At 54.6% G+C, this 60,948-nt stretch overlaps 2 protein-coding genes across 2 annotated transcripts; both read left to right on the top strand.

Moving 5' to 3' along the window:
- Window positions 1-384: 384 nt before the first annotated feature.
- Window positions 385-8,172, top strand: HMOX1 (heme oxygenase 1). The gene is made up of 5 exons (XM_045552998.1): window positions 385-496; window positions 1,692-1,812; window positions 3,861-4,352; window positions 5,485-5,602; window positions 7,424-8,172. Exons 1-5 carry the CDS (start codon window positions 474-476, stop codon window positions 7,552-7,554), a joined length of 885 nt encoding a protein of 294 aa, XP_045408954.1. The 5' UTR covers window positions 385-473; the 3' UTR covers window positions 7,555-8,172.
- A 4,293-nt stretch (window positions 8,173-12,465) lies between these two features.
- Window positions 12,466-34,851, top strand: MCM5 (minichromosome maintenance complex component 5). The gene is made up of 17 exons (XM_045552997.1): window positions 12,466-12,606; window positions 12,852-13,026; window positions 14,681-14,807; window positions 14,888-15,016; window positions 17,918-18,090; window positions 19,726-19,881; window positions 21,423-21,589; window positions 23,489-23,660; window positions 24,605-24,716; window positions 26,003-26,146; window positions 26,497-26,562; window positions 26,740-26,916; window positions 27,783-27,895; window positions 30,119-30,247; window positions 31,595-31,737; window positions 33,452-33,579; window positions 34,506-34,851. Exons 2-17 carry the CDS (start codon window positions 12,860-12,862, stop codon window positions 34,605-34,607), a joined length of 2,205 nt encoding a protein of 734 aa, XP_045408953.1. The 5' UTR covers window positions 12,466-12,606; window positions 12,852-12,859; the 3' UTR covers window positions 34,608-34,851.
- Window positions 34,852-60,948: the final 26,097 nt, after the last annotated feature.

Raw genomic sequence — 60,948 nt, 5'->3', positions numbered from 1 at the left:
GAGTCTGTTGCCCACCAGCCTCTTGCTCTGAGAAGCGCTGCCTCCCAACTCTCTGGAACCTTCTGGATTCGTGGGGTGCGCCAAGCCCCATCAATGGGTAGTGGGCTCTGGAAGCCCACAGTCACACCCAGAGCCCGCAGCTGCTCAGATTTCCTGAAGCTGGTTTTTTCTCTCTCTAAACGTCCTGTGGCCAGGCTTTGTTTTCCGCGGGTCATATGACCGCTCCCCTCCACCCCGCGCGGGCCGGGGGCGGGCGGGGCGGGGCCCCCGCGGTGTCGCAACGTCGGGCCAGAAAGGGAGCATCAGCTGTTCGGCCGGACCACGTGACCGGCCGGAGCATAAATGGGCGGCGCGGACAGGCTCGGTGCAGTCGCTGCTCGCCTCCTGCCAGCGTCCCCAGCGCCGCCGCCCGCGCAGCCAGGAGCCGGCACCCAGCACCCAGCACCCAGCACCCAGCGAGACCAGCCTCGCCGATGGAGCGCCCGCAGCCCGACAGGCAAGCACGGGGCGCCGGGCTCTTCCCTTCCCGCCCGGCTCCCGTCTCAGTCCCTCCCTGAGACACAGGCGGGAGCGACAGAGCCAAGGGGCCAGGAACTTGGGCTCTGGAGTTAAAAAGAGCTGGGTTGGGATCCTGCTTGTGCTGGCGGGGTAGCTGGAGGGAGAAAGGGTGATTTACATGCCTGGCACCCTGGTGTGCCATGGGTGACCAGATGGGAATGTCCCTATGGTATCCAACCTTTGAAGCAGCCAACTTTTTTATTTTTGTGTCCAACTTTTGAGGTGTGCTGGGAGGTGCTCTCTGTCTAATCTAGGATCCCTGGGGCTCCTCCAGCCTGGTGGAGAGTGCTTGGTTCTTTTGGCGGCATCCACTTCTCACTATCTGTGTAACACCTGAGTGTAAATGTCACCTTGGCCATGGTATTCTCACAGATAAGGATTGCACAGTTCAGGGAGGCAACGTGCCAAAGGCTGCCCAGCTAGCAGGTGTCAGAGCTGGGACTTGAACTTTGTTCTTTCCACCTCCAAGTCTTGTTTATTCCCTTCCCCCAAGAATGTTTTTATTTTTTCAAGACTGAGTCTTGCTATATTGCCCAGGCTGGCCTCAGACTCAAGGGATCCTCCTGCCTTAGCCTCCTGAGTAGCTAGGACCAAAGGTGCACACCACCACGCCTGGCTGATTTTTCCTATTTTTTTATAGATACGAGGTCTCTCTATGTTGCCCAGGCTGGGCTCAAACTCCTGGCCTCAAGTGATCCTCCTGCCTCAGCCTCCCAAAGTGCTAGGATTATGCACCTGACTTTCTCAGGCTTTTTAACCGAACATTCTGATGATGAGCATAATATTATAGGGGGTTGTGAGATCTGTGTCTGAAACTTCAACACAATAAATGAATTAAATATGGGGTCCAAGAGCCAATCAGAGCAATTATAACATTGGCGATGAGTGCTCACATGGCCTGCTGCCTCTCTGGGCTGTGCTGTACCTCCTCCCTCCATCACTGATAACAGGGTTTTCCTCCTTGGTTTTGGGGACCATGTGACATAGTATTTTAATGACTGAACAGTGTTTACAGAGCTGCATCTTAAGGCAATTGGAAACATGGCCTATATGAGCTTGGGAGTCTTTTGAAGGCCTTCTGACAGGTGGTTGGGAAGAACCCCATCCTCACCCTCACCCTGCTTCCTCTGCAGCATGCCTCAGGATTTGTCAGAGGCCCTGAAGGAGGCCACCAAGGAGGTGCACACCCGGGCGGAGAACACCGAGTTCATGAAGAACTTTCAGAAGGGCCAGGTGACCCGAGATGGCTTTAAGGTATGTGTCCAGGTGGGACTAACACTGGTGGAGGGTGTGGCAGGTGTGGGGTATTCAAGGCTCAGGCTATAGCTTAAGTGGGGATTGGTGCCAAGGATGCTGAGGGACCAGATGGGCATGTCCAAGGGAGTCATCTTACAAATGATGATGCTGAGGCTCAGAGAGGGGTGGTGACTTACCCAAGGTCACACAGCAAGTTCATGGCCTGCTATGTAGTGTTGTGGAGGGGCTGGGCCAGCAATGTCATCTACTGAGCACCTGTTCTGTAAAATGTTGGGTATTTTATACACTTGATTTCTCCTCTGTGCCTCAACTCTGATGAGAAAGATGAGGAAAGGGAGGCTCAGAGAGGCCAAGTGACTAACAGACAGTCACACAGCCAGTAAGTAAGTGGAAAAGGCCAAAATCAAAGCAAGACTAGTCTCATTTCAGAGCTTGCACTCTTTCCTAATTCTAATTTGCTTCTGAAGACAAGGGGTAGTGTGGATTCGAGCCCTAGCAGGACCATTTAACAGTGAGATGGGGGGCGCCTCATCTAACCTCCCTAAGCCACCTTTTCCTCATCTGCAAAAGGGGATCTCAACATCAGGGTTTTCTTAAGCGCCGGCTATGTGCTAGGCATTGACTTTGCTGTTTCCTGACACTGTTGTGAAATGTATGCAAATAAAAGGAAAGTGCTTGACAAAGAACGAGAAAGGTGTTGGGTGTTAAACGTCAGTGTGGGGAAAGGCTTGCTCAGGCTGAGCAGAGGGTGTGTGAACCCCTCCCTTTTGCAATCTGCTACCTCCCCCCTCTAACATGAGAGATGCCTCGGTGGGGGGAGATTTAACATGCAGTTCTAGGGTGGGTGAGGCCCTTTAGTGTGTAACGGGTTTTCCTCATCCTCCTCCCTGCTCCCTCGAAAAGATGTCATACACCTAGTTGCTGTAGTGTGACTGGAGGCAAGGAGGGCAGGGAGGTGACCACTGGACTATCCCATCCCCAGCTACCGTAGACTTTGGATCTTGCCTCTAAGTCACAGAGTTTAAAGTGGGCACCAAGATCCATGTGAGAAGCCAGTGCTCACTGCATCACGTCGGTGCAGGTAGCACTTATCACAGCCTCTCTAATTTGAGTGCTAAGTGCCAGGCTGCACCCTGCACTTTGCCCGCATCACCTCTCTTAACCCTCACACCAGCCCTGAATAGTACGTGGCAGGCGAGGGAACGGAGGCTTGACTTGCACAGAATCACAGAGGCCTCAGATCATCTCCCACTCTAGGGTGGGAAGCTGAGACCAGAGAGGGAAAGTGGTTTACCCATGGCCACACAGCTGAGGACTGGCCGAGCTGAGGTTAGAACTGGGTCCGTCACACTTGAAAATCTGGGCTCTTTTGTATCAGGCTGCCTGGATTTCTGTCCCCTCAAGGAATAAGGCTGTCGTGAATGTTTATGGCTCAGAAATAACTTGGAAGCCTCAACTGGAACATCTTAACTTTGTCCTCCTTCAAGTTCAAACTAGAGTATTAATGTGTAACGGGAGTGAGCTTCCCAAGCCAAGGTGCGCTCGGGGCCTGTCGCCCCAGCCCAGTGTCCAGAGGTGGTGGGGTTTAGAGTGGGCCTCCGGGAAGGAGAATTGTGTCCTGCCAATAGTCACCCAGAGGTCAAAGGCCAGAGGCACCTGGGCAGCTTCCTTTAAGCATGTTCATTTCAGGTATTCCCCTGCTGCAGAGCCATGATGGCTCCAGAGAAATGCCTGGTCTTAAATCCAATTTCATTTCTTACTCGCTGTGCTACCTCAATGTCTCATACCCTCTCTGAGCCTCAGTTTCCTTTTCTGTAAAATGGGAATAGCAGTTCCTTTCCTGGATTTTTATAAGGATTAAATTAGGCCACATGTTTTATCCAATGGGGTAAAAGGGTTTTGGTGAGAGAGGGCATGAGTGCATATTTGTCTATTGTGAAAATCCCTGTGGCTAGAGCCCAGCTGAGAAGCGGCACTAGTGGAGGGGACGGGTAGGGCCGGGGCCTTCTATGTGGCCAGCCCTGACCTGCTCACTCTGGCTTCAGCTGGTGATGGCCTCCCTGCACCACATCTACGTGGCCCTGGAGGAGGAGATCGAGCGCAACAAGGAGAACCCGGTCTACGCGCCCCTCTACTTCCCGGAAGAGCTGCACCGCAGGGCCGCCCTGGAGCAGGACATGGCCTTCTGGTATGGGCCCCGCTGGCAGGAGGTTATCCCCTGCACGCCGGCCACGCAGCGCTACGTGCAGCGACTCCACGAGGTGGGGCGCACGGAGCCCGAGCTGCTGGTGGCCCACGCCTACACCCGCTACCTGGGCGACCTGTCTGGGGGCCAGGTCCTCAAGAAGATTGCTCAGAAGGCCCTGGAGCTGCCCAGCTCCGGCGAGGGCCTGGCCTTCTTCACCTTCCCCAATGTCGCCAGCGCCACCAAGTTCAAGCAGCTCTACCGCTCCCGCATGAACTCTCTGGAGATGACCCCCGAGGTCAGGCAGAGGGTGGTCGAAGAGGCCAAGACGGCGTTCCTGCTCAACATCCAGGTGAGGGTCTGGCAGCCTCAGGTGGCCGCTGCCTCTTGCAGCCGTTCCTCTCTGGGTAACTTCTCTTATTGTAGGGGAGGGGCTGGGGGTCTGTATCACTAACGTCCCTCCAGCACTGCCTGGCGCAGGGGAAGCCCTCAGACATTAGCCACTGTCATCACGGGCGTGAGACTCACGGTGAGAGCATCACTGTCTGCCAGCAGTCTGTGGCAACATGTAAGTCGTGTGTGGTTGTGTGTAGCCAGGTTGGCACTGCCAGGGTTACAGGTGCTGGAGATACAGCTTCTACCTTCCAGGGACTCTCAGTCCAGCCAGGGATGCAGTTTACATTTTTCTACAAGTGCCCCAAATCCAGGGGGAAGATGGAGTTTGAGCAAGGCCTTGAAGGATGAATGCCTGGGCAGAGGTGGAGGGGTGGGTTTTCTTCTAACCAGAGAGTTAGTGCTCTTGCCCTTCCCACCACCTGGCGGCGCCAGGGGAGCTGGGGCTCTGGCTCACACCCTCCCAGTTCCCTGCCCCAGCCTTGTATCCCACCTGTGGTGGAGCAAGGCCCTCCCTTCCACCCCCACCCCCTGAATCCAATCAATCCTCCAAGAAAAACTATGTCTTTCAGAGAAGTGTAGTCAAAAGAACAGGGGATTTGGAGTCAGAGCCCCGCTGAGCACTGGCTCTTGGTGCCTGGCCTCTGGGTTAGTCTCAGGAAAAGCACGGAACCTCTGGGAGCTGCCATTTCCTCTTCTGTAAAACCAGGCTAACAAATACCATTCAACATTCATTCACCCAAGGATGAATCTCACAAATACAAATTTGAGTGAAGAAGCAGCCGCAGAAAGCGTGCATGGACTAGGATACCACTTACATGTTGATTCAGAACAAGCAACACAGGGCTTTGCATAAGGCCAGGACTAAGGGCATGAGTAGCCACGGTGAACTCTAAATCCGGGAGGGCTCTTACTGGAGGGGAGGGAGGAGCAGGCACCTTATCTGTTATGGTGGGTGACAGGGACAGGAATGTTCAATAGTTTTCTTACGAGTTCCAAAATATTTCATAAGAAAACTTGGAGTCGTACCTTCAGCTGGGGCCTGGCAGCATCTCTCCCTGAGATGGGCCTGTGTGTCTTTTGCGTTTTAGCTCTTTGAGGAGTTGCAGGAGCTGCTGACTCCGGACGCCAAGAACCAGAGCCCCTCCAAGGACCAGAGCCCCTCGAAGGCAGCGGGGCTTCACCGGCGGGCCCACAGCAGGGCGCAAGGTGAGGGCTGCCATCGGAGGGGGACGCAGCCTGGCTGGCTGTCTCTAGTATCTCTCCTCTCCTGTCCTCTGAATGTTTTATGTGAGAAGTAGAGTGCAGGCAAAAGGGCCTGGGCCAACCTTCAGCATGTGGCTCTGGGCAAGCCGTGAGATTTCTCCGTACCTCAGTTTCCCCACCTGGAAAATCCAGGGAGGTTGAGCTAGTTCTAGTTCGTTGGCTCAGCAGTGCACAGGAACCCCTCAGAAGTCATGGGCCCCCCCACACACACTTAATTTAGACTCCCTTTTAGGCCCTTTCAAGGTTGCTGAGCAGGCCCCTGATGTGGCCAGAGTCAGGCGCCTGTTAACCCACGACAGGAATACATGTCCCTTCTGAGTCTTATGTGTCAGCCCCTCCCTCACGTGCCTCAGAGAGCGATCAAGGCTGTGGCTGTAGTGAGAAGATCTGGGAAACGTCCAAAAAAACCAAAGTGCTCCACAAAATGTACCTTCACCAGGCCTAACACTGTGGGAAGGAGTATGGCTTTGGGAGCAGGTGGGAACCTATTGGCAGGTTACTTTGGGCCTTCCCTCCGAGGGCCACCCTAAGCCACCTGGCCTGTGGCTTTCCACCCGTGCCAGGGCCACATGGACCCTTCTGCTGGCGCATTGTGCCTAGGAGGGTTGGAATGTGGCCAGTCTTATTGGGACTGGCTACCTGGTAGGGTGAGGGGACTTTGCCCTAAGGCAGCAGTTCTTAAAGTGTGGTACCCTGTGGTGGGGGTCCCAATACCCCCTCAGGGGGTCTGTGAGGTCAAAGTTATTTTTATACTGTTACTACTATTTTTTGGCCTTTGTTTACTCGTACTTTATCGTGAATGCGTGTTGGAGTCCTGCAAAGGTGACATGGCATGTGATGACCTCTTGTGGATCTGATGGCTCCTGGAACGTGTGCCTGTGTGTTCTTGTGTGTGAAGAATTTCTTGCTTTTAATTTCTGACATGGTCAATAGCAATAGCTATACTCGCACAAGCAGAAGCTCTTCTGGGTAGATAATTGGTCACCTTTGAGTATGAAGTAGTCCTGAGACCCGAAAGTTTGACAACTGGTTTCCAAGTGCATCAGAAGGAAACTTTAATATGAACAACGTAAAACGCAGCGGGGCACCTGCCTGCTTGTATTCCCCACAAGCCGCAACCTTGGGCCACCAAGCTGGGGGCCTGCTTCCTCCCAGGAGGCCCCTCTCGCAGGTGCCCAGGGTGGAGCTAGGATCCAAACCCAGCTGTTCTGGCTCCAGAGTCCTCCCTGGGCTCTGTCCCACTTCTAGGAACCTAGAGAACACCTACTCTGTGCCTGAGGAGGTGGAGACGGCCCCCCACCCAGATTACACAGCTGGCTCTGGCCTGCCACATGTAAATGAATTTGGATTTTGACCTCGGAGCTCCGGCCTTCTAGCTCCTGCCCCATGACCAGTGTTCTTAGAAACCGTCTGAGTCTGAAGTGAGGATTTACAGCTCAGACCTATTGGCCAGTAAAGCTTAAGGGGAGGGTCTTCCCGATAGCGGGAAGAAGTCTGAAAACTATGGGTAGGGCCTGAGAACGTTCTCACAACGTGGCCCGGCTGAACGTGGGAGAATGGGCAACTTGGAGAATTAGTAAGCTCCCCATCTTTGAAGGTATGCAAGCAGTGGCCAGAGGGACACCTGTCTGTGCTCTAGCAGAATCCTGGCACTGGGCAAGGATGGTGCCAGAGATGCTGTGGCCCCTCTGCTGTGCTTCTGTGTGTGTGTCCGACACCTCTCCCTGCTTCACCTGTCGTTGACCTTGCCTCTTTCTCTTGCAGACGTCACCCCCTTGGAGACTCCCAGAGGGAAGCCCCAGCTCAACATCCTCTCCCAGGCCCCGCTCCTCCGATGGGTCCTCACACTGAGCTTTCTGGTGGTGACGGTTGCCGTGGGGCTTTATGCCATGTGAATGCATGTGTGCTGGCTCCCAGGGGCCATGAACTTTGTCCAGTGGAGGGCCTTCTCTCTGGAGAGGGACAATCTCTTGGCTGGCTTCCTTATCTTGGGCATAGGAAGCCTTTGGGGCCCCCTCCCCCAGCCCTCCCGCTGTGTCCCTCTCTCTGGAAAGGAGGAAGGAGCCTGTGGCATCTTCCTAACCCAGAAGCACATCCAGCCAGTGGCCTGACCTTCAGAGTGGGACGAGGGGCCCAGCCCTGCCCCTCAGCATCCTCAGTTCCTGCAGCAGAGCCCAGCAGACGTGGCCAGAAGTGGCAGCTGTCCTGAACCTCTAGATACTCTCTAGTTTCACAGTATCCTTGTTGACATAGCCGTTACCACTTTCCCCATGAGCTATGGCAATTTTTATATAAACGTGTAAAGATGTTATGTCTTGTGTTCTTGTCTTGTTTGTGTTGGAGCCACTCTTTGTTCCTGGCTCAGCCTGAACTGTATTTTGTTGTGTTCTGTTTTTATAGCAGGGTTGGGGTGGTTTTCTAGGGGGTGGAGGGGTGGGGAGGGAGGCGTTTAACAGCACTGTGGCCTTGGTCTCTAACTTCTGTGTGAAATAATAAATGACTTTGTCTGATAGCAACTTGCAGTGTTTTTCATGGGCTCTGCTGTCCTTGGGGAGCTGAACTCTCCCTCGCTTGTTTCTCCAATGCCTGGCGGGAGAGGTGGTGATGGTGGGCTTGGCCAGAGTCCGTCATTTGAGGATGTGGGAGGTGAGATTTAAGCAGGTGGTGGGGGAATCATTGTGTTGAGCCCTGCTTGATGGGAAACTTGCCTTTCCTGAGGATGGGGTTGCCCTGTTAGGCTGAAATGAGCAGATTCTGGGATAAAATTTATGCCTTCTGTCTAGTGACTCTTGGGGACAGGAGTGAGATCCCTGCTTTGAGATTAGTTACATAACCTCTTTGGGGCTCTGGTTTATTTATTTATTTATTTATTTATTTATTTTTGTTTTGGAGACAGAGTCTTGCTCTGTTGCCCAGGCTAGAGTGCCGTGGCGTCAGCCTAGCTCACAGCAGCCTCAAACTTCTGGGCTTAAGCAATCCTTCTGCCTCAGTCTTCCAAGTAGCTGGGACTACAGGCATGTGCCACCATGCCCAGGTAATTTTTTCTATATATTTTTAGTTGTCCAGATAATTTCTTTCTATTTTTTTAGTAAAGACAGGGTCTCTCTGTTCCTCAGGCTGGTCTCGAACTCCTGACCTTGAGCGATCCTCCCACCTCGGCCTCTCAGAGTGCTAGGATTACAGGCTTGAGCCATCATGCCTGGCCTTTGGGGGCTCTGTTTTATCATGTATGACATGAATATAGCAATACCCACCTTGCCTATCTGTCTTGGAAAGCAAATGAGATGCATGTTAATGCCAACGCTATACACTGTTAGCTTCTATGCAAGGGAGGAGACCAATGGTTAATGATTCTTGTACTATGGGAGTCATCTCACCTATGTCATCTCTATGTTGAGGGGTGTTACCACTCTCTGAGGGTCAGGAAGGATTTCAGCCAGGTCTGTCCACCTCTAGAACCCAAGCCTTTGCCAGTGCTCTAAGTCCTGAAAGCAATTGAAATCCTAGAAAACCCTCCACTGAAGGTGTACTGGCTAGAGCAGGGGACAAGGCATTTCCTTATCTGACTAGTACCTGAGGACTGGGAGTCAGGAGATCTTTGTCCCTAGTTCTGTGTCACTAAGTCTGGAACCTTAGCCAAGTCACTTCAAGGTTCATTTTGTTCATTGGTAAATAAGAACAATGCATCTACCTCCCACACCTCCTGCACCTAGTGGGAGGATCCAGTGGTAACCAAACACCAGTGTGTGTGTGGTGGCATCAGAATCACCCGGAAATACTTAACCACTGAATCCAGAGCTCCACCCTGGGAGGTCCTGATTCTGGAGACCTGGGGTGGGACTCCAGAATCAATGTTTATGAAAAGTGCCCTGGGAGATTCCAATGTGCACCCAGGTCCAGGAGCCACTCTATGAGATTATGTATGCAAAGCATAGGCATTCACATAGCAGCTGCAGCTGTCCCACCCTGGGCCCAGTTCCCTCATGTGAAAGGGGCATAGATACTCATTGTAGTGAGGAATGGAGGGAGGGAGAGAGGGGAGTGAGAGAAACCCTGTCGAATGCTAGTAAGAGAATAGCTGAATAATTTGTGTTCTATCATTTGTCAAAGCCAGACACTACTAAAAAGTGGTAAAGACAGATTTTAATCAGTAATAACAATTGCAGCAGGGAAAAGAGTCCAGTATGAACTGAGCTTCGATTTGTACAGAGGTAAATGGGTATTTTAGTTTCTTTTTTTCTTTTCTTTTCTTTCTTTTTTTTTTTTTTTTTTGAGACAGGGTCTCCCTCTGTCACCCTGGTTAAACTGCAGTAGCATCATCAGAGCTCAGTGCAGCCTCGAACTACTGAGCTCAAGCAATCCTCCTGGCCTCTGCTTCCCAAGTAGCTAGGACTACAGGCACGTGCCATTCTGCCTGGCTAATTTAGAATGGGCATTTTAAAGAAAGATTGAGGCCAGGTACAGTGGCACACCCCTGTAATCCCAGCAGCATGGGAGGCATTAAGTGGGAAGGACTGCTTGAGGCCAGGAGTTCAAGATCAGCCGGTGTGACATAGCAAGACCCCCATCTCTTTTGTTTTTTCTTTTTTCTTTTTTTTTTTGAGACAGAGTCTCGCTCTGTTGCCCAAGCTAGAGTGCCATAGCGTCAGCCTAGCTCACAGCAACCTCAAGTTCCTGGGCTCAAGCAATCCTTCTGCCTCAGCCTCCCAAGTAGCTGGGACTACAGGCATGTGCCACCATGCCTGGCTAATTTTTTTTTTTATATATATATTTTTAGTTGTCGAGATAATTTCTTTCTATTTTTAGTAGAGATGCGGTCTTGCTCTTCCTCAGGCTGGTCTTGAACCCCTGAGCTCAAACGATCCTCCCACCTCGACCTCCCAGAGTGCTAGGATTACAGGCGTGAGCCACCACACCTGGCCTCAAGACCCCATCTCTACAAAAAAGTTAAAAAATTATCCGGGTATCCCACAGAGACTAGGAGATAGAGGTCACATCCTCAGGTGCCAGCTGGAACAAACAGTAAAAATTTATTGGCAGGCTTGAATTTTCTTAGGCAGCCACCTTAAGGGTGGCCTGGAGCTATTAGAAACGGTTAGTGTTGGTTCACATCTTTATAGATAAAGGTTGAGGCCTAGTGGAAAAGAGGGCACAGAGGAACCCAGCTAGAATTTTGTCAAGGGGAGAGTCTTTGTCACTATATATGGAAGATTAAGTAGCTGTTAAAATAGATTGAGCTAGCTCTATGTCTCCTTCTCTTTTTTTTGAGACAGGGTCTCACGCTCTTGCATGGGCTAGAGTGCCGTGGTGTCAGCCTAGCTCACAGCAACCTCACAACAACCCCTCCTGGGTTCAACTGATCCTCCTGCCTCAGCCTCCCGAGTAGCTGGGACTACTGGCACACACCATGACACCCGGCTAATTTTTTCTATTTTTAGTAGCGACAGGGTCTCTAGCTCAGGCTGGTCTCAAGCTCCTGACCCCAGGTGATCCTCCTGCCTTGGCCTCCCAGAGTACTAGGATTACAGCCATGAGCCCATGTGCCCAGCCAAAGTCTATTGTCTGTTGACTTAGAGGGATGTCCATGAAGAATTAATGAGAAAAATAAGTTTCAGATTAATTTGGTTTTATTTTTATATTCTGTAAAAATACACAGTTTTATTTTTTTTTTAAGAGACAGGGTTTCTGCTGCCCAGGCTGGAGTATGGTGGCCTGATTATAGCTCACTGCAGCCTCAAACTCCTGGGCTCAAGCAATCTTCCCACCTCTGCTTCTGGAGTAGCTGGGACTACAGGTGCTTGGCAGCACACCCTGCTAACTAAAACAAAATTTTTTTTTTTGTAGAGATGGAGTTTCACTATGTTGCCTAGGCTGGTCTCAAACTGCGGGCCCCAAGCTATCCTCCTGCCTCTGCCTCCTAAAGTGCTGAGATTACAGGCATGGGCCACTGTGCCAGGCCTAAAAATACACATAATTTAAACTCTCCCTGTAAATCTATGTTTGTGTGCATGTGGCAAAGAGAATAGAAGGTTCTTTCCAGTTGTTCCTGTTGGGGGGTAGGCAGGGAGGTGGGGAGGGGACATGGAGCCTCCCATGTTGCTGCTTGAGGATTCCAGTCCGCTTTTGCCAAATCTTCCAATTTTTCAAGCTAGGTTGGAAATCTGGTTTTGAATTTTCACACATTTTAAGCACTGCCAAAGAATTAAAAATCCACAATTAAGGCCGGGCGCGGTGTAATCCTAGCACTCTGGGAGGCCGAGGCGGGTGGATCACTCGAGGTCAGGAGTTCAAGACCAGCCTGAGCAAGAGCGAGACCCCGTCTCTACTAAAAATAAAAAGAAATTATATGGACAGCTAAATATATATATAGAAAAATTAGCCGGGCATGGTGGCGCATGCCTGTAGTCCCAGCTACTCAGGAGGCTGAGGCAGGAGGATCGCTTGAGCCCAAGAGTTTGAGGTTGCTGAGAGCCAGGGTGACGCCACAGCACGCTACCCAGGGCATTAGAGTGAGACTCTGTCTAAACAAAACAAAACAAACCAAAACCTTAAAAAAAAAAAAAAAATTACACAAGGGCACCCGCAACACGCGCATGCTCGTCGCTCGGCCCCGCCCCTCCGCCATCTTTGTGCCCACCCAGCCAAGCGCCGCCCTTCCTTCTGGGTTAGAAGTTTCGCGCCAAATTGTTCCGCACACAAAATGGAGCCCGGAAAGAGGTGAGGCGTGACGCCATGCGCCTTGCAGCCAATCTGATTCGGCAGCCGGCCCAGGAGGCGGGGCTCGTACACTCAGACCGGCCCAATCGCTGGCCGGAGGGCCCCGGTGAACCAATAGGGGCGCAGCAGCTGTAGCGCCGGAACTCCGTCTCTAGTTTTTCCCGCGAAACTCGGCGGCGGAGCGTGGAGGTTCTTGTCTCCCCTGGTTCGTGGAGTGGGGGAAAGGACAGGTGAGGCCAGTGGGACTGGGGAGTGGGAGCCGGCGGAAACAGCCTCTCGGGGTGCTCAGCGAGTGTCAGCGTTTCGGGGCGCGGGAGGGGTGGGGCTGGGTTTCTCCTGGGGAGCTGGAGTGAGGGTCCGGGAGGGCATCCGGGTCAGCCGCACCCCTGACTCGGGGCCGGGGACCCAGGCGTCTGAGGGGAGGGCAGTCCGGGCACCGTCCCCAGCCTGTTCCAGCTCTTTGTTCCCACGCCAGGTGCAGTGATGTCGGGCTTTGACGACCCTGGCATTTTCTACAGCGACAGCTTTGGTGGAGACACCGGGGCCGTTGAGGGGCAGGCCCGCAAATCGCAGCTGCAGAAGCGCTTTAAGGAGTTCCTGCGGCAGTACCGAGTGGGCACCGACCGCACTGGCTTCACCTTCAAATACAGGTGTGGCCGGGAGGAGAGATGCGCTTGTGAAACTGCTGCTTGTGGAGCTGGAGTGGGGGGCCCAGATGAAGTTCTGCCGCACGCCTGCACTCAGCCTTTTAGAGCCGTAGACAGTCGGCACAGATTGGCGCAGGCAGGGGAAAGAGCTTGTCGGGGGTCACAGGACTCACCCCTGGCCCCCTCACCCCCGTGGCGTAAGGTTTTGTATAGTTTTCACCTGAAGTTAACTTTTGAGCGAGTCACCTACAACCCAGCTAGTGCCCCTTGGGCCATGTCCTTGTTCATCTGCTTCTTAATGTCCTTCCAGGTCATGTCTCTTGCCTTGCACACTCCAGGTCCCTATGGGTATAAAAAGTGGAAGTGGTAGTTATGATTTACTTCACTCATTTGTTTATTCATTCCAGTCTTGCACCTTTATTGATTGAGCACCTGCTGCACCTAGGCACTGTTCTGGTTGCTAGGCTGTAGCATTTAAGCTGGATAAGGTTCCTGTGACATTGTGTGGAATCCTCATAGGCCAGCCTGTATCCCTCAGACCTTAAAATGCAGAGAATGGCTGGGCATGGTGGCTCACACCTGTAATCCCAGCACTTTGGGAGGCCAAGGTGGGTGGATCTCTTGAGGCCAGGAGTTTTGAGACCAGCATGGGCAACATAGTGAGACCCCCCCATCTTTAAAAAAAAAATACAGAGAATATGAGTTTACAGGCTCAGGATTGGGCCTGACCAGTTATTATCTGAGTGACTTACAAGTTATCTCTCCGGGCCTCGAGTTTTTTGTCAGTAAAATGGGTAATGTCATTGCTGCCTCCCATTTATTCATGCAGTGGTTGCCACCTATGTGCCAAACACTGAGATACAAAGATGAAAAGACACATACTTCTTCAGGAAGCTCATAAGTCAGGGGAGTGAGTCATGGAGACCACAAATAAATTCCAAGGTGATAATTGCCTCAAAGGGTGAATGTAAAGGAATTAGGAAAGGTTTCCAGAGGGGCTGAAGTTTGAGGTGACTCTTGAGCTGAGGAAAGAGTTTCAGGTGTGGAAAGCATTCTGGGTAGGAGCAGTTGTTTTGTAGAAGTGTGGGGTGTCCTATAGCAAGGGGCCTTCAGGGCCAGACTGGCCATTTTATTGGTTCCTGGACATAAGGTAGAAGGGGACAGGGCCTGTGATACTGTGCAGCTAGGAGCAGACTGCGTAGGTTAGTGGTCCCCAAATGTGTTCTTGGGACAGTAGTCCCAGGGGATGCTCTGTACAAAGGATCTGACTGGAGGTTGATAAGACAGACGTGGTCTCTGCTGCCTTGGAGCTTCCAAGTTTGAGGTGTGTGCAAGAGTGAATTAAAGGCTCTGAGGAGTCCTGTAATGAAAGACTTGATTTGCCGTTTTGTGCACACTGACCTGTGTGTTGAAACATCCTTCAACTATCTTGTGGACCACTTCCACAGAACTGTCTTTGGAGGATGCCTCTGTTGAGGTGTGTAGCCTCTACAGGGTTAAATAATAGAAGGACCCGGAATTAGCTGTGTGTTTGGGAAGGGGAATGATGGGGCCGGGAGGCTATGGTGTGGGCAGACTGAGGGGTGCAAGTGCACCCCAGCCAGTGTTAAATTTCCTCTTCTTTGCACCCTTCCCCTCCCCCACCTGCCCACTCTAGGGATGAACTCAAGCGGCATTACAACCTGGGGGAGTACTGGATTGAGGTGGAGATGGAGGATCTGGCCAGCTTTGATGAGGACCTGGCCGACTACTTGTACAAGCAGCCAGCTGAGCACCTGCAGCTAGTGAGTGGGACCCCATCCTTGAGTCCCCCAGGGATGTTCTGCCCCAGTCACTAACAGCCTGTGCCCTTCCTTCTCCCCAGCTAGAGGAAGCTGCCAAGGAGGTAGCTGACGAGGTGACCCGGCCCCGGCCCGCCGGCGAGGAGATGCTCCAGGACATCCAGGTCATGCTCAAGTCGGACGCCAGCCCTTCCAGTGTTCGTAGCCTGAAGGTGGGTCACTGACAGGCCAGTTGGAGGGTGGCGGTGGCTGTTGCATGGTGCAGAGGGCTTTGGATACAGGCAGGGCTGGGTGCCAGTTCTGTGACCCTGAGGAAGGCACTTGACTTTTCTGAGCCTGTCTCCTGCTCTGTAAAGTTAACTCACTGCACAAATGTTTACTGAGCCTCTCTCGTGGGCAAGCCATTGAGTTGTGTCCTAGAGAAACAACGGCAAGCTACATGTTGAGCTCCTATCCTTGCAGAGTTTTTGTTCAGTAGGGAAACTTAGTAAACCAGTAGACATCACCCGCGATAATTTTAGGTGGTTGTAAATGCAATGACAGCAATCAAAAGGGTGACTGGAAAGTGTGGGGCCCCCTCTAGACAAGATGGAGAAGGCGTCTTTGAAGAGGTGACATCTCAGTGGAGATGGGGCAGCATGCAAACAGGAGAGAGCATTCCAGGGGGTGGGATGGGTTGGGGCACAGCAAAGCCTAAGAGGTGAGGAGGGCATGGTGCATTCAAGGCTATGTTGAAAGACCATCACCATGGCTAAAGAGGAACGAGGAGGCAGGAGAGGTTGGTGAGCATCTGTCATCCGTTTAGTTATTTGTTCAACAAATACTGAGTGGCTGCTATGTGCTTGCTGCTGAGCTAGATACTCAATATGGTGAAGAAAACAGGTAAAACCTTGTTCTCTTGGAGCTTACGGTGGGAGGAACAGACAAGGAACATTTGGATGACTTCAGGGTACTGGGGTCAGAGGCACGAAGAAAAGGAAAGAAAATGGGGCAACGTGACTGGCCAAGGGAGGCTGATGGTGGTCGGAGAAGGCTTCTGAGGATGAGATGCTGGAGCTGGATCTGAGTGATGATAGCCAGCATGTGGCAGCCTGAGTGAGATTTCCAGGTTCAAGGAGCAGCAGGTGCAAAGGCCCTGTGGTGGGGAGTGGGCATGTTCCTGGCAGTGGAAAGAAGCCAGTGTGGTGGGGGCCCAGTGAGCACAAGCGTTGGGGAGGAGGAAGGAGGTAGAGAGGCCAGATCGCCAGGGACTTTCTTTTTTTCTTTTTTTTTTTGAGACAGAGTCTTGCTTTGTTGCCCGGGCCTAGAGTGCCGTGGCGTCAGCATAGCCCACAGCAACCTCAAACTCCTGGGCTCAAACGATCCACCTGCCTCGGCCTCCCAGAGTGTTAGGATTACAGGCGTGAGCCACCACGCCTGGCCTCCAGGGACTTTCTAGTCATGGGAAGGAACTTGGATTTTGTTTGAAGCACAGTAGGAAGCCAGTGGAGGTATAAGTAGGAGAATGGTCTGTTTCCATTTTAAAAAGGTCTGTCTGGTCTGTCTGGCTGCTGTGTGGAAGGTTTATAAAACAAGTGGGGAAGCCAGGAGAGCAGCAAGGAGGAAGTGATGGTGACGGTGTTGATTGTTGTGTCTCAGGTTTGTGAGAATCCAGTGAAGTATGCTTGGTGAATTCTTCAGTGATGCCTAAATGTGGCCCATTCCCCTAAATTCACCTTCTCCGTTGTGCACTGCACCCAGAAGGCTGTGCTCTGTTCTTTCCTGGAACCTCTGCAGCTCTGTTGGGGTCCCTAACGAGCCTTGCTTGGTTAGCACAGTGGCAGGTCTGTTTCAGAAACAGGGCAGTGGGCACGCCAGGCTGTGAAGTGTATCAGCGTCACGAGGGGCTCTGTGAACACATGTGGAACCAAACAGCTTCACGAGGTTCTGCCTGTCTGTCGAAGTGACATTGGAGTTGTTTTGTGGGCAGCAGGCAGGCTTTGCTCTCCCTCCCAGGCACTAGCTTCCCCTCCCAGACTCATGGGGAAACACAGGGGATGGTGTGCCTTTGGTGAGGAGTAGGGCTCTCCAGAGGGTCGCCTGTTAGGATGGCTTGGGCGGGTAAGACAACCTCAGTGTTTTCCAGCTCTGCAGCCCTAAAGTGCTAGGATACCTGACCTTGTAGGTATTTTCCAAAACACCTGCTCTGTGGGTCGTTCTAAGGGTTCTAGGACCCCGGGTCATCCCAGGTCCATGTGGCTCTGGCTTCCTTCCTGTATGTCTCCTTCTCCTGTGGGCTTCTGTGGGGGTCACCAGCATGGACCTGTAGCCCACCCGCCTGCCCCAGAAACCCTACAGGGAATGGCAAGGAAAGGTGATAAAAGGAATATTTCTGGGTTTTTTTTTGCTTTTTATTATGAAAAATTTCATACACGTAGAGAAAAGCATAGAGACTAGTGTAAGAATCCCATATATATTTTCACCTAGATTTAACGATTAACATTTTTCCTTGTTTACTATTTTCTCCTTTTATTTTTTTGCTAAAGAATTTTAAAGTAAATTACAGATATAGCACTTTATCACTAAATGCTTCAATATACATTTAAAAATTTTTTCTTACATACTCTCGATACCGTCAACACCTTAACAAAATGAACAGAGATCCCTTAGTAGCATCGGATGTGCCACCTAGATTCAGGCACTGACCACACCCAGCGCCCTAACAGCTCGTGTGTTTCGGCAGGACCAGACGTCATATTGGGTTGTTATTTAAGTCTCTTAAGCCACAGGCAGGCTCCCTTATGCTCTGGATAGAAGTTCTTTCTCATGTATTATTGACTTGTTGAAGAGCAGGGCTGACTGTCCTGTGGGAGAATGTGCTCCCTTCTGTGCTCCCCCACTGTGCTGTGAGGTCCTTAAAAGCAGGGGCTATGCCTGTGGCTCCTGCATCCCTGGGTCCAGGTGGCCTGGTGTTGGGCGGGTGCTCTGGCTGCAGCGTGGAGCTGAACAGAAGAGCTGTGGCTTCCCCGCAGTTCTGTGCCCTCCCCCAGCCCCTGCCTGGGACACTGCCCCACACATTTCACATGTGCCCTGGCTCCTTTTAACCAACAAGCCTCCCTATGACTCTGTTACAGTCGGACATGATGTCACACCTGGTGAAGATCCCCGGCATCATCATTGCGGCCTCTGCGGTCCGTGCCAAGGCCACCCGCATCTCCATCCAGTGCCGCAGCTGCCGCAACACCCTCACCAACATCGCCATGCGCCCCGGCCTGGAGGGCTACCCCCTGCCCAGGAAGTGCAACACGTGAGTGTGCGGCCGAGAGGGACTGGGGAGGTGACCTGAGTGGGGGTCAGGAAGGATGAGGGGGAGTAGCAAGCACCACCTGCAGCTGCTTGTCAGAGGCCCCCTGTGGTGGGTTGGGCTTGGGGGGAGCCTTGGGATTGGTACAGATCTGATGCCCTGGGGCTCCTGGACACCATAAATGGGGCATGGTGTCTCTCTGCACTGGTGAGTTCTGTCCCTGCCAGGATGCCCAGACAAACTGTGTTGGGAGCCCAGCGTTGGGCGGGAAAAGTAGTCCAGGGGAATGAGTCTACCTGGAATCTTCGATAGCAAACTGTGGCTCGCTGGGCATACCCTGCCTGCCAGCCGTACAGCCCAGGAGCACAGCCAGTTCACTCGTTTACATGTTGCCTGTGACTGTATTCACGCCAGGATGGCAGAGTGTGTGCATTTGCTCGCAGAACCTAGAACGCATACTGTCTAGCTCTCTGTAGAAAACATTTGCCAACCCTAATCCAAAGGGACCCTCTCACTGGCTGCTCTTCCCTGGCTCCCCTGCTGGTGCTTCCTCAGCTTCCTGACCCCCGTGCTCGGCTGCCTTGTTCTATGCTGTTGTCATCTCTCACTGGAGCAGTGTAGCACCTCCCCAGTCCCTCTTGTTCACTGGCGTCTCCCTTAGTCTGCTCTCCACCCAACAGCCAGGTGACCCTTGACACTGCGAGTGAATTGGTTGTATCCGTCTCACTAAGTCCAGTCCTGCACAGCCCTCCACAGTCTGCTCCTGGCTCCCTCTGGCCTTGCCTCCCCTCCCAGGAGCTGCCACACTGCCTGCTTCTGGAATGCACTGAGCACAGCCTGGTCTCAGGGCCGTTGACCTTGCTGTTTCCTCTGCCTGGGGCATCTTTCTCCAGGCTGCCTTAGCCTGTGTCCTCACTTCACTTCCCCCTCATGTGTCCCCTCACCAGGGGCACCTCCTCAGACCCTGCATCTTAGTTTGGCGCACACGTACCTGCTCGCTCTCTCCCTCTCTCTCTCTCTCACCTGCCTACTTTTACTTTTCTTGTCAGCACATACCTGTTGCTATAGCATGTGGTTGTTTGCTTGTGTGTTTTTTCAGTCTCCCCTGATGAGAACTTGAGCTCCACAAGAGCAGGGACCTTTTGTTCACTGCTGTGTCCCCTGCACCTGCAATAGTGGCTGGCACATAATAGGTGCTTTGCTATGACACCTGCTTGTATATATTGCTGTGATGTTTGCTGATGACTATTACACAGGAGGAGTACGTAGAGGCCAAGATCCTCAGAATGGTCTAAAGGTGCCTAGAATCTCACAGGAAAAGATCTGGGATTTGAGCAGGGGTTTAATAAGGGAGTTGATGATCTAGCCTCTCTTCACCTGTGGGGACACTGAGACCCTGCAGTAGGACCGTGAGTGTGACCTTGCCACCTCTCAGCAAGTCAATGAAGGAGCCGGGCCTCAAGCTTTTCTCTTGACTCCTAATCCAGTGCTCGGTCCACCACAGAGCTGCCCTCCTAGGGCCTTTCCCAGCTTGTCTTGGAGACCCCTTGAATTGCTGCTGTCTGTATCTCGTGGCTGACTCCTGGGCCTTTGGGTTCCTAGGGTAGCTTTGGTGACCCTTTCCTCTCTCCCATCCAGGGATCAGGCCGGGCGCCCCAAGTGCCCTCTGGACCCCTATTTCATCATGCCCGACAAGTGCAAGTGTGTGGACTTCCAGACCCTGAAGCTGCAGGAGCTGCCTGATGCAGTGCCACACGGTGAGATGCCCAGACACATGCAGCTCTACTGCGACAGGTGAGGCGGGCAGGGGCCGGGAGGTGGGTGCTGGGCACAGATCATCTGGAGCGTGGTGGCTGGGGTGGAGAAGGTGGCTGGCCGCTGAGCGCTTGCTCTGTGCCTGGTACTTCCGTAGGTTCCTCTCATCTCTCTCGTCTTCCCACACTCTGCAGGGGCACATCAGCCCCCATTTTGTAGACAAGGAAATGTAACTTGCAGGGGTTAAATGACTATGTGAGTGGAGGAGCCAGGCTTTGAGTCTGTCGGTTGATTTCCAAAGCCTGTGTTTTTCCTAGGAGCATCTCTCCAGCCCTCTCAGGACTGAGAGGCCTAGGGCAGCACAGCGAGATAAGCAGCAGCCGGGAAAGCCTCTTCCCAGCCTGATACCCCACACTCCTCCCCAGGCTTTCCGTGAAGATTCTGCTGAGCGATTGGAAGCGGGGAGAGTGCTGGGCCCCTCACATTAACCTGGGTGGGAGGTTTGGCGATTTTTGACTAGGGTTCTTAACCTGGGCTTGCACACCGTGAAGTTGTGTAGATGTTCTGTGTGTGTGAGTTTTTCTGAGGAGCAGATCCATAGCTTTTATTAGCTCATTAGTGACCGCAGAGCATGTAGGGGTCAGACTCTTGCTCTCTTGCGCAAGTTACGTGAGCTTGCTGAGCCTCAGTTTCCTTACCAGTAAAATAGAGATATGGACAGTCCTTAATCGCTCACAGGACTGCTCAAAGATGCATCTCAAGTGTTCAGCAGTATTCAGCATGTGGTATTTCCCAAGCTGTATGTGATCCTGAAAGCTTAAGAACTGGGTATGAGGAGAGGAGCTGGAGGCCCATAGAATGTTAATAGTGACAGTGATGGTGCTTTATGGATATGACCCTTGATGGTGTATGAAGCACTTCTGCGTCTGCTGCCTCACTTGATTCCGCAACCATCGAGGCAGCTCAGATCACTTTATCAGCCCCCCAGGCTCAAAGAGGTGCAGTGACTTTGAGGTCACACAGCTACTAAGTGTCCCCTCCATGCTGCACTGGCTGAGTGACTTAGAGACTTCCGTGTTTCCACAGCTTATTTTTAAAGGAGGAAATAAAAACCCAGAGGCAAAATGACTTGGGCGAGCTCATGGAGCCATGAAGAGTCAAAAATAGGGAGTGGCCCTGCAAGGAGGCTAGAGGGCAGGAGGAGGATGTCCTCCCCTGACGTCGCTGAAGTGTGCCCCACGACAGGGCCTCTGGAGGGCTCAGGTGGGCTGGCACCGAGCCTCCCCCTCAGCCAGCATAACACATGGGCTCTTGAGTTCAGCGAGAGGGTCAGGCCACCACTTGCCTTCCCGTTTGGCTGCCACCATTGTCAACACCATCCTCCGAGCAGCTGAGCCACCAGGCATGGGGTGGCTAGTGACGGGGGAGAGGGACCTGCTCTCTGGGTACTGTTGGGTGGGGCCAGTTCAGAGGTGCCTTTGGTGAAAACGCTCAGGGCCGAGAGTGTCATGGGGTGGGTGGGATCAGGGACTGGCTGCCCTGATATGAACCTAACCTTTCTACTTCCTCCCTGCCCTCAGGTACCTGTGTGACAAGGTTGTTCCTGGGAATAGGGTCACCATCATGGGCATCTACTCTATCAAGAAGTTTGGCCTGACCTCCAGCAGGGGCCGTGACAGGGTAGGCGTGGGCATCCGGAGCTCCTATATCCGTGTCCTGGGCATCCAGGTGGACACGGATGGTTCTGGTGAGTTGGCTTTGGGGTCTTGGCTTGGCCTTACCAAAAGGCTGTGCTTGCACACCTCTGCTGACAGGCAGCTCATTAACTCATGAGGTAGCCCAGGAAGGACATCCTTGCGTTGCTCATAGCATTAGAATGTTCATTTTTATATTAAGCAAAAATTTATTGTCCAAGAACTTCCACCTTTAGGTTCTAGCTGTGTGGCCCTGGGCTGAGGGTATTTGCCCAAAGGTAGGATCAAGGCGGAAGGACTCGGGTCACATCAAGGGGAATTATTGAGTGCCATGTCTCTGCATTGCTGTGACAGAAGATATAAGAGAAGTGAAGTGCAGGGTTCCAGGCAGGCAGGCACCTAGGGGCTAGTTGGAGAAATAAGGCAACCTGAAAGCGCGGGGGACAGCATGGGTGAGGTGGTGTCAGATGCAGGGTTGTGTAATTCCAAGGAGGTGCTGAAGGTCAGAGAAGCAGAAGGTGGGGGCTGGGCCTTGGGAAGGCTCCCTGAAGAGGGCTGCCTGAGCTGGGGCTTGAAGGGTGGCGGGCGTGGGTGATCTTCCAGCCGGGAGGGGATGGTGGGACCTGGCGAAGACCCCAGCCTGGCCAGGGTGCTGAGTGCCTGGCAGGCCCTGTGGGAGTCTGCAGGTGAGTGGCTGGGGCCACATAAAGGGCCTCGCGTGCTGAGATGGGGAGCTCGTGCTTACACCAAGGGTAGTGGGAACCACTTTGAGGGTTTTCAGGTTTGTTCCAGCCCTCTTGCTGCAGTGAATTGATTTGTAGGGGTGTGTCCCCCAGGGCTCAGTGCAGGGTCCACTGTTTACACAAACTACCTAGATAGTTATAGCTTTAAACACCACCCATACAGCTGGGCACGGTGGCTCACACCTGTAATCCTAGCACTCTGGGAGGCCGAGGCAGAAGGATCGCTTGAGCTCAGGAGTTTGAGACCCGCCTGAGCAAGAGTGAGACTCCCCCTGCCTCCAGTCTCTACTTAAAAAAAATAGAAAAAATTAGCCGGGTGTGGTGGCACACACCAATAGTCCCAGCTATTATACTTGGGAGGCTGAGGCAGGAGAATCACTTGAGCCCAGGAGTTGGAGGCTGCAGTGAAGTGTGATGTTGCCACTGCACTCCAGTCTAGGCGACAGAGCAAGACTCTATCTCAAAACAAAACAAAACAAAACAAAAAGCCACAACCCACCTATAGGCTGGCAGTTTGCATATTACCGTTTCCAGCTTGGGCTTCTCCCCATGTTCCAGACTTTCATTATCTATGCAACTGTCCACTTGACATGTCCACTGAGACTTAACATGGTCGAAGCTGCCCTTTCTTTCCCCACCCTCTCAAACAGGCTCCTCCTCTTTCTCTCATCCTCCACATCTAATCAGCCGGCAGGTCTGGCCGGCTCCACCTTCACGATATGTCCAGGGCCTGACCACTTCTCATCGTCCCCACCCTGGTCTGAGCCCCACTGTCTCTCCCCTGCATTGCTGTTCGTCCTCCTCACTGATCTCCCTGTCTCCATTGTCCCCCTACCTTCTCTATTCTGTAGCAGCCAGAGTGAGTGATGCTGTCATGACCAAAGACACCATGTCACTCCTTGTCTGAGATGGCTCTCCACCCATCTTGGCAAAAGGGGAGATTTTCGAGTGGTCCCCAAGGGCCTGTGTGGGCTGGCCCTCTAATTCCTCAGCCACCCTCCTTTTCTTACTCCCTGGACCATGGAACACACCAAGTCTACTTAAGCTTGGGGGCTGGGGGCTGCAGGGGAGAGCTGGGGTGTCTGTTTTTACTTGGACTGAGGCTGTGCTGTCTCCAGAGGTCCCTGAGCTGGGGCCAGGCCGGGCAGTGGGCTGTAGGAGGCAACCCCTCACACGAACTCACGAACCCGCCCTGCCCTCCCCATTTAGGCCGCAGTTTTGCCGGGGCCGTGAGCCCACAGGAGGAGGAGGAGTTCCGTCGCCTGGCTTCCCTCCCCAACGTCTACGAGGTCATCTCCAAGAGCATTGCCCCCTCCATCTTTGGGGGCACAGACATGAAGAAAGCCATCGCCTGCTTGCTCTTTGGGGGCTCCCGAAAGAGGTGGGGGGTCTGGGTTCTTTGGGCCGGGGGGGAGCTGGGAACGGGGCCCACAGTAGGACAGCAGCCAGATGATCAGGACTGGGTGCCTTCATCATGTTTCCTAGGCCTTCGGCCTGCCTCCCACCCCAGGCACCTCTGCCAACTCCCAGGCTTGCCAAGGCTGATCTGTGCACCTGTCTCGCCGGGGGCCTGGCAAGTGCAATGGAGAGTGTTGGGGCTGGAGTTGTCTGGGCACCAGGGATTAAGTCTCTGACCTGCTACTTATTTACCATGTGACCTTGGGTGAGAGATACTCCCTTTCTGAACCCAAGTTTCCACACGAATGAAACAGGTGAAAAACCTGGCACTTGAATGATACTATATATCCTCTTGAAGCTATAAATAATAGGATAATAGTGATAATATTACTGACAGCTACCATTTACTGTGTTTTTACTATATGCCAGGCATTCTTTTGAGTCTTTATGTGTCTGAAGCCCATTCAGTCCTCACGATAACCCTGTGAGAAAGCGGCTGTTGTGCTCATTTTATAGATGAGGAATTCGAGGCACAAAAAAGTGAAAGAATTTGCTCCCCAGCCAGGAGCCTGCCCTCGTGGCACTCGTTTCATTGCACTGTGCACAGCCCACAGGCAGTTTCCCATCCATTTCTTTCCAGCTGGGAGGAACATGTGTCAGCTCTTGCTGGGTGGGCCCGAGCACAGCCATAAGTGCCATTTCCTGGGAGCAAGCTCTGTCCTCTATTAGGCAAGGCTACCACGGCTAGGGAGCTGCGAGCTGGGTATGAACTTGGGTCGTCAGGCCACAGCCCCTACTTTCGCTCCTGCTCTGTGGCTCATGGTAGGTTGTGGGGGATGTGACTGCCAGCCCACCATTCTGGGGACCAGCCTGAGTCGCAGTCCTCAGGTGGATTCTCATGTTGTCCACTTACCCATCCTCCCCCAGACTCCCTGACGGACTTACTCGCCGAGGAGACATCAACCTCCTGATGCTGGGGGACCCTGGGACGGCGAAGTCCCAGCTTTTGAAGTTTGTGGAAAAGTGTTCTCCCATTGGGGTGAGTGGCCCGGGACAGTGTCTCCACCTTGGCTGTCCCAGCAGGGAGGAGGGCTGCAGGGCAGGGCCCCTGGGTCCTCAGGACACCTGTGGCATTCTTGGCTGAGGTTGGCATGGCAGAGGAGGCGAAGGGAGGAAGGGAACCAGCAGGTGTGTGTGTAGGTTTGGGGTGGGGCAGGAACACTGGACTCAGAGTTAGGATGAGGTTAGGGTCTCAGCCTGGCCAGCAATTGGCCGTGGACTTTGATCAAGTCACCTAATCTCCCTGTGTGTAGTTCACCCATTTGTTAAATAAAGACACTGATAACAATAACAGCTAAAATCAAGGGCAGGCACTGCTGCAAGTGCTTTGCACATATTTACTCATTTACGCCTCACCTCCACTGTGTGGCAGGCACCGTTACCCCCACTGTATGGATGAGGAAACTCAGGAGCAGGATGTCTAAGTGCCTGCCTGAGGTCCCTCTGCTGGTGAGCTCGGGAGCAGGGTTGGAACCCAGTTGTCCGTGAGCTGGGTCCTCTGCTGCGTTGCTGAGTGGGTCTGGGTGGGTCAGCGCAGGAACGTGCCTGACTGCCGTGGTCAGTGGGGTGGGGCAGTCCAGGGGAGATGGTGGTCTCTGGGCAGATAGGAAACGTGCCAAGTTTCCCACACCGGCGCTCTCCAGAAATGTCACGTGAACGGCAAGTGAGAGCCATTTGTGTCGTTTTAAATTTCCCAGTGGCCACATAAAAAAGAAACAGGTGAAATTGATTCTCATAATATATTCACTATATCTAAAATACTATCAACATACAGTTTAATATAGATTATTAATGAGATACTGTACGTTTTTGTTAGCACCGAGTCTTGGAAATCCTTGTGCATTTTGCACTTGAGGACATCTCAGTTGGCACTTGCCCCATTTCAGGGGCTCAGTGACACACAGGTCTATACAAAGATGACAAGGGCCTCGAGGTGGGGAGTCCGCATCCCAGCCCTGAGGCCATTTCCTCTCCTCTGGGCCTCAGTTTGCCCATCTCTGAGCTGGCCCCTCAGCGCTGCCTCTCAGGACTTGGCGAGGCTCGGGTGAGGAGTGGATGTGACGGCCTCCTGGGGAGAGCATGTAGGCACACTGAGGCCCGGGCGGCCTCTCCTTCCAGAGGGAGGAGTTCTGAGTTGTGTTCTGTGCTCTGCACCAGCTTGGATGTGTGACCTTGGGCAAATCATAGCCCTCTGGGTCCCCTTGACTTACTGGGATCAGAGCTTGGGACTGTCGTTGGGCCCTGACACCTCCCCCCACCTGCCAGGTGTACACGTCTGGGAAAGGCAGCAGTGCAGCCGGCCTGACAGCCTCAGTGATGAGGGACCCCTCGTCCCGGAACTTCATCATGGAGGGCGGAGCCATGGTCCTGGCTGATGGTGGGGTCGTCTGTATTGATGAGTTTGACAAGGTGAGTGTGACAGGGCTGGTGGTGGCTGGAAGATGTGGGGCTAGGGTGTGTGACCTCTTGTGCCTAGCTAGCAGAAACCACCTTAGGCTTGGGAGATGTGTTCAGTCCCTGGGCCTGTCACTCTGTGATAACTGTGGGAAGTTGCTTAACTTCTCCAAGCCTCAGTTTCCATATCTGGAGAGTGGGGAGAGGAAAGCCAAGCCCACACAGTTGTCACCATGATTAGAAGTGACCCATTTCCTGGCATGGAGTCAGAACTCAGGAGTGGTAGCTACTGCTGGTTTTCCTGCCGCTGCTGTTCCCCGCCTCCTTGCCTGGTGGGTCTGATAGATGTTTCTCTCCCTACTTAGATGCGAGAAGATGACCGCGTGGCAATCCACGAAGCCATGGAGCAGCAGACCATCTCCATCGCAAAGGTGAGCGGCCCACCCTGGAGAGCTCACCCTGCCACAGCCACCTGGCCCAGCCGTCCTCAGGCTGCTCTGCTTGCGGGGGTCGAGTCCTGTTTGCCCAGGCCTGTATGCGTGTGTGCACGAGACAGGCACGTCCTGGGGCTCTTTGTCATCTCTTCCCCTGCTCCTCTGTCCCCTCAGGCTGGGATCACCACCACCCTGAACTCCCGGTGCTCTGTCCTGGCTGCTGCCAACTCAGTGTTTGGCCGCTGGGATGAGACAAAGGGAGAGGACAACATTGACTTCATGCCCACCATCTTGTCCCGCTTCGACATGATCTTCATCGTCAAGGACGAGCACAATGAGGAGAGGGATGTGGTGCGTGTGGGCAGGGCTGGTGGCCCCGGGGCCTGGCTTCAGGAGGCTCATGGTTCTGGGGGTGGGCAAACGGGCATGTCGGCTAGTGAAGTCCCGAATCGGATTGGCCATCAAGAGGGGAGCACCCGAGGTGGTGGTTGCTGCAGACTGCAGAGCAGTGAAGCAGAGGTCGGGTCCTGTGGCCTGGCTCTGCCTCTGCCGTGAGTGATGTGCTGTGTAATTGGGGCCCTTTACATATGAAATGGGGGAGTTGACATTGGGTTATGAGTAATAGAACCCTAATTATAGTTAGTACATTTCTGAAAGAAAAGAACTTACTGGCTTATAGAATAGAGTCCAGAGGCTTAAGGCCAGGCCAAACCGGCTTCTCAGACAGTTCTGTCTCTGCCTCTCTGCTTTGCTTCCTTGGTGGAAGTTTTGTTCTTGGGCAGCTGCTGTCCTTGTGGTGGCAAAGTCTTACTAGCTGTTAGTGTAACAGCTCCCAAGGAAAAGGAGGCCTCTTTTTTTCCAATAGTTGTTAGCAGAAGTCACACGGTGGCCTCCCATTGGTTTGGGTGGATCAAATGTCCATCCTTGAAGCAGACATGCCCCAGAGGGTGGGTATGCAGGCCGAACCCCCACCGGAGCCACATGGATGGGGCAGGGGAGCAAGAGCATTGAGTTCTCTCTAAAGGAGGATCCATACGCTCCTCTCAGGAGGAGGGGCTGGCGCTGAGCGAGCAGGATGAGTGTGCCTGAGAGCTGACACCTTTTCTGGTTCTGTGATACCAGGGCCCCCTCAGCCCTCCCTGCCTGCTCCACTTCTGGGTTCAGATTCATGCTTGAGAGGACATATGGGCTGACCTGGTGTCCCATCTGCCCCCCAGATGCTGGCCAAGCATGTCATCACTCTGCACGTGAGCGCGCTGACCCAGACACAGGCCGTGGAGGGCGAGATCGACCTGGCCAAGCTGAAGAAGTTCATTGCCTACTGCCGAGCGTGAGTCCTGGACGCAGGCGCCGTGGGGGTGGGGTTGCCCGCCTCCCCGGGTGGGAGAGAGCCCAGGTGCCTGGTCCTGCTGCTGCCTGCACAGGATGCCCCACGTGATGCTGTCCTGCCTCTAGCTCTGCTCAGTCTGCTCTGCTCCCGTCTGACCTTGCATAGGTCACTGTGGCTCTTGGCTTCAGTTTCCCCATCCCCACACCGAGGGGGTAGAAATTAGATGGTCTTGAAGACCCCCTGGAGTCTGACATGCAGGGAGGCAGTGCAGTGGAGATATGGACACTGGCTCTGGGTAATACCCACCCCCACTCTGACCTTGGGCAAGTTGGTTTCCCCAGGTTGGTGTTTCCTAGGGTTTTTGTAAGGATTGCACAAGATAAGTAAGTGTTTGGCATACCCTTGCCCCAAGTAAATACTCAGTAAGTGGCAGCTACAACTTTAATTATTATTCTCACAGATTTTCAATAATAGTAATCATACACGTAGTACTTATTTTGCGTCAGGTATTTTGAGTATTTTATATGTGAGTGAACTTTAACCCTCCCCAGAACCCTACAAGATTGGTTGTACTCTTACTCCATTTTACAGATGGTGAAGCTGAGACAAAGGAAGGTTAAGAAACTTGTCTAAAGTCTCATGTAGGAGGCATTGGAGCCAGGAAGTGAACCCAGGCGCCTGCCTCTAGAGGCTGTGCTCTTAACTACCACGCTCAGATTCTTTTTTTTTTTGAGACACAGTCTCACTCTGTTGCCCGGGCTAGAGTGAGTGCCGTGGCGTCAGCCTAGCTCACAGCAACCTCAAACTCCTGGGCTCGAGCAATCCTCCTGCCTCAGCCTCCCGAGTAGCTGGGACTACGGGCATGTACCACCATGCCCGGCTAATTTTTTCTATATATATGTATGTTTTTAGCTGTCCATATAATTTCTTTTCTATTTTTAGTAGAGACGGGGTCTCGCTCTTGCTCAGGCTGGTCTTGAACTCCTGAGCTCAAACAATCTGCCCGCCTCAGCCTCCCAGAGTGCTAGGATTACAGGCATGAGCCACCCCGCCTGGCCGCACGCTCAGATTCTTGACATACAACATCTATTACCTTTGTTTTGTTTTTGAGACAGAGTCTGCTCTGTCACCCAGGCCAGAGTACAGTGGTTACATCATAGCTCCCTGCAACCTCAAACTCCCAGGCTTAAGCAATCCTCCCACCTCTGCTGCCCAAGTAGGTGGGATCATAGTCGTGCACCGCCACACCTGGCTAATTTTTCTATTTTTTTGAGATGGAGTCTTGCTTTGTTGCTCAAGCTAGTCTTTAACTCCCGGCCTCAAACGATCCTCCCAAAGTGCTGGGATTATCGATGTGAGCCACCACGCCCAGCCTGTCTACTGAAGGAGCTAAAACCCAAAGGTTGAGGACTCTTTGTCCCTCTGATGAGGGGCTGAAGCTCTGTAGGCGAGTGGGTCGCTAATTCAACACCTCCCCCAGGGTGAATGGGCAGTCCCTGGGTCTCTTCAGGTTCTGAGCTCTGTCTAGCCCACAGGTGTGAGTCAGGGAGCCCTGGATTGTAGTCCGCCTTTACACTAAGTCCCCAGGTAGCCTTGGGGAGCTCCCTCCCTCCAGGCCTCAGTCTCATTAGGGTGGGCGATTTAGGGCTGTCCCTAAATCAGTAGTTGTCACTTGGCCAGGGATGGGGAGGGGATAGGAAGGGATGAGATGCTGATCAGACCTCCCTGTGCCCACCCTCCCAGGAGTCTGATGTGTTCCCCAGCCCCTGGACTGCAGTCACTGTGGAGCCTCTTGTGGGCATCATCCCCAGATGTGTTGGGGTGGAGGAGTTTGAGACCACTGTGAAGCCCACCACCCCGTGGGCCTCCATGCCGCTGTGATGCTGCTGCTGTTGGCAGCATGTATGGGGCAATACCCCCCTGTGGCATGACAAACCAACAGTGAGGAGGCAGCAGTTTCACCCCTGCAGACCCACCTGGCTTTCTTGCACCTGCTTCCTGACAGCTACCGGTTTCCTCCCCCTTGTTGGTCTCTGGCCACCACCCCAGCCAGGTTTCACCTGCATCTTGTCCACATGTTGCCCTCAGCCCACGGGAGCAGGCAGCTGTGGTGTGGTGGGAAGGCTCATGTCTGCAAGCCAGCAGAGTGCTGGGGGACAGGATGGGTGCCCCAAGATTCCTTCCTGGCCTCACACCAACTGCCCCCCCCCCACTGTCCTGCAGGAAGTGTGGCCCCCGGCTGTCCGCAGAGGCTGCGGAGAAGCTGAAGAACCGCTACATTATTATGCGGAGTGGGGCCCGTCAGCACGAGAGGGACAGTGACCGACGCTCCAGCATCCCCATCACTGTGCGGTAAGCAGGCGGGCAGGACTGGACCAGGGCAGACGGGCCTCACTTTACAAAGCGGGGTGTAATGTGGACAGTGGTCACTGCTAATCTCTTGGCCCAGGCCCCTGGTAGGGCTGGGCAGGAGAAGTCCTTTTGGAGCAGAAGCTGTGGTCTCGTTGATCGTCTTGTATTTCTTGGTTGATTTGAGGCTGGGAAAACCTGGAACCCTCTCTTGTGAATTTGGTCTGGCTTCTCCCATTGCGGGGAAGCCTGAGGGGAGGGAAGGACCCAGGCCTGGTAGTCAAGAGACTTGGGTCCCAGCCTCTAGCCCATTCTGGGGAAATTGCTTTTTTTGTTTTTGGGACAGAGTCTCACTCTGTTGCCTGGGCTAGAGTGCCGTGGCGTCAGCCTAGCTCACAGCAACCTCAAACTCCTGGGCTCAAGCAATCCTTCTACCTCAGCCTCCCGAGTAGCTGGGACCACAGGCATGCGCCACCATGCCTGGCTAATTTTTTCTACATACTTTTAGTTGTCCAGCTAATTTCTTTCTATTTTTAGTAGAGATGGGGTCTCACTCTTGCTCAGGCTGGTCTTGAACCCCTGAGCTCAAACGATCCTCCCACCTCGGCCTCCCAGAGTGCTAGAATTACAGGCGTGAGCCACTGCACCCGGCCCCTACTTTCTTTCTTTGGGCCTTAGTTTTCTTAGCTCTTAACTCTGCTCAGTCTTGTGAGTTTATAGCAACAGTAAAGTGGGTAAGCAGTGGCAGCTAGCTGATTTGAATCCTGCCGCCAGCACTGATTAGTTAGAAGGGGATTTGACTGTATGTAATGGCAAACCCAAATAAATAGCTTAAAGAAATTGGAAGTTTGTTTCTCTCTTATGTAAAACTGTCTGGAGGTAGGTAGTGTGGGACGGTGTGAGGATTCCTCAGAGCTGTCAGCATCCCAGAACCTGGGCTCCTTCAGGTTCACCCTAACCCTCAGAGTCCAGGATGGTTGCAGAACTTCAACCATCACCTCCACGTTCCAGGCAGCAGGAGAGGAAGGAAAAGAAGGGCTCTCCTTTTAGGGATACTTTCTGAAATTCCCACACAATGCTTGGACTTATGGTTTATTGGCTGCAATTTGGTCACATATTAATAGATACACGTGGGTGCAAAAGGGGCGGGAAATTGTCTTTTAGCAGATTGGTATGTGCTAGAGTAAACATTGGGGTTCCATGACGAATTCAAACAGGGAGATGGGTGATGGGGACAGCTGGAACTCTCCACCATGGTCTTACTCCCCTGGGCAAGCACCTCCCTGGTGTTGGGGTGGCCAGGAGGGAAGAGAGGGCCAAGGCTGCCCTGAGACCCTGTTGCTCCTACAGGCAGCTGGAGGCCATCGTGCGCATCGCTGAGTCCCTCAGCAAGATGAAGCTGCAGCCCTTTGCCACAGAGGCGGACGTGGAGGAGGCTCTGAGGCTCTTCCAGGTGTCCACACTGGATGCCGCCTTGTCTGGCACCCTGTCAGGTGAGCAGACGGGTGGGGCCCAGACGTGTGGTCTGTGGCAGGGCCCGCGGTATGTTGCTTCTCCATGTTTGCTGAGCTGCTCCGAGCTTCCTTTTGGCTATGAGCCCCTCTCCCCATTTCTCACCGTGGCTGTTTTCCTCTGCTGTGAAAAGCAGCAGCTTCTCTCCGGATCCCTTGAACACGTCCTCTTGACCCAGGTCAGTAATAATAATGGTAACCTCACCACTGAGGACAGCGGTTGGCGCTCTTGTCCGCTGTGCTCGTAACCATTCTCAGCACCTCCAGAGCCATTTCCCTCATTTTTCTTACAGCCGCTCCCTGGAAGCCAGGTGGGTAGTTGCCCTTCCCATCTGAGACAGAGAAAGCTGACACTCAGAGAGTCCTTTCTGTGGTGCCTGAGGTCACCAGTCGCTTGGCTGGAGTGCAAGTGTCCCTACCCCAGGCCATCGTTTTCCCCGCCATGCGCAGCACTGCCTGCTCTGGTCAGCCTTCAGCAGACTGTTCCCGAGCACCGATGATGCGCCCGGCTCTCTCGGGAGAAATCCTTTCCTTCACCCAGCAGATACTTCACTGGTGCTTACTGTTGGCCTCGCACTGTCCTAGCTGCTGGGAGCGTAAGATCAAATCGCAAAGTCTCTGCACCCCCGTCCCCAGCACCGCCCCCCGGCTCTCATTCTCCTTCTGGTCCGGGAGAGACAGGCAGTCAGGAAACAAATGGAGTTCAGGTGGTGACAAGTGTGGTTGGGGAGGTGACGGCAGGGCCAGGAGTGTTAGAGAAGGGGGGGTGCTGTTTCTCATCGGGGTATTGGGCATGGCCTCTCTGCGTAGGTGACCTGGAGCAGAGACCTGGGTGAAGGGAAACGTGGCTCCCTGGGGGAAGGGCTCCCAGGTAGGGAGAACACTTACGTGTCACTTACCCTGAGGGGGAAGCAGGCTTGCCATGTTCCACTGGGGCTGAGGCGGGTCCCCTTCCTGCCTTGGTAAAGACTCAGTCTCTGCCTTGGAGGCACTTCTGTCAGGTGAGACATTTGCTAGCAGAGAGCTCTCTGCCATGCTACACACAAAAAGGGCAAGGGTGATTAGGGGCGGTGCTTATCTGAGTTGGGCCTCGTAGGCTGTGTAGGAGTTTGCCTCACAGACTCCTTCCCTCTCAGTGGCTTCCCGACCGTGTCCCTGGTGTCTCCTTAGCTGACGCACCAAGGCCTCGGCAGGGCGTGGTCAGCAGGGGAGACCCTCTCTGCGGCAGTGATGGAAGATTACCGAGGGCTCCCCGGGCACCTTGCAGATGTGGTCTCCAGGGCAGCCTGCTCTCCTTCCTGGGTCACTGGTGGTCCCCTCCATCTACTTCTCCAGCAAAATCTGTGCTGTGTCCCACAGGGGCCCACCGGGCCTGGCCCCTAGTTACCACTCTGGCTGTGTCCCTGGCGCCCTGGACTGCTCTTTGAGTCAGTCGGGTGTGTTCCTGCCTCTGCCTTGCGCCCGCTGTGTGCCCTGCCCGGAGCGTTGACCCATGTTTGCCTTGTCCCGTCTCCTCCTCAGTCAGGTCCCTGCTGCCCCAGCACACTTGATGCCCTTCTCTAACTTGTTCTTCTGGGCTTGGCTCAGGCTGCTCTGCCTTGGGTTAGAGGCCTCCATCTCTCCAAGAACTCCCACTGTGGGCAAACTGGGGACCCCAGCACCTCACTCCTGCCCACCTTGCCTGTCCTGCCCACAGGGGTGGAGGGCTTCACCAGCCAGGAGGACCAGGAGATGCTCAGCCGCATCGAGAAGCAGCTCAAGCGCCGCTTTGCCATCGGCTCCCAGGTGTCTGAGCACAGCATCATCCAGGACTTCACCAAGCAGGTGAGCCTTCCTCGGGGCAGGGGGAGGGGGTGTGAGCCTGCCCGGGCTGCAGACGGCCTCCTGCTGGTCCCCATGGCCTGGTCCCCACCCCTCCAGCACCGGTGTCCTTTTGCTCAGTAGACAGGCCAGGGTGGGGGGGAGGTGAGGGAGGAGGCAGCTGTCCTTTGTCCCACACCTGTTCCAGCCATTATTTCTCTTTCAGGGACTGCATCAGTCGGGGACAGGGGTATTTTTTCTGTCCCATGAAGGGGAGGGGAGAAGGGAGGTGGCTGGTTCTGGTGTGACCATGTCCGTGTTTCCCCAGCCCTTCCATCTGTTCCCGCATTGCCTGGCCTTTGCGGGGTGGGAGGGGCAGAGCCAGGAGGCTTAGCCTTCCAGCTGTTGGCCAGGGTGCTGTTGAGCCATAGAGAGGACATGGGGCTTTCCGGATGCCGTGAAGAACCTGTCACCTTTAACATCACAAGGGCAGTCCCGGTTTCTGGTCTCTGTGCCGCTTCCTGCACATTCTCTCATTTTGATTCCCGGAGCAGTTTTATGGAGTAGGTGGTCTCATGCCTGCTCTGTAGGTGAGCAGACTGAGGCTTAGAGGTTTAGGGGTGTCAAGAACTTCAGCTCTAGAGTCAGATGGACCTAAGTCCCAGCTCTACCACTTAATTGCCATGTGACCTTGAGCAAGTGACTTAGCCTCTCTGTGCCTCAGTTTCTTCCCCTGTAAAATGAGGATAATCCTACTACCAGCCACACAGGGTTGTTGGGGATGGAATGAATTAAAGTATGTGAAGACTTAGTGCCTGGTACACAGTAGGTGCTCGGGAGTGTGAGCCATCTTACGGTCAAGGGAGACTGTGTAAAGTTCCCCCTGAGCGAGGGGCTGTGTGGGTCCCCCGGGGAGGCAGGCTCCCTGATCCAGCTGTGCGCCCCCACAGAAGTACCCGGAGCACGCCATCCACAAGGTGCTGCAGCTCATGCTGCGGCGGGGCGAGATCCAGCACCGCATGCAGCGCAAGGTCCTCTACCGCCTCAGGTGAGCCCGTGCGCCCCCCCGTGGACTCGCCTGTGCTGCTGCCCCTCTGCTGCCATCTGCCATCGAGAGTGTTGCCGTCACCTCTGCCTCCGCACTGCTGTCCTCAGGCTTCCCAGGCTGCTCCTCTCTGCCACGGAGGAAGCAGCCATTGTTCCTGCCTCGCTGCCTCTGGGCCACTGCCTCCCTGCAGTTCTGGGAAATGTGCTTTTGGAATGTATAGAAACAATAAAGCCCCGTGTGTTTGGATATCTGCAGGCTTCTGACCTGGCGGCCTGTCATCCCCCGTCCTGCCCTCACAGTGGGGCAAGTGTGGGGAAAGAACAGGCTCTGCAGTTTGTTTTCTGGGACAAAGTCTCACTCTGTCACCCAGGCTGGAGTGTGGAGTGATCACAGCTCACTGCAGCCTCAAACTCCTGGGCTCAAGGGATCTTCTTGCCTCAGCATCCCAAGTAGCTGGGATTACAGACACCAGCCACTACACCTGGCTAATTTTTTTATTTTTTGAGATAGGGTCTTGCTATGTTACCTAGGCTGGTCCTGAACTCCTGTCCTCAAGTGATCCTCCTGCCTTGGCCTCCCCAAGTGCTGAGATTACAGACGTGAGCCATTATCCCCAGCCAGGCCTGGGTTTCTGACCTGGGTCTGCCACTTAGGCTCTTGGGCAAGTCATGTGACTTTTGTGCCCCAGTTTCTTTATCTGTTCAGTGGGGAGAATGAAGCCAGTCCCTCACTGGTGAGGTTCAGTGGGATCCAGTGTGTGGAAAGCGCTTTGTAAGGCATGCAAGTTTCACCTGCCTCAGCTGTTCCCCAGCAGCTTGGCGGGGTAGGGGGCGGGGGGTGGGTATGTGCCGTGGTGTGGCAGGTGGACTGCCTGGATTCACTGAACCTTTCTGTGCCTCAGTTTCCTAACCTGTAAACAGGGTGATTCTAGCATCTGCTTCACGCAGTGTGCTTAGGATCAGTGAGCAGCTGCTTGTGCAGTGCCCAGGCAGGCCAGGCGGTGGAGCAAGGCTCCCGTGGTATTCGGTATTCGGGGACATGGGTTCTCACTGGGCCCTATGGCTAAGTAGGTGACAGCAGAGGTACTGGGACTCCGTTGCTGGTTCTTCCTTGGGTGGCCACCCACAGCTGTGTGGCCTTAGGTGGGGCACTTCACTGCTCTGTGCTTACCAGTACACTGGAGATTGTGGGACTCCTTACCCCAGCTCGTGAGGACTGAACAGCAGCGCGAGTGACAGCGTGTTGGAGGAGACAGCATAGATGGTGCTTTGGTCACTTTGCCTAATTTCGAAATGCCACTCTGAGTATGTTTTATTTTTAAAAAGCTAGGATCCAGAAAATTAGTGAAATAAAATCTTTGACATTTAAAATACATTTAGAAATGTAAAAGCCTCAGGCCGGTTACAGTGGTTCACGCCCGTAATCCTGGCACTCTGGGAGGCCGAGGCCGGATCATTTGAGCTCAGGAGTTCGAGACCAGCCTGAGCAAGAGTGAGACCCACCCGCCCCCCCCCCCCCCCCCCCCCGGTCTCTACTAAAAATAGAAAGAAATTAGCTGGACAACTAAAAATATATAGAAAAAAAATTAGCCGGGCATGGTGGCGCATGCCTGTAGTCCCAGCTACTCAGGAGGCTGAGGCAGGAGGATCGCTTGAGCCCAGGAGTTTGAGGTTGCTGTGAGCTAGGCTGATGCCGTGGCACTCTAGTGCGGGCAACAGAGTGAGACTCTGTCTCCAAAAAAAAAAAAAAAAAGTAATATAAAAGCCTCAAGCCAAACATGAGTTTGGAAATATGTTAAATAAATATGTTCTAATTATTAGCAGATAAAGTATTTTAAAATAACCACCATGTAAAAATGAAGGCACTTATGAAGAACTCAAAGGAAGATTATTTGATCTTTCTAAAACACAAGAAAGCTTGGTGCATCAGTGTGGTCATGATTGAATCACAAGTTTTTTTGTGCAAAAATTTCCAGCTGCTCAAAGCTCTTTGTGACTCTATACTGTTCCGGGAAATGGAGAGATGAGAGGAGCTAAATCAGTCTTCCTCTGACTCACTCATGTTCAAAGCTCATTTCTTTTTTGATAATTTTGAGAACTTGGGGGACAGCTTTTGTTTTCCTGTTGGGACGGCCGTCTCACTTAGAGCCTTTATGGCTTTTGCATCCAAGGCAGCGTCTCCGGTTCCTATTAGCCTTTCATCTTGCTCAGGTGGGGACTCGCCTCCATTTCAGGCCTGAGAGCCTCTGTCCTGTGTTTGTGGGACCAGAGTGAGCTCACCCTGCAGCCGCAGCTTTGCGTTGCTGATGGTCCCCCCCACCATGGGGATGGTGCCACTGTGGTCACCTCTGTTTCCCAGGTAAAGAAGCAGGCTCAGAGAGGCGAGTGTTGCAGTGAGGGAGTGTAGGGTCAGGCTTCAAACCTGCTGGCTCTGAATCCCACCCACACGGCCTTCTCTGCCTAGTCCTCCCTGGGCAGTCCCTGAGCCTAGCCCGAGTGGGACGCTGGGCAGTCAGTCCTGGCCTGGAGGAGGTGCCAGTCAAGTGGGAGAGACTGGCCCTGCCTGGGGACTGTCGCAACTAGGCCTCTCTGCTGAGGGGCCAGAGGGGGCTCAACTGGCTTTGCTGGGTGGGGCTCATAGGAGGAGCAGTTGTGCTTAGAACATGTGCAGCCACTTTTGGGTGGGGGCTGCAGGAAGAGAGGCGGGGGCCAGGGGGGATTCACCTGGGCACTGGTGGAAGCAAAGGCTGGGAGGGAGCGGGAGGGAGGGACAGAGCCGGCCTCTCACGGGGGAGGGTGGCCAGCGGAAGCCGATCATAACCCGGACAGGGCTCAGAGAGTGGCCTGGAGATAGGGGTGGCCGGGGGCTGGATTCCCAAGCTGCTCCAGCCACTACAGGGGTGGCCGAGCTCTTCGCTCTGCTGTGACCTGGCTACACCAGCCCTGTCTTCAGATCTCCTTTTCCTCCCCAGCCCACACGCTGCTCTGCAGACATTTCTCTCTGCAGGACAAGTCGCTTCATCTCTCAGCCTCCCTTCTCTCCTGTGTAAAAAGGGAGTAGCAGTACGGTAGCCCTTCCCTCCTGGGGTGGCTGTGAGGATTAATTGAGAGGGTAGGTGTCGGAGTCAGTCCAGGGCTGGCCCCAGGGAGATGCTCCCAGGAGGGGCTGAGAAGGCTACCCCACAGCTTCTACCTTCTCAGGTTTCACCTTGTCGTGCCTTCGCAGCCTGCTCCACTCCTGGCTCCACCTCCACTCCTGGCTCCGTGGGTCATGTAACTTCCCTTCCCAGGAAGAGAGCCACGCTACCCCTCCTGCAGTTCAAAGTCCAGGAGAAGGAGGGAGAGACCAGATGAGCCTGCTTGAGTTCCTTTCCCCGGTTCTCTCTCCGGGGACGGATGCCAGCCTTGTGTTGGTTTGGGAACTTAGGCCATGTTGGTCGTCCTTAGTCACATACAACTTAGTTTATACCTGTTGTGGACCACTCGCATAAGACAGAAAGCCTAAGCTGTCATTGAGGACTCAAGCTCATCTTCAACGTGGTCTTCACCAGACCTCTGAACTTCATTCACCAGATCCACAGTCTTACGGAGCACAAGTGCTTACAAACTCAGTATTACAAAGAGAAATTAGTGAAAGCTATGTCCAATTTGGGTTTTTATTTCCTGGAAATGAAGACAGTCCACACTTGAAATGTGCTATTTTGCAGAGGTGCTTGCAGGTAGCAGCCTAAAACCCATTCTCTTGCCTTTAAGAAATGATATCAGGAACCTGACACAGAGTAAAAGTATCAGAGTACAAAGAGTAAAAGAGACGCAGAATAAGATGTTCCTTTAATAAAAGGTATTATTATACAAAAAAAAGTGAAATCACAAAAATGTTGAATTATAAAAATGCAAAAGATAAGCATCTTGAACATCAGCTCGTGAAAGAAAGTTTTATGTTTTTGCATACTGTAACAACTATTTTTTCATATATTTAAACATGAATGTGTCAGTTTGATATTTAACAAATGTTAAATTGTAAGCGTCAAGTCCAGATGAACCAAGGTAAACACTGGTTTCAAGACATGGTGGCATGGCCAAAGAGTACATAAAATGATTTTCAATGTGACTTTTGGTAATAGAGCAAAAGTAAGCATTTTTGATTTAAAATAATGAGGCAATAAAGCATAGTGGTTAAGAACATGGGTTTGGAGCCAGATGGCCTGGGTTCAAATCCCAGGTCTGCCACTTTCTAGCTCATGACCTTGGGCCACTTCCTGTACCTCTTGAGCCTTAGTTTCCTCTCTCACAGAGTGGGGATGACACTGCCCGGCTCCTGAGGAGGTGAGAGCAGGGCTGGTGGGTGTGCCGGGCACGCCCGGAGCCGCTTGGTCAGCTGCCCCCACTGAGCACTTAGAACATCTTAGCACAATGTTGGTGGAAAAAGTTATTGGGAAACTAAATTCCCCCTTAATGATTTTTATGGTCTCCTTTTTTGAGTCTTTAGAGCTATTTTAGAGGGAGATTGGAGAATTGGCTTCCAGTAGTAGACTGGTAGCTGGCACCTTCCCCCAGAACTTAGCAAAAGGCCAGTTTGGACAAGCTTGTGAAATCCTGGTGGTCGGGGGTGTATTAGTTTGCTGGGGTTGCCACAACAAAGTACCCCAGACTGGGGGGCTTAACAGGAAGTCCTTTCACAGTTCTGGAGGCTGGAAGTCCAAGATCAAGGTGTCGGCAGGGCTGGTTTCTTCTGAGTTCTCTCTCCCTGGTGTGTAGATGGCCGTCCCCTCCCTGGGTCTTCGTCATGTGGTGCCCCTCTGTGTGTGTGTGTCCTAACGTCTTATAAGGACACCAGTCACAATGGATTAGGGCCCACCCTAATGACCCCATTTTAGCATAATTACCTCTTTAATGGCCCTATTTTCACATATACAAACATTCTGGGTTCCTGGAGGCTAGGGCTTCAGCATACTGATTTGGGGGAGGAGGACACAGTTCAGCCAGAGAGGTTGTTGGGTGGGGCAGAAAGGCTTGGAAGGATGGGTGAAAGTGAGGGAAAATGAAGCGAGTGCGTTTTGCCTGCAGAGTGAGCTTTCCTGGATGCCAAGGTGGGGGTGTGCCCGCTAAGTATCTCTTAGGGAGTCTCCAGCCCCAGCCGTCACCAGGGGTGGGGGAACAGGGCCAGGCGTTTCAGACAGAGGGAACAGCAAAGGCTTAGGAATCAGAAATGTGTGGCAACTCGGTCAGCAATGGACCAAGTCCCCTGTCCCTAGAGCAGAGGATGAACCCCAATGCAGGCAGAAGGCCAGGCAGAGGGAGAGAGGATGCCACATCCTAAATCGGTCGGAAGTCTTTCTCCTGCACTGGTCCAAAGGGTGGGGAACTTACAGCTTCCTCCGGATCCCCAAGTGTGGCCCCTCAACTGAATCCAAACTTCACAGAACAAATCCCTTTATTAAAAGGATTTGGGCCTGCCTCCAGCCCAAGCTCCTGCCTAGATGCTGAGGGTAACTAAGAGAATTAAATGAGTTAATATGTGCAAAGCACTTAGAACAGTGCCTGGCACAGAGTAAAGGCACATTAAATGTTCAATATGTAAGCTGTGTGCAAGAAGCTACATACATTGGCTCATTCTAACAGAAGGGCTGTGTTGTAGGCAGTGAGCTCCCTGCCTCTGTTGGTGGTCAAGTGGGAGCCCAGCGCCCATTGGAGGGCTTGGGCTCGCAGGTCTAGGGGTTCAGGATTCTCCCCGGCTACTACTCAGGGCTTACCACCACCCATTTCATACATGCCACTGCCTTCTCTTTTAATGCCAGGTCCACAGTGGGTGCTCAGTCAATACTGGTTGAACAAATGAGCACCTCTGCAAGTTTATTATCCCCAAATTACAAATGAGAAATCGAGGTTCTAAGATTTTAAGAAACACAAGTGGAGGACCAACCCAAGGTGGTCTTATTAGGAGATATCAGCATTGCCTCCAAGACTGGTTCTGGCTCTGAGACTCCAGGTTTGTTTCCTACCGTTCCTTCTCACCCCCTCCCACCCTCTCTTCTTTGTTCTTTCTTATAGAACCAGCTCAGTCTTGTGTTTCACAGCCAGTAGACCTGCCTCATTCCAGAGCCAGAGCTCGGGGCTCCACGCTTAATAGCTGTGTGAGATACCACCCTCTCTGGATCTCAGCCTGCTTGTCTGTAAAATGGGTAGGGCTTTTCCAGTGTTAACACTGAGAGTCCTGCATCCCTGGACCCCCTCAGTCCTGGGCAAACCAAACAGTTGGTCACCCTAAAAATGGGGGAGATAAAAACCCGTCTGAAGAGTTGTGGTCGGGTTCTGCGCACGTGTGAGCACTCGGCACTCAGTGAATGGAAGATAAAATTACTGATCCTTACGTATGGCGGGAGTGGCAAAGGGCAGATGGCCTGAGTTTGAATCCTAATGCCACCACTTCCTGGCTATGCGCCCTGAGTTCAGTTTTTTTATCTCCCTAGGTCTCCTTTCCCCCAGATTTTAAGAGGGGAAAACAGTAGTGCGGACTGAGAGAGAAGTAGAAGGAGGAGGAAGTGAAATAAAAGGTAGAGCCTTCATCCAGAGAGTGTGGGCACCTGGGTGCCGGCTCAGCAGGTGGCGCCGGTGGTTAACAAGGCATCCATAAAGCGTTGCCGAAAGCGCCCGAACCTTTACCAAGTGCTGTGTGGTGGGCCTGGCCCCCCAAGGAGCCAGTGCAGGTGGGGACTCTTACCTTGTTTCTGGTCTTGGTCCTTTTTTTTTTTTTTTTTAAGTCCAAGTAATCAGGAGATTTTTTTGGTAAAAGTGGGCTCTCCCAGGGGTGCGAGGAGCACAGTGTCCATGAGGGGGCGCCAGGGCACCAGGCACAGGCTGCAGCCTCCCCTCCCCTGGCACCGCCCGGCCTGGCCTTCCGGGCTGCCCCGCCAGCTCTCCAGCGCTTCCCAGGGACCTCGCGGCCTCCTACCCCGGGAATGCGGAAACTCCTTGGCTCAGGCTCAGCGGCCCAGGCTGTGCCTGAAGGATTCTCCAGGCCCAGGGTATTCACCACTAGCTTTGTTTAGACAAAGGCATTGCGGGTGCCAGACCCTGGGGGTGCCTGACTTCATCTTGGTCACGGTCCAGGGGAAACAGGTATCCTCAGGCCCGACCTCAGACCAGGACGCTAAGGCACAGCAGTGCGTGAAGCTGGGATCCAAACCCAGGCGCCTCTGACCCCCAAATCTTTGCTGCCTCTGAGAGTCACAGAGTCTTAATCTCAGAATGATTTTATAACCTTAGAGGCTCAGAAGGCTAGACTCATTGGAATCAAATATACATATACAGAGATTTTGCTTAGGTAATGCGTGGATGAAACATACAAAAGTAAAATCAGTCCCCCTCCTCCCTGGCCTTTCCCAGCCATCAGCTTCCCTCCCTGGAGGTGACCACAGTCACAGTTTCTTGGGTCTCCTCCTGATGTAGACTCATCGGATCTCAGAATTAGATGGGATTTCGGGGTGACCCTGTCTCTGGGACCCAGCAGGTTCTAGCGCCTGGCCCTGGGGCCCCCACTGCTAGCACTGCTAGGATCTGGCTGGGTGCTCCAGGAGCTCAGCCAGCCCTTCAGAAGGGGCTGGTGGCACTTAAGAGGGTGTCCCCTGCAGTGACAGGGAGACCAGGTCTGTGTCCAGCCTCCAGACCTTGAATCCCTCTACAGCCCCCTCCAGAAAGGCCCAACCTGCTCCTGGTGGGAGCCACTGCCAGTTTGCCCCCCAGGAGGGCAGAGCGGAGGTGTCTAGAGCCATGGTGGGCATCGGGATGCTGGGGTAGGCTTGCTTCCCTATGAGGGTGCCCTGAAAGGCGGGCTCGGGGCTGCGGGCCTGCCACCTGGGAGGGCAGAGGCCCCTGGACCCAGAAGACCCAGCCATCCTTGACATGGATATCTGCTTTCTCAGGAGCCTTCCCTGATCTCGGGGGCCAGGGCAGGGGCCCCCTTGGAGCGCCCCCTCCAATGTCGAGCTCTCATCCGGCCAGATTGTCATTTTCTCCTGTCTGTCTGCTTCCCCATGAGAAGCTGTGCTCTGGGAGGGCAGGACCCTGCTGAGCTCAGTGTCTCTTCCTCGTGCTCAGCACAGAACAGACTCCCCACAAGTGACTCACTTAGCCCAACACCTGTCACCAAAAGGCACAGTTCCATCTTCTTCTGGACCCACCAAGGATTGCATGTCCCTGCCTCTTGAGTTAGCCATTCGACATGTGCTTGCCCTTTAAGAACTAGTGTGTGATTCCTCCAGTCCCTGTCTTCAGTGCAGCGACCACCGGGAACATTCCAGTGGGCTCTGCACGGAGAACAACATGGAGCAGAGCCCTGTCCCCACCCCTGCAATGGACATGCTGTAGGGGTGAGAAATAAAGCTTTGTTGTTGTTGTTGTTGTTTTTGAGGCAGAGTCCCGCTCTGTCACCCTGGCCAGAGTGCCGTGGCGTCAGCCTAGCTCACAGCAACCTCAAACTCCTGGGCTTAAGCAATCCTTCTGCCTCAACCTCCCGAGTAGCTAGGACTACAGGCATGTACCACCATGCCCGGCTAATTTTTTTTTCTATATATTTTTAGTTGTCCAGCTAATTTCTTTCTATTTTTTAGTAGAGACGGGGTCTCACTCTTGCTCAGGCTGGTTTCAAACTCCTGAGCTCAAACAATCTGCCTGCCTTGGCCTCCCAGAGTGCTAGGATTACAGGCATGAGCCACTGCGCCCGGCCTAAAGGTTTGTTGTTTTAAGCTACTGAGATTTGGGGGTTGTTTGTTACTCGGTTTAATCTTGTCTATCCTGACTGATACGGGTCAGGAAAATGGGATTTTGACAATATTTTTGCTCGTTATACCTCGCTGGGCTGTTGCAATAATGTGTATATGACAGGGAACGCTCAGTATGGCACCTCTCGTGCTTTACACCCGGTGATGGGTCTGACCTCTCTTGGGTCAGAGCCTCCCCGGGGAAAGAATATGGCATTCGCTCGCCCGTGCGTGTCGTGGGGTATCAGCAGCACCTGCGATCTAGAGTGGGGAGGATTAAGTGCACGAGTACGGTGGCATTCTCAGAATGTGCCGCTGCATCCTCTCTAAGTGTTTCTATTATTGGTATTTTTAGTTCATTCAGCTACATTTGCCGAGCATCCACATGTTTCCTGGACACTGGGAATACAGAGAACAAAGCATGTTTCTTCCTGCTTGGGGGAGAAAGAGCCAGAAAGAATGTCCGTGCGAGCATGAGGGGCCTTGTGAGAGAGAACACATGCCATGGGGCCTTCCAAGAGGCGGGACCCCATGGAGGCCCGGCGTGGGGGCACCGGGATGGCCCTGTGCCTTGTGATGGAGCCAAGGGGCTGGCTGGGAGTGGGGGCGGCAGGCGGCAGTTACATAAGCCCCCAGCCCCCACGTGGAAGGGCTCGTTAGCAGCAGGGCTGAGTGGGGAGCAGGGAGGAGGAGCATCAGAGCCGCTGCTTGGAGTCTGGAAGAATCTTCCCCCACCTTCCTTGGGGAGAAAGGCAAGAGCCCAGACTTCAGGTGAACAATCCCCAGCCATGGCCCCAACCGTCTGCTTAGCCCCCTCCTCAAGCCCAGACCTGCCCAGCCCAGCGGGGGGAAGTGCTGGGGGCAGGTGGAGGCGGTTGGGGGTGGGGCTGGGCTGCACTGTGTGAGGACAGAGATGGTGGGTCAGGAACAGAGACAGGGAATCGGGCGCTCAGGAGAGAGGGGAGAGGGAGGGTCTCTGGGGACAGGTGCCTCTGGGGGCAGGTGGTGGCAGCCAGGCCAAGCCCCTGGGTTGTCCCTATCCCATCACCCTTCATCCCCTTTGCATGACAGAACTTCAACCCTTGGGGAGACTGAGGCCCAGAGAGGGCATACAACTCGCTCTCAGACACACAGCCTGTTAGGGCTGCCCCAGGGCCCGAGCCCAGACCCCTTGGCTCTTACTTAGTCCGGTGCTCCTCTCATGACACCTTGGGGGCCTGGGGCTCTCTCATTTCATTGGGAAGATCTGATCCAAGTGATCGCCATGTTGGTGTGTGTCCATCCTCCTCTCCCCTCCGCCTACTTCCCCCTTCTGTGTGTTGGACCCCACAGGGGCAGGGGCGATGGCCAAGACAGGCTTCATTTCAGCTTTTCCATCTGCAGGACCAGGGCTGGGCACGTTGGTGCAAAGCAGCTGGGAACAGCCTCTCCTGCCTCCCCCTCCCCATCGCTTTCCCCAGAGGTGTGGGCCAGGGCTGGGCCTGGGGCGGGGTCCTCTCACTCAAGCCCTGTGGTGGACAGCTGCTATGATGGCCTCAGTGGTCCTGCCTCCTGGTGGTCACACCCTTGTGCTGGCCTCTCCCCTAGAGTGTGGGCTGGGGAACACAGCAGAAGTGGTGGGTGCTGCTCCCAAGATCAGGTTATAAACAGACCTGTGAATTCTGTCCTGGGAGCTCTCTCTCCCCTTCACTCTTGTTTGCTCAGGAGCCAGCGGCTGTGCTGGGAGCTGCTTGGCTCTGGCCGACAGCCAGTGAGGACCTGTAGCTGCCACCAGCCACGTGAGTGAGCTTGCAAGTGGGTCCCCCCCCAGCCCAGCCTTCAGATGAGACCACAGCCCTGACTGCAACCTCACAGAAGTCCCTGAGCCGGAGAACCCAGCTAAGCCGTGTCCAGGGGCCTGACCCACACGAACCATCAGGTAATAAACATTTGCTGTGTCAAGCCACCAGGTTGCCGGGAAACTTGACACACAGACACAGATAGCCTCACACAATACCCTCCCCCACTGCCACCACCTCCGGGAGCCGGAGCCGTCTACCCTGCGCCCCTCCCCTTCCACCCTCCTCCCACTTCCCTGAGAACTAAGGAAGAATTCACAATCCCAAATTCTAGTCACTCGCATTTTATTGACTGAAGATCTGACCTTGGAGAAGTCATTTCACCCCTTCTGGGTTCATTTTCCTCTTGGTTCAAGCCATTTACTGAATAGTGATAAACTCTCCCAGGTGCATAGCTCTTTGCAGTGTGCAAAGCCTTTTCCTCCTATTGTCTCACCTTGATCTTCACAACCGCCCTGTGACGTGTTTGGGACAGGTCTGAACACCCCCAAATGACAGATGAACAGACTGAGGCCCCGAGATAAGAGGTTTGCTGAAGGACACACAGTGAGGGAGCAACAGAGCCCAGGCCGGACCAGAGGTCCCTGACTCCAGCTGCTGAGCAGCATGGGAAACTGTGCCAGCATCATCCACATGACAGTGATGACAGTGAGGGTTGGACTTTGCCCGTGGCACACACCATGCTTGCCACACCCCTGTGTGGCATGCCCGCCTGTGCTGCAGAAGCTGGAAGACTCAACAACTACATTTCCCCCACTCTCTTGCAAGTGGCGTCCCCAACGTCACGTAAATCCTGCCCTCGAACACACGTGCACAGACTAGGATCTGGAACTGAGTTTCATGGTGGGAGAGAGGGCGCAGAGCACCTGTTCTGCTGTGTGGACGGTAGCAGAGCACAGGCGTAATCCTGGCGCTGGCAGCTGCCGTGGTGGCTTCCCAAGTCCACAGCTTCCAGCAGAGGCAGGAACCCCAGACTCTTAGCTCAGATCTGCAGTGTGTTTTGGGCAGTTGTCTCTGACATTCGGTCACTTAATATGCTAAAAGAAAATCTCCTTTTGCCTCCACTATGTGGAATGGATTCTGTTGTCTGTCACTGAACCTTGATGACACTCTCACTTTCTCCACAGTATGTGGGACAAGGCTCCTGGAAGTCCCAACTCAGAGACCTGACACCCCCCTACTCCTGCCAAGAAAGCAAGAGCTTTCTTCTCTCAATGTCCATATAGCTGTCCCAGGGAGCTCTCTGATTGGCTCTGCTTGGGTCAATCATTATCTCTTGGACCAATCACAGTTGCCAGAGAGATGAGCTACAAGGATTGATTTTTAAGTCCAGATAATTTCCTACTCTTGTGGCCAGGCAAGACAGGGCCTGTCCCCAGAAGTGGGATGAGAATGCTTGGGGCACACAAAGCCTTACCCACCAGTCTGTGTGATACCACCTACCCCGCAGGGAGGAACTACCAATGAGCCCCACAGGGGACATTGCTGTAATTAAGCCCCGAGGGCAGGAGATTATTTCAAGAGTCCCAGAGTCCCTGCTCAGGGTGATCGTGCCTGTTCTCCACCACTAACACCCTGGGAAGGGTGCAGAACTGCCCCCATCTCTACCCCTGACAATGCTTTGGGTGGGGAAGGGGAAACTGAGGCTCGGAAGGAATGAGGAGGCTGGAAGGCAGGGAGGGAGTTGGGAGTTTGGTTCCAGGCCTCCCAATTCCTGTGCATTGATGGACTTGGAGCCAGACAGACCTGGGCTATTGGTGACCCTGGCCAGGAGCCCCGGTGTTCCCATCTGCAGGGTGATTATGACGATGGCCGCCTCACAGGACCTCAGTGGGCCTCAGTGGGCAGTGTGTGTGCAAGTGCCTACCCTGGGGCCTGGGCCTGGCAGGCTCCCCCTGGTGACGGAGGGACTTGATTCCTTGGGAAGGGAAGAAGGCGGCGGCTGCGGGGCCTTTCAGCAATGAGGCTTGTGTAGAACAACTTTCCTGTTGCCATGGTGACCAGACTCTTGGTGAGTCGGGCTTATTTTGGACTTGGTCTACACAGCAGTGGCTTTGTCCCCTGGCCCTCCTGCTGTAGCCTTTGTCCTGTGGGCCTGTGCCCTGATGCCTGGGCACAGTGGGTCTGAGCCAGACACAGCCCTGGCCAGGAGGGGCCATGGAGGGAGAGGGCAGCCCCAGGGGCCTCCGTCTCAGCCGTCTCAGCAGTCTCCAGGCACCTCCCGACAGCCTCCCTGCCTTGGCCTCTCTGGCCAGACTGGAGGCGGAGGCCTGCCGGGTGACCGGGTGACCTCTCGACCTCTTGTGGGCCTGTCTCCTTGAGAGTGAAAAGCGGATGGCATTTCTTGCTGTGCTTCCCAGAATGGGAGGAAAGTGTCTAGCCCCACTGGGACCCAGATGTTTGGGTCCCCTGCCCTTTCAAGTCCTGACATCCGCTCTCGCCATGGGTTCCAGAGGCTTCGGGCTCCTCTTCCCGACATTCTGCAGCTTCCCAACCTCCCCACCCACCATCTCCTCAGCTCTCTGTTTTGTGTGACTGCAGCCCAGATGTGGGACTCAGCCCCTTCCTCAGTTTCCACGAAAGCCCTCTCTCACGTGCGAGACGGCAGACCTCACGGAACGCTGCGGGAGGATTTGCACTGAGCTTCGTTTTCTGCGCAAGGCTCCAGATCTTTCTACTCTTGGGCCGCTGCCCCCACACCAGGTGCATCTCTTGGGGGTCCTGGCCTTGTGCCATCTCCCTGGTGTGTGCCCCCTCTCCTTTCAAGTCCCCTCACAGTCCCCTTCACTCTGTGCAGAGCTGTTCAGCTGTCCCCAGCCCTGGCTCTCTGCCCCCAGCTCACCTGCCCATGTCCAGACCCACTGGGGCAGGACCCCACCCAGGAAGGCAGCGAGCTATAACAATGTCCTCCCACCCAGTCTTCGCAAACAAACGAGAAGGGTCTAGGGAAATGCCCTTGCAATTGTAGGGTGAGGAGGAAAGACTGTCGTCTCTGGGCCTCAAAACCTAAGCTTCGCCGGGCTGGAGAGAGTCAGTTTGCCGAAGAGGGTGGGAGGGCGACTTCCTGAAGCCAGATGGGGAGGGGACCCAAGGCACAGCCTTCAGTCTCACTTCACCAGGGCCATCTCCTTCGGAGGACATGGGATGGCCACAGCCTCCTGACTCCCAGACAGGTGATGTGTCACCTGACACGGGTGTGTGCAGGCCAGTCCCGGGAGGAGCCTGGGCTCTCTTTCCCACCCTCACCCACGAAGTTCCTATAGTTGGGAGTTGACCGGGGCCTTAAGCCTAGGGAATGGGCTGTGCAGTAGACACACTGGTTTTGCTTGGTCACGTGACCTGGACTGGCAAATCAGAATGGCTCATCCCTGGCATAGGAATTGGCTCACAGCGAGCACATGGCTCAGGCAGGGCCAATCAGAGTCTTCCCTGAGATTCGATACGTGGACACCAAAAGAGGGAGTTTCTCTCACTTTCTACTGAATTGTGGGACAGTGTGTAGTTTGGATGTTTGGCCCTTCCAAATCTTATGTTGAAATTTGATTCCTAATGTTGGAGGTGAGGGCCTAATGGCAGGTGTTTGGGTCATGGGAGAGGATCCCTCGTGAATAGATTAACACCTTCCCTGGGTGGGGAGTGAGTGAGTTCTCACTGTGTTAGTTGCAGCGAGAGCTGGTTGCTAAAAGGAGCCTGATGTCTCCCTCCCCCTCTCTCTTTGCTTCCTCCCTCTCACCATGTCATCTGTGCACATGCTGGCTCCCCTTCCCCTTCTATCATCAGTGGGAGCACCTTCCCCTTCCACCATGAGTGGGAGCATCTTGAGGTGCCCACCGAGGCAGACGTCAGTGCCATCCATGATTCTTGTGCAACCTGCAGAACTGCTAGCCAAATAAACCTTTCTTTTCAGTTGCCCAGCCTCAGGTATTCCTTTATAGCAGCATAAATGGACTGAGACAGCTGGCATGAGCAGAGCTGGGTCGCCAGCAGCCATCATCATGCCATGTAGAGAGAGCGCTTACCTGAGACTGAAACCAACACACTAAGGAAACAGAGCTGAGAGATGAAATGACAGAGCCTTAGAGACTGCTTGAGCCCCTGGATCCAGCTGGGCCTGAAGGCAGATCCACTTCTGGATTTTCAATATACTGGTAAATAAATCCCCTTCAGCTTTGTGTGGGTTGGACTTCTGACCTTGTAACGGAAAGGATCTTGACTCAGAGAGAGGCCGAGGGAGGGCGAGAGAAAGGTTACAGGAAGGGCCATATGTAGCCGTGGGCTAGAGGGTGTTACAACTGGGACCTTGGGGACCTTCCAGTCCCTCATCTGCAAGTCTGGCCTATTGTGAGAGTCATCTGGGCAGCTTGGTAAAAACAGATGCTGCAGCCAGGTGCAGTGGTTCACACCTATAATCCCAGCACTTTGGGAGGCTGAGGCAGGAGGATCACTTGGGCCCAGGAGTTTGAGACTGCAATGAGCTATGATCATGCCACTGCACTCCAGCCTGGGTGATAAAGTGAGACCCTATCTCAAAAAGTCAAAAAAATAAAACAACAACAAATGCTGGTTCAGTGAACCAGGGCCTGGGCATCTGAATTTTCATATGGTTCACAGAAGATTCTGATACCAGCCAGGTTGGAAAGTGTTGATCCAGTCCTGTCCCCTCACATTATAATTAGGGAAACAGGCCCATAGAAGTGACTTGTCCAAGGACACACAGCAAGTCAGTAGTAACGTCTTACCTGTCCTTTCCCACTGCCCTATTCATCTTCCTACTGACCACCTCTGGAGTGAGGGCAAGGAAAGGAAAGCTTAAAGTTCCTCCAGGCAGAGGGACCCGGGCAGGGACCATTGTCTCCTAGGCAACCCCATCCCTACCTCTCAGACAGATGCTGAGAGGGTACATGGAAATAATCCTGCTCTTAGCCCAGGAACCACTGCTTGTCTGATATCCATCCGTCCACCCACCCACCCATATATTCATCCATCCACCCTCCTGGGCTCTGTGATCAAGCACTTGGCAAGGAGCCCCCATGACCTGTGCCTTGTGGCTGAGGTGGGGGCTCAGGGAGTCCCTCCTGTGGGGTCTATGTTGTGGGCATGGGTGGGGGCAGTGCCTTGCTGGCATAGGGCTGGGTGGTGTGCTGGAGATGGGCAGGGGACGGCCATAATAGTGATGATGATAGTGACAATCATCATCAAAAATGACGCAGATGCAGCAAACTTGCCCACCCATGCTCATCCTCCCTTCTTCTGTTTGAAAGAAATCCAGTTAAGCTGGCGCGGCCCAGTTCACACACGTACCTCCCAGACTCCTTTGCAGCTACAGTGACCAGGTGACCTGCTTCTGGCCAATGAGATGTGAGTGGAAGTTCACTATGTGGATTTACTGGAAGCTGGGCGCTGGCCTGTCTTGGAAAGAACACAGACTGTGGGGTTGCACTGGCTGGGTTTGCTCCCCATCTCCATTTCCCAGCTGTGTGGCTTCCTGAGCCTCAGTTTTCTCACCTGTGAAATGGGAATAAGCTGACCTTGCAGGTGGACACACCTGAAAGCAGCTGCTCCCAATATTGACCCTGGTGTGTTTCTCAGTCCTAACAGGCTTTCGGAGCCATTAAGGGAAAGTACAGTCCTGCGTTAGAGGCATCTGACTATGCTTTGAAAATGTTTTTGGCATTGGGTCCAATTCAGTTTAGCAGATACTTTTAGTGATACCCGATCTTCGGAAAATTGGAGTGAACACACAGATGGTTCTTAATCATGTCATGTTGCAATTATTTGATCCGTGCTTGTCGCCAGCCCCAGACCCTGAGCTCTCGGAGGTCAGCAATGACGTGTCTGGTTTGCCTCTGCGTCTCCGCCGCCCAGCCCAGCACCTGGAGGGCGTTCGCTTCCGCATTTACTGAGTGCGAGGATTTGTCTGCGTCTATCCAGCAAGCACGTCTTTGCGCCAGGCTCTGTCCTAGGCCCCGGACACATCAGCTCAGTACAGAACTAGGAGCGTCTGAGGGACAAGGCTCTTGTGTTCCCCTTTTGTGGACACATCTGAATTTAACAGGAAGCAACGTCTTCAGCAAACGGCGCCAAGCAGCCCTAATAGGGGGCGGCCGGGCTGCTGGCTGCTGGTGAGTCTTTCCTGGACGTGGGGTTTGTCCTAAAGATTCTGGTTCCCCCCACAGAGACAAACCCTCAGGGCACCAACGTCCTACCTGGTGCACAGACTCCGCAGTGGGTCACCAGGCCCGGCATGCGCTGAGCCCCCCTGGGGCCCCAGCGTTGCCTGCACCTTAATACACCGGCCTGCTCTGCACCCCGACTCAGGAGTGGCCTGCACGTCACTGGGCGGGCGGAACGAGCTCAGGGACGCAGTCAGAAGACCAGGGTCCCACCCGCTCCTGTCCTGCTGCTGTGAGCTCCAGAAGCCTCAGGCTTCCCGTCTCTGGGTGGGGAGACCCCTCCGGGGCTGCTGTGAGGACCGGACACGAGATGTGTAGGAGGTGCTCTGCAAACTGCAAGAGCCGAACAGATGGGAGGGTACTATCCGCACGGCATCCCCGGCGGGTTTGGAGGGTGAAACACCCCTCAGGAGGGTTTTTGCTGCCTGCACAAGGACCCCCTTTGCCTCCCGGGTTTGCACAGGGACGCCCGAGATTCCGTCTCTAAGGATTTCTCTCTCTGCTTGTTCCTGGGAGAAGGAGCACGGTGGCCTGTGCTGGGGCTTGTTGACTGTCCAGGGTGAGACCATCCGCACGGTCTTTGGGCTGGGTGGGCAGGGAAACGGGATCGGAGACCTCGGTGGGCCGGGAGAGGAAGGGCAGCTGCAGGGTCTGTGAAGCCCCCCTCAGCCCCTCTGCCCCCTGGGTCTTCACGGATCCGCCTCCCCGACTCCCACCCCCAGGGAAAGGGGCCTCTGGGGCCCGGCACTCTGCCCACAGTGACCCAGCAGATCGAATTAAATCACAAAAAGCAACGCTCTTTCCCTGGTTTCCCCCCAGGTGAGAGCCGTCCCCTCCTCCCGCATGTGCTGGGGCCCATTCTAGGCCCCCCATGCCATCGGGGTCTTGGGGTCCCACTCATGTTCACCCTGAGACATGAGACTGGGACACGAGGGTACAGTGGAGCCAGGCGGCCTGGGTTGGGGTCCCTGGCTCACCTGCTGCATGACCTGGGAGGGTTACAGACTCTTTCTGTGCCTCAGTTTCCTCTTCTGGGAGATGAGGATGATCAAAGTGCCCACCTCGCACGGCGCCGGTGAGGAGTTACTGGAGTAACATGTGCGAGAGCCCAGCCTGCAGTGTAACTCAGCCTTAGCTATGTTTCCCTGCTTTTGAAGGAGGATTTTATTTTATGTTTATTTTTTTATTTTTGTTAGAGACAGGGTCTCATTCTGTCATCCAGGCTGGAGTGCAGTGGCGCAGCCCTAGCTCATGGTAACCTGGCATTCCTGGGCTCCGGCCGTCCTCCCGCCTCAGCCTCCCGAGTGGCCGAGCCTGAGCCTTGTCGTTGCCCTTCTCGGGTCTGTCTGCGTCTCTGCTCGCGCTGGAGTCCCGGCCACCTTCGTCCCCCTCTGGCCTCCTCTGCAGAGCCCTCCCCACTGTCATCCGTTTCCTGTTCCTGCAACCAGAGTCGTCTTCCTAAACCACATCACGCCACACCTCTCCTGCTGCAGCCTTTCCAGACAGTGCATTGGCTCGTTCACTCGTCACACACACGTGTGAAGTCCTGCGATGCCCCAGACCCCGTACTGCACCCTGAATGAGGACGAGACCGACGAGGGTCCCGGCTGTCACGGAGCGGGGCCTAGTGTGGGTGAGACCGCACTGAGCAGAGGCTGGAATAGTGAGAGCGCTCAGTGCTGGCTGTCAGCCGCCCGCACCAGCTCTGCAGGAGGCACGGGGTGCTGGGGGAGACGCACTGGGGCCCCCACTTCTCAGGGCTGCTGAGGGCCAGCCTCTGTGGGCAGCTCTCCTCTCGCCCAGCCCTGAGGGAGATGGACGGCCACGCAGAGCTGGGGAAGAATGTTCCAGCAAGTGTGAAAACCCAGAGGCAGAAACAAATTGCTGTCTCTTTGGAGCTGACAGAGGCAGGGGGGACAGGTGGGGACACCCCGGCTCCACGGGGCCCCCAGGCTCCTGCCCGCCCATCACCTCTGCACTTGGGTCCCTGCTGAGTCCCCAGCTGTGGCCTCTGTGCTCCAGCCCCACTGACAGGTGACAGGTCTCCAGCTCAGTGCCTCGCTCTGTCCTGCCGCTGGCCTTCGGCTGTGCCCGGTCTTCTGCCTGGATAAGCCCTTCCTCTTCTTCTGGCTAAATCCTGCTCAGCCTGAGAGTAAACTTAGGTCTCACTTCCTTCCGGAGCCGCTTCCTGATACCCGAGACTGGGTGAGGCTCCCTCCCGGGCAGCCCCAGCCCCGGGCACGTGTCCCACACAGCCAGGGCCTCCCCGGAGACGCGGCTGGGCCCTCAGTGCCAGCACAGGCTTGACAAGAGCGTGTCCTTGAACGTTTGTTGAGTGAGTAACTGCGGAACCAGGTAGTGTCTCTCTGAGTCCCGCCCTGCGGTTAGAGCAGGCCGGGGCCCAAAGCCTCAGACCCCTGCGGGTCTGCTGTGCACGGCACGTGCCCCCAGCGCGTCTGAGTCCCTCCGCAGCTCCAATAACAGAACCACGTTCCTTCTGTCACCTCCACCCCTTCGCCTGTTTTATTTTCCTTCATGGCATTTAACTCCCCCTGACATTATGTCACCTTTTGTCTGTTCAAAAGCGGCTCCGTGACAGCCAGGCTTTGTCCTAGTCATGTCTGTGTCCCAGAGCCGTGCCTGGCACAGAGTTTGTACTTAATATTATTTTAAAAACTTTTATTATGGAAAATTATAAATATATAGAAAGGTAGAGAGAGCAACGAACCCCCATGTGACCCTCACCCGGAGCGGCCGTCTTGTGTCATTTATCCTGACCCCTCTCCCCCACCCCGATGCCTGTGATTTTAAGCAAAAGGACGGTCAGAGAAGTCCTCTCTGAGGAGGGGACATTTAAGCAAAGTTCTGCATGGAGTGTGAGTGGCTATGGGGTGGGGGGAGAATGTTCTGGGTGGCAGGAGAGCAGGGTCAAAGTTCTAGGGGGGGCTTGGTGGGTCTGAGGAAGAAGGAGGCCCAGTGCAGGATGCACATGGGACAGCCAGCAGCCAGGGGCCGCCCCAGTGGGTGCAGGAAGAAGGGGGGAGGGGCTCAGAAACAGAAGCTGCACTCCCCCCACCCCCCACCCCTGCTGCTCAGAGGGGCTCTGGGTATTGAGTCCACAGACCTGGCTTTGGTTCCTTGGTCATTGTGAGCTTTGGACGCGTCACAATTTAACGTTTTGGGACCTCGGTTTCCTCCTCTGGCAGGTGGGCAGGCGAGGGCGTTGCGGCTCTTCAGCTCCCAGCCCGGGGTGGCCACTCCCCACCCTGCCCACCGTCCTCACATGGGGGCTTCCGTGTCTGCTCTGTGCTGCTGGCTTCTGGCGTTGGCGACGCCCGTGGAGGAGCAGGAAGCAGGGTCCCTGTCCCAGCCCCCTGCCCACTGTCCGTGTGGCCTCGGCCCAGCCCCTCCCCATCCCGCACCCTGGCAGGCAGATGCGGTCCCAAGGCCCGGGGCATTTGGTCCAAGCAGGGGACCAGAGAGAGGCCGGGCCCTCCATCCCCCGCAGGAGCTGTGTGACCCTGGGCGAGCTGTCTGACCTCTCAGATTTGTTTTTCTCGTCAGCAGAATGGGGATAATGGAATCCGCCTCCCAGGACTGTTCTGAGAGTTAATGAGGGATTGTGGAGGGAACATGGCCCACGGCTGAGTTCTGCAGCAGCTGCTCGCTCTCTGGGCGACCTCACTCCACCTCTCTCAACCTTGCTTAGTTTCCTCATCTGCAAAACAGGGCTTGTTGGGATTAAACGGGAGGGACAGTGCCTGGAAAGCCCGGCAGGAAGCCCCCAGTGCCACACGCCCCTCTCTTTCCCTCGCCCCCCCTCGGGGCAGACCTGGGGAGGAGGGGGGCTGTCTTCAAGCAGGGAGGGCCCCCCAGCCCTGCCCTCCCGTGTTGGCCCTACCTCCATGTTGCCACCCTCTGCCAGCAGTGGCTGCCCCAGGGTCAGCGCCGTCACCCCCACTGGAGAGTCAAACCGAGCTGTGCTCATTCACTGTACACGCCGCGGGCGCAGAGTCCGGGCTCGACGTGCTGTTGTGGGACGTGGGTGCGCTGGACTCTCTGCGGTGCCCCCAGGGCCTTCTGTCAGGAGGGGTCTGTCCTTATGCTCCATTTATAAATGAGGAAAGAGTCAAGGGTCCAGATGAAAACCCGGGTCCGTCTGACTGCGAGGCCAGTGCTCGCTCTGCTCCCCCTCTTCCACATTGCGGGGCTGGGTGTATGTGGGGGGCGTCTGCACACCCCTCCGTCCACTCGGCCCTTGGGAAATAAAAGAAGCTGCAGACAGACGGTGCTCGAGTGACTGCAGGTGAGTGAACGAGTGCACGCGTGGGGGCCGTCGTCCTCTCCTTCCTGACGTCCCCTCTTCCCCCCAACTCTACCCAAATGCATCCCCCGTCACCCACCCTTGCCCTGGGTCCCCCCTCTCCCCCCTGTGCAGCCGTCTTGGGCCAAAGATAAACAGATTCCCCTCCCCCATCACCTGCGGCCCACCTACATCCTTAGGATGCTGTGAGGGGGTTGCCTTGGCAACCATAAGTTTCCAACGGAAGCAAAAAGTTCCTAGCATGGTTTTTGATGAAGAATGACAGGGGAGAACCAGCGCAGAAGGTTGCCAGGGCAACAGGAATATTAAGTCAAACTTTGTGGGCCTCAGTGCGGGGAGATTATCCTTAGCAAAAGGAATAAACTCTGCCCCCTTGGCAGGCAGTTCCGCCAACGCTGGCCGCGTGCTCACGGGCAGGGAGGCGGCCCGGCTCCGACAGGCCCGTTGTTTCAGACAATTATTGATCCGCTGTCTCCGTGGTCTCTGCCTCATGACAAGCCCGTGCGGGCCTGGGGCAGGCAGAGCAGCGTCTGCAGGTCCACTGGGACACTCGGGGGTGGGATCTGTGTCCCTCTTTGCTCCACACTGGAGCTGGGGGTTGGGTTTTGCTTTCCGTTAAGGCCCTACTTTGCCCGCCCCCGCTCGTTAACTAGTCTGTCCCCTGTCCCCCTGCAGAAGCAGACAGGGGCTCTCAGTGTGTGACGTCAGGGCTCCCGGCTTTGTCAGCAGTAGTTGCTGAGTGGGCCGAGAGAACCCCTGTCTGTAGGGAGAAGGGAAGGAAGAGGAGGGAGAAACCGAGGCCGAGGCCGGGTGGTAAGGACAGAGGCCACTTACAGGGGATCGAGGCCCTTTGGCTTCTATGGGGACTGTCTGAGACCCCACTGGCAGGGTCCCCTTTCAGCCTGCCTGGTCCTGCAGGTCCCCACCCGCCCTGGCTGTCTGGGCTTCTGCCCTTTCCCCTTTCTCTTCGTCTCTCCTGCGCCTCTAACCCTCGTGAGAACCAGGCACTGAGAAAACGAGCAGGGCTTGGACGCAGGGTGGGCTTAGACGGGCGGTGGGGGGGTGCGCCACCCAGGCCCCTTGACTGCGGGCACTCCAGCGACTCTGCCCTCCTCCAGGTGACTTTGACGTGGTCAGGCCTCAGTCCTTAGCGTCTGCAGGGCTGGGGACGCCTGACCTGGACACCTTCTCTAGACCCCCAGCCCCCGCCACACCGCACTTTCCCACTCTGCACTGCGGGTGGCGTCACACTCTGAGGCTGTATTGTTTTTATTGTCCCCCCACAGTAGGACTTAGGCTGCTCCGATGGGGACTCTGTCCCCCTCTTTTGGCACCTTTGGCCTAGAGCAGGCACAGTGCCTGGCACCTCGTGGGTGTCCGCGAGTGTGTGTTGAATGAATGGGTGGGCGGCCGCCTCAGGTTCCCCCATGGTAAAGTGACACTCGGGATCAGACTTGTCTCCAGGTTAAATGAAATGCCACGTGGAGTCGCCTGGCACCGGGCAGGGCTTCAGGAACGACGATCCATCACTTTAACTTCCTGAATCCAGTGTGAACTGAGGAGGCAGCGTCTGGGGGCAGGAGCCCGGCCCTGTCGGCTGGCTCTGCATGCGCGTTTGTGCTCAGGAATAAACTTCACCCACCCTCCAGGGTCACGGTGCCAGTGTGGCCAGTTCTTGTGCAAATAGAACGCTTTTTAAAGACAGTCCTGCCACTTGTGGAATTTGTTCTTGTTCGGCAAATATTTACGTGCCTGTGGAGTCCAGCCCCAGGAGAGGGACGGGGCCAGGCGTGTCCCAGCCGCTTTGCACGTGGGTCCTGCCAGCGGCTTCCTTTGTGCCAGCTCCCAAGCCACTTTGCCTGGCCTGAGAGGAAGGTGTTGCTGTCCCCTCCTTGCAGATGAGGAAACTGAGGCTGGGAGACGTGAAAAGGGCTGCTCAGGACACGGCTATAGGCCGAGAGTCCATAAGGCAGACAGCAGGGTGCGGCACCTGCTCTCGGGGAAGGGGCTCTCGCTGGCCGCTCCCTGCTTCCCGCTCCTGCCCCAGCTCTCCCTGAAGACACCTGCTGCCCCTCCAGGGGTCCCCACACGAGACATGGGCCCGCCCTCCCTGCAGACACTGGTCCAACCACACACACTGGGCCCCACAGTGCCTGGGACCCAGCTCTGTCACCCTCAGATAGGACAGCAGAGAGACGGAGGGACAGAGATGGAGAGACAGAGACGGGGAAAGAGCATCAGAGACAGAGAGGGACAGAGACAGACAGAGAGGGACAGAGATGGAGACAAAAGACAGAGGAAGAGAGAATGACAGGGTGAATCAGAGACAGAGACAGAGAGATAGAAAGACAGAGATAGAGAGATAGAGACGGGGCAGAGATAGGGAAATAGACGGGGCAAGAGCGTCAGAGAAAGACAGACAGAGAGGAACAGAAATGGAGACAAAAGAGACAGAGAAGGTGAGAACAACAGAGTAAGAGAATCGGAGAGAGACAGAGACAGGGACAGAGAGGGACAGAGAGGGATGGAGAGAGAGAGACAAAAGAGAGAAAGAGTGAAAGAGTCGGAGAGAGAGAGGGAGGGAGGGAGGGAGGGAGATGTGTCCTGGGGAGAGGCAGAGTCAGAGGTGGACACAGGGAGACAGAGACACTTAGGATGGGGCGTCCGGGACTCTGGACAAGTCCCCACCTGGCACTGCCGTTGCTACCCGTCTCTGACTGCTCCCCCCAGCCCACCCTTCCCAGAATCTGCCCTCCTGCACGGGCTGGGAGGCTGCCTGAGGGGAGGAACGGGCAGGGGCCCTGGGCTCCCAGCTGTGTGACGCCCTCCTGGGCCTCGGTTTCCTCTTCTGTCAAATGGGCGAGTAACACCTCCCTCCCGCCAGGACTCTGAGGCACGAGTGAGGTCAGTGCTGGGAGCGCGATTCCTCCGAACACCTCCCCTCGCCGTCTGCTTCCTGCTCTGCGGCTGGGGCTTCCTGCAGACCCGTGTCCTCCTGGGGCTCTAGGTTGGTAAATATTTACACCCAGGGTGTCCTGGGGAATGTCGTTGCCCTTCCTTAAACAAACAGATGTCACTGAAGAAAAAAGCATCCCTGAGTGTCCCCTTCCCCCCTGTCCCGTCTCTTCCTTGGCCTGGAGCAGGGCTGGGCAGCAGGAATGTGTAAGGACCTTTCCGGGGCCCCTAGTGGGCTGGGACGAGCCTGGGTCCTGAGGTCTTCATCAGCAAGGGGTTCCCATGGACGCTGAGCCCGGCTGCAACACCCCATAACCTGCAGAAGGTGGACACTGTCAGGAGGGCCCTCCCTGGCTTTGAGAGCAGACAGTGGAGTCCTGTGAGGGAGTCCTGGCTCAGTCTCTCTCTAGCTGTGTGATGTTGCACAAGTTCCTTGACCTCTCTGAGCCTAAGTTGTCATCTTCTGCACAATACGTAGCCTTGCAGAGTTGTTGCAAGCTTTAGAGCTCATGGATACGAAGTGTCCTAAACTGGCCTCACACACAGGGGACATCTGAATCACCCATGGTTCCTCAGCCTCTGTGCTCTCGTCACTTGAGACTGGATGATTCTGTGTTGTAGGGGACCGTCCAGGGCACGGCGGATTGTTTAGCAACATCCGCGCCTCCACCCACTAGGTGCCAGCAGCATCCCTCAGTTGTGACAACCGGAAATGTCTCCAGACCATGACAAATGTTGCCCAGAGACAAAACTGACCCTAGTCAAGAACTACAGAGTAATCCTAGCTATTATTATCACCAGTAGTGAGAATGACTGTTCTGAGAAGCCATGGTGAGGGCAGTCCTGGCCCTGGGATGCTAACGCCCCATTTATGAAGACGGGGCCCTTCCCATAAAATGGTTAGAGACGCCAGGAATAACGCGGGGGGCTGGGGGCGGGAGCTGGGATTTGTAATCTGGAGAAGGGAAGCCTGGGAAGACACCAATACTTGTCCCCGAACAAAACAATTGTGCCGCCGAGCAGGTGATTAGAGCCACAGGGTCTACACCGCACCCGACATTCCCCAACCCTCCCGGGGAGCCCGGGAGGCTGTGCTACTGTTCTGGTTTTATGGATGCGGAAATTAAGGCTCAGAAAGGTCAAACGGCTCCTCGGAGGGCTCAGGAACAGGCCGCGTTGGCCGCTGGTGTGGTTTTCTCTGTGCACGAGTCTCGGTTTCCCATCGCTGCTGTAACAAATGACCTCTTGGTGTCTTAGACGAGGCAAATGTATTAGTGTACAATTCTGGAGACCAGAAATCCCACACGGATGTGGCTGGGCTAAAATCCAGGTGTCGGCAGGCTGCAGTCCCTCTGGGGCTCTCCGGGAGAATGCGTTTCCTTGACTTTTCCAGCTGCCTGTGTTCCTCGAGTCACGGCCGCCTGCCGGCAAGTCCCCCTCATGTCGCATCCTTCTGACCTCGCCTGCCTCCTCTTCCGCTTGTAAGAGCTGTTGTGAGCACACGGAGCCGAGTGGGGTAATCCAGGCTAGTCTCTCTATTTTATTTTATTTATTTTTTTAAAATGTTATTATTATTTTTTTGAGACAGAGTCTTGCTTTGTCACCTGGGCTGGAGTGCCATGGCATCAGCCTAGCTCACTGCAACCTCAGACTCCTGGGCTCAAGTGATCCTCCAGCCTCAGCCTCCCGAGTAGCTGGGATTACAGGTGTGTGCCACCACGCCCAGCTAATTTTTCTATCTTTAGTAGAGACAGGGTCTTGCTCTTGCTCAGACTGGTTTCGAACTCTTGACTTCAGGCGATCCTCCCGCCTTGGCCTCCCAGAGTGCCAGGATTACAGGCGTGAGCCACTGTGCCCGGCCTAATCTCCCTATTTTAAAGTCAGCTGATTAGCAACCTTAATTCCCCCATGCCATGTAATCTAACACATCCACAGGCTCCAGGGATTAGGACATGAACTTCGTGGGAGCCGTTATTCTGGGGTTCAGAGGGGTATGAAACTGTCACTGGCATGTGCGGCTGGGGAGGCTTCTTAGAGGAGGGGCCGACAGAGCAGGCCATCTGGAGCAGAGGGTCTGTGAGGGGAGGGAGGGAGATGAAACTACGTAGGTGAGACAGAACCAGGTGCTTTGTCCCTGGCTGGGGATTTCTGATTTGATTCTTGAAGACGTGGGGAGCTACAGCAGGTTTTTGAGCAAAGTTAGGGCAGAAACACAATGCAAGCTTTTTGCAGAACAAACTCCTCTGCAGATGGGTCAAGGTTGGAGCAAAGTGGAGGGAGGCTGGAGGTAGGAGAGC

This window comes from Lemur catta, chromosome 6 (genome assembly GCF_020740605.2).
Source record: "Lemur catta isolate mLemCat1 chromosome 6, mLemCat1.pri, whole genome shotgun sequence".
Taxonomy (NCBI): Eukaryota; Metazoa; Chordata; class Mammalia; order Primates; family Lemuridae; genus Lemur; species Lemur catta.
Note: the sequence above shows the minus strand (reverse complement) of the source record. Positions and strands in the feature narration are given on the sequence as shown.

Excerpts from the sequence above, each read along its gene's own strand:
- MCM5 (XM_045552997.1), top strand. The coding sequence starts at position 12,860 with ATGTCGGGCTTTGACGACCCTGGCATTTTCTACAGCGACAGCTTTGGT. Across the intron at positions 19,882-21,422 it reads ATGCAGCTCTACTGCGACAG|GTACCTGTGTGACAAGGTTG; the intron begins GTGAGGCGGGCA and ends CCCTGCCCTCAG. Across the intron at positions 23,661-24,604 it reads TTTGGGGGCTCCCGAAAGAG|ACTCCCTGACGGACTTACTC; the intron begins GTGGGGGGTCTG and ends ATCCTCCCCCAG.
- HMOX1 (XM_045552998.1), top strand. The coding sequence starts at position 474 with ATGGAGCGCCCGCAGCCCGACAG. Across the intron at positions 497-1,691 it reads GAGCGCCCGCAGCCCGACAG|CATGCCTCAGGATTTGTCAG; the intron begins GCAAGCACGGGG and ends CTTCCTCTGCAG. Across the intron at positions 4,353-5,484 it reads CGTTCCTGCTCAACATCCAG|CTCTTTGAGGAGTTGCAGGA; the intron begins GTGAGGGTCTGG and ends TTTGCGTTTTAG.